Here is a 60,948-nt window from a genome sequence, read left to right as displayed (position 1 = left end):
TGTAATACTATGATTAGAACAAATTTCAATGGAGTCTTGTAAACCGGTAAAGTTTGATGAAATTAAAAATTTTAGCTTCAAAATTGCTCAAATTTTAAAAGAATGAGAAGAATGATACAAGCACTGCCGAATACCTTCAATACCCCTATGGCATGAATCATAATTTATATTTTGATGGTTTAGAAATCTTCGTGGATACAAAATGTTCTTGGCAATCTGCACTTTGCTCTTGAGAAGGATTTTGTATCTACTAAGTATCTGTTGTACCAATCTTTTGTTCATCATACGGTACTTCTTCTACTTCATCATGTATTCCGTTTCTGTATGTAATCTATATAAATGCCGTAAAACTCTTCACAGTTATTTTAATATAGCCTTCGCCTTGGTTATTCAGAAAAAAAAAAAAATCTGCACTTTTCTCTTATCCGGCTCCGATTCGCTTTAACCCACCTACTGTAGACCAGCAAGCCAGTTTACCATATAATTATTATATTAAATCACCAACAAAATTGTAGATGAATATATGAATTCAAAAAAAAAAAATCTTTCTTTAGATGCTGACTTCGTATAGGAAAGATCTCGCGTTTCCTTAACACGTGTAAGACACCGGCCACATAAAATTAGTAGGTTATATGGATGTCATATGAAAAAGGTCACGCGTGGATGCTTAGGATTAAGTGGTCGCATAAGATGTAAGCTACGGGATTTTTTAACGGCTACTATGAACCCGTAGCTATAAAAGGAGCTGCAATGCCATCGATGGTTATTCCATTACCCACCCACTTGGTTCTCCCTCCGGCTTCTCGACGGTTCTTGGTATCTATGGATGTTTCTTTTGTTACCCTAGCATTGCTCCTCTCATCTTCTTCTTCTTCACCTTCTCCATGTCCTATTCCGATCCTACTTGGTCTTATTCTTGAACCAAAGGCAGCCTTTCTGTAGCTTAAAACTGTTCTTGAAATCAAAGCCCATCTCGTCTCTCCTCTCCTCTGCTAGTCTTCTCTTCTTGAACGATGAGCGAGGCAGCTTTGGAAGGCCTGCTGTTCTACAAGCAATCAGGATATCGCCATTGTTGGACGGAGAGGTTGCCATAGGAGAAAGGAGGGAGACCTTTCGATTTCGGTCTCATTCGTTCAAGAATCTTTTTGAGCCTCTGAGCCCTAGGTCTTCTTCTCCTTGTTATTCTTAGCTTCTTTTTCTCTTTCTCTCTTTTCTTTTCTTTTCTTCTCTCTTGCTTTTCTTCTTTATTTTTTGTTCCCTAGATTGGGAAAGTGGCATCGGTTTATGGTTTATATGAAGTGGTTATGATGGTACCTTGACGAGGATTTCGTTGCATTGCGAAGTAGAAAATGGCTATTTCTATCGGTAAGACAATCTTGGACGGTCTGCTGATGTTCTGCAGGCAACTGGATGCAGCCGCTTGGAGACTTGAAGTCTTGCAACGCAATGCTGGATTAAGTGCTGAATCCGAGCCTCTTCCTCCGCTTCATTTTGCAATTTCTTTTTCCCCCTTCCAAGATTTTTTTTTTTTTTTGAAGATTTCTTTAATTTTAATTTTTTCATAATACTTATTTTCTTCGTATAATTTTTTTCTTTGGCAACTCCAGAATTCACACAATTTGGAGATCGTTAAAAATTGGGGTGGGCACCTTGCATCGATGGTCGCTAGGGTTTTGAGAACCCAAATTCTCAAAACTTCTATTTTAGGATTTTAAGAACCCAAATTCACAAATCTTGTCTCTCCTCTCCTCTGCTTGTCTTCTCTTCTTGAGCGAAGAGCGAGGCAGCTCTGGAAGGCCTGCTATTCCGCAGGCAACCAGTATGCAGCCATTGTTCAATGGGGAGGATGCCGTAGGAGAAGGGAGGGGGTTCTTTTGGTGTAGGTCTCATCCATTCAAGAATCCCCTGGAACCTTTGAGCCCCAGGTCTTCATCTTCCTAGCTTGTTTTTCCTCTTTCCTTTTTTTTTTCTTTTCTTCTCTCTCGCTTTTCTTCTTCATTTTTTGTTCCCCAGATTGGGTCAGTGGCTTCGGTTTAAGGTTTATATGAAAAGGCTGTGATGATTCCTTAAGGAGGGTTTTGGTATATTGAGAAGTAGAAAACGGCTATTTTATCAGCAAGGCAATCTTGAACGGTCTGCTGATGTTCTGCAGGCATTTGGACGCAATCGCTTGGAGACTTGAAGACTTACAATGCAATGCAGGATTAAGTGGTGAATTTGAGCCTCTTCCTCTGGTTCGTTTTGCAATTTCTTTCCCCCTTCAAAGATTTTATTTATTTTTTATTTTTTTTGCAAGTTTTTTCAAATTTTTTTTCCTTCATTATACTTATTTTGTTCAAATTATTTTTTCTTTGGCAACCCAAGAATTCATACAATTTGGAGACTGTTGAAAGATTGGGATGGGGATCTTGCATCGATGGTTGCTGGGGTCTTGAAAACTCAAAATCTCAAAACTTCTATTTTTGATTGTTCAAGATATTGAGAACCCAAGTTTTCAAATCTCATTTCAAATTCTCAAATTTTTGGTTGTTCGTCTTCTTTTGTTAAACGAAGGTCCAGGCAGCTCTGGAAGGCCTGCTGTTCTGCAGGCAACCAATATCCAGCCATTGTTGGATGGAGAGGATGCCGTAGGAGAAGAGACGGGGATCTTTCGGTTTCAGTCTCATCTATTCAAGAATCCCATAAAACCTATGAGCCCTAGGTCTTCTTCTTCTTTCTAGCTTCTTTTTCTTTTTTCTTTCTTTTCTTTTCTTCTCTCTTGCTTTTCTTCTTCATTTTTTGTTCCCCACGTTGGGATAATGACATCGGTGTAAGGTTTGTATGAAGAGGCCGTGATGATTCTTTGATGAGGGTTTTGATGTATTGCGGAGTAAAAAATGGCTATTTCTATCGACAAGACAATCTTAGACGGTCTGCCGATATTTTACAGGCAACTGGATGCAGCCGTTTAGAGACTTGAAGACTTACCACGTAATGCTGGATTAAGTGGGGAATCTGAGCCTCTTCCTCCGCTTCATTTTGTAATTTCTTTTTTCCCTTCAAAGATTTTGTTTTTTTTCAAGATTTCTTTAATTTTAATTTCTTCACCATTCTTATTTTCTTTGAATAATTTTTCTTTGCCAGCCCAAGAATTCACACAATTTGGAGACCGTTGAAAGATTGGGATGGAGATCTTGCATCGATGGTCGCTTTCCGAAGCCAAATTCTCAAAACTTGTATTTTTGGTTGTTCAAGATTTCGAGAACAGATTTCGAGAACCCAAATTCTCAAATCTCGTCTCTTCTCTCCTCTACTTGTCTTCTCTTCTTGAACACCGGGCAAGACAGCTCTAGAAGGCTTGCTGCTCCGCAGGCAACCAGTATGCAGCCGTTGTTGGATGGAGAGGATGTCACAGGAGAAGGGAGGGGGTTCTTTCAGTTTCCATCTCATCCATTTAAGAATACCATGGAACCTCTGAGCAACGTCTTCTTCTTCTTCTAGGCTTCTTTTTCTCTTTCTTTCTTTTCCTTTTCTCCTCTCTTGCTTTTCTTCTTCATTTTTTGTTCCCTAGATCGGGAAAGTGGCATTGGTTTTAGGTTTATATGAAGAGGCTGTGATGATTGGTTTTAGGTTTATATGAAGAGGCTGTGATGATTCCTTGGCAAGGGTCTTGTTGCATTGCGAAGTAGAAAATGGCTATTTTGAAAGGCAATCTTGGATTGTCTGCTACTATTCTGTAGGCAATTGTATGCAGCTACTTAAGTGATGAATCTATGCCTCCTTCTCCCTTTCTTTGCTTTGAAATTCCTTTTTGTTTTCCTTCAAATGTTTGGCATTTCCATGGTTTCTCTAATCTCTTTATTATAGTTAATTTCTTCAGATAATTTATTCTTTGGCCTCCCCCAGCATTCATACAATTTGGAGACCATTGAAACATAGCGGTGGGATCTTGCATTGTTAGTTGCTAGGGTTTTGAGAACCAAAATTTTCAAATCTTCTATTTTGGTTGTTCAAGGTTAGGAATGGTATGCCGTGATCAGGGTTTATTACATTTTTAAGGGGTCTTGAATCTACTACTTTTTAGCCACATTTTTTCTATTTTTTTCATTCATCTTTTCTGGTTCTCTTTTTTAAGCTCAGTAGCAAAGGTTTTGTTCTTGCATAGATTCCTCTTTCTTCCCCTTCTGTCTATTCTCTTCCTTCTTTTTATGAGCATTGATGACATATAAGACAATTACAAAAATATCCTTTAGATGCATGTTGCTGCAACATCCTGGTTCCTGGAGCGGATTTTTTTGGCACTGTTCTTCTAATACCGTTAGCTGAGGAGCTGATCAGGGTTTGTGACCAATTTAAGTTGCTTCTTTTTTTGGAGCCTCCTTTATGCTGGAGTTACACAAGCATATAGATTTCACTATGATATTAAATAATGCTATCCACTCTGACTTTCCTTTGGTAATATGTTTAATCTTGTTAAAATTTAATACAACCCTTCCATAGTTCGATTATTTATGCTACAAGTTTATCTACTTTTGTTTTTCTTAATCTTCCTATTTATCTTTGCAGATATAGTGGTAGTCTATTTTGCTTATAGGTTTTTATGCTCGGCACCTGGATCTACTTTATATTGCTATCAAATGGTGTACAAGCACTTCTCCAAGAATCTGCACAACCTATTGGGATTTCATATGTAACGCAGAAACAGCCATTCTGCATGTAGGGTTAAGGCTATGTATATCTGGTCTTTTCTAGACTTCGCAATGGCAAAAGCCTCATGCATTGAGCTGTCTTGTTTGGATTTGATATGTACTCTGCCCATTACAACCATCTGTAATATTCTTTGCTGTTAAATATGTCAGTATTGCTTTTCTAGGAGACTTATTCATGTAAGTAGTTACATGTTGATAGTCATCTCAAGCAAGAATATATATATATATATATATATATATAGCCCTTTAGAAATCAAGAATTTCTACTTATCCCTATTTTTTGCAATACTATTTGCAGATTAGTTAGGGAAAGGTGCAAATAAAATGCAAACATTGTATTATTTGCGATTTAGAAGTTCAGTTGTTTAGCAGGCTACTAATGCAGCATATAGGAGATAGGACAAGATTTCTGGTAGGCAGTTATATATATATATATATATATATATATATATATATATATATATATATATATATATATATATATATATATATATATAGCCCTTTAGAAATCAAGAATTTCTACTTATCCCTATTTTTTGCAATACTATTTGCAGATTAGTTAGGGAAAGGTGCAAATAAAATGCAAACATTGTATTATTTGCGATTTAGAAGTTCAGTTGTTTAGCAGGCTACTAATGCAGCATATAGGAGATAGGACAAGATTTCTGGTAGGCAGTTAAAATAAGCCTTTTGGATGGCATGGAATACTACTAATTTAATTTCATCTCCTCTCCTCTCTGTCTTTTCTAACAATGCTGGGGCAGCTTTTATGGTCTGCCATCTGGCAGCCAACTAATTTCTGCCATTGCTGGTAGGATTATTATGGTCTTTCAGATGCATGGATGGGGTGTGTTAGATGCAGGATTCATCCAAGCCTCAAAATCCTGTTTCACAGCTCTTTTCCTAATCCATATTAATTAGACATGCATAGTACTATTATTATTTGTTGTAACAAAGGTGCGTTCAAAGACTTTGGTTGGTTTTTACTTTTAGGCTTTTGAAAGATCTTGGACGGTTGTCTCTTCAGTGGTTGTCTTTGCATGAAAAGACATGCATACACATATAATTCCTTTTTTCTTTCCCTTTTTTCTAAAAAAAATTCTAATGATCTATATCTTTTGTGAAGAGTTGGTGTTTTCTTCCCAATGGGTAGAGAAAATATTGTCATTGCTTCCACTTTGCAAATCTACTGGAAATGGCAAGGCAGGACTGCACCACAGGATATCGGTTGTAGCCACTTATTTTGAACATGTTTATTTAGCTGGACATTTCCATTTTCATGCATGATCTGAGAAAATGTACAAACTCCTTCACCCTTAAGAAAAAAGGGGTCAAAGAGAACTGTCTTCTTTTCTCTCTTAACATTTGAGACATTAAATCTGTCATATATGGAAATCAACCCAAGAGGAGGATCATGTAACAGGGAGTATATACTTAGGTTTTATTTAAGAATATCTCCACAATTAACTGATTAAGTAAACTTTTTCAATGATTTCTTAATTTTCTTAGTCACTATCAATTATTTATTAATGTTTAGTCAAGCAGTTGATATGTATGATATATTATATTCCAATAAAGACATTGGATTATAAGATATATAATGCTTATAATAGATGTATTACATCTGGTATATTCTGCTGTGACTTTTGACATAATAATTATGATAGTATTACGTTGAAGCACCAACTATAACTTAATTACGGACTTAACTTATTTTGCAGAGCCAAGTTGGTTATATTCTGAACATTCAAACACTGGGATTAGTGGAACCAGTTCTTAAACTTATTCTGTGATCTTTACTATAATGATAAGGTAAAGCAATATGACTTTTATCATGTTGAATTGGTCTCTTTGGGTCAAAACTTTTTCAAGTTTCATACATGTGAAGGTATTGTAATCTTGAATTTATTGCTTTGATAGAAATTATTTGGTTTTTTCCTACTTGCTCTTTTAATTTATTTGATATTATCATTGCAATTGAAATTTTACAATATTACCAAGGGATCGAAAAGGTGACCGGATATTAGAATGGCAAATGAGGTGAACTACATTCGGTAGGAGTTAAAGATATCTGCTGGTGGTTGCTTTTTTCAGCTAACATCTGCCGTCCAATTTGAGGCTTTGAGGTATATCAAACAAACATGGAAACCCCCGATAAACAGGAGTTTGACAATGGGACATATTATACTCTATGTGGAGGTTCTTTTTTTCTTTTTATTAGGAAATTTGTGGGCATGCTTAGGATTTATTTGTGTTAATGTCATTAAGTTTTATTTTAGAATAAATGAGCAACTAATCTCTAATGGTCATGAAAAGGCAACAAGTAATATGAGTTATATTGTGGAATATCATGTGAAATCAGTGCATTGTGTTGCATACTGGGATGCTAATAAGCATTGGTAGTAATTCTAGTCAGTCGGTCCAGAAGGCAACAGAATGAATTGTTCAATAGAGTAGTTTTGCACTAGGTTCATGCCTTGAACCATTTGAATAATGGCTGCTATATGCAGGTGGTAGATAAGGGCCAATGATTTTGATGTATTTGAGGCAAATGTTATGGAAAGATACTTACACAGATTGCTCTTTAAGATGCTGCTGTACCAGGAAGCATGAACCATGAGGATTAATAGTTAATTACTACTGCACTGAAAATGTATTGCCAACCTAGTAGCCAGCATCTTATACCCAAGATAATACACCTGCTTTGGAATATTCTCTGAATCTTGATGCTGCACCCACTTTTGATGTGCTTTCTTACTAAAAGTGTTTCTAAAATATCCACAGCCACTCCTAGTTCTGGAATCTAAGCTGCTAACTCCAATAATGATGTGCCCTTTTTATGAGCTTTAATGTCAATAGTCATTTGGGGCTGTGAATGTTTTCTCCATCTACCTAATTTCTAATAATTTAGTATCATTTCATGTTTTACTAAATTTTGGACTGATTTATACTGAAGCTATTATTATTCTGTTTTCTGGTAATTATACAATTGAAGGGACCAATCTTGGTGCTGCCTGTATGAGCCTTCATGACTTGTAATTCTAATTTTTAGCATCTTATTTCGACTTAAGTTTATGTCAAAGTTTTGTTTGCACAGGACCCTATCAAGTCTAGCCTTGAAGCCAAAGCAATATTGGTGATTCTGCTCCACTTTCAGAATTATAACACATGAGGTCTAATAGAATGGTAAGATTATCTTAGAAAGCCTCAGATCTCACTCCTCAAAGAAACAGCCGCAGGAAGTGTTATAGTAACACAGATATCTCACAGAAAAAAGTTACAGAACTAGGGGTGGAAATACAATAGGAAGGGATGAAAAGGGAAAAGAAGGCCCTGGAGATTTATTTGGAGGGTTAAAAAAGGAACATGGTATAGCCCTCTCTCCAGAAAACTTGCTTTGCATCATCACTCTATTCACATCATTCCTCTCCTCCGCATGTCTTTTCTGATGGTTGGCCGGAAAACTGTAGGTCTCATGTTCTGCAGAAACCAACTTGCAGCCAATGTACTTACATGTGATCCCTTAACAGGGGAAAAAAAATCATCTATAATACTAGCACTTGTTGGAAGTCTACATGTAAGAACTATTGTACCATACTTAAAGTAGTACTTAGCACTTGGAATGCTGGACTAGTTACCCGTTACTCACTTTCTTGCACATCCCCTAACATGAAAGCTCACTCTACTATTGACATTTGTTGGGGTGTTGTATGTAAGAGTGCTTCTCTCATGTTTGATACTATTCCAAGTTCCAACACTTGGCATGCTGAGAATAGTGTGGTCTTAATGTCTGCATTCTCACATATAACCCACTATAAGATTCAAAAATTAGATGGGAGTATCTTCTGCTATTACTAATACGGCAGACCATGACAAATGACAATGATGCCTTTCGTTTCATCACTTCCAAAACTCCCTATTCTCTTTCTCTCTTCATTCTCACCTACTCTCTCCATCTTCTATTTCCCTTTAAACTTAGATATACTGGTACAAGCAATGGGTCAGATTTCAGATTGGATTGGTATTTGAAGGAAAAATGGGAGAAGAAAGGGATTTGGGGGAATCGGCGGATGAAGTGGGTGCTGCCACTGGCATTGCTGGATGAATTTCCTCTTATTCTTCTTTGATTCCAAGAAACAGAACGGACTCATTCTATCTTGACATTTGGTATGTCCTTCAGTAGATGGATTAATCTGCTGGTGGTTAGGATGTAGATGTCAGAGTGACCAGCTTGAATTATGTTGCAAAAGTCAAATTTTATTATATTCAAATCTATAACCATGCAGTGACTTTTGTTTGATATGGTTAATATTTCCCTTTTGGAGAGTAGGTTATTGGGGTTATCATCCAGCTACTTGTTGCTAAGCGGTACATTTATGGATTTACCCTTTGTGGCTCCATATTTTAGCATGGATGAGAGTATATGACCTTATGCTTTTGTTTTTGCTATTGTTGAACCAATTTCAGCTTGTAATGGAGTTCATGCAACTCTCAACGTATTGCTTCTACTGCAAGTACCACTTGGTATCAAAATCTCGTGACTAAAGGTATGACTATGATGCTAAAACCTAAAAGGCAAAAATATTGCTTCCACTGTTTGTGACTAAATATTGTTTCCACTGAAGAAAGTAATCCTTTCCCATTCTTATCTTGTCTTACAAATATAATAAAACCTTACATTAGTAATGCATGTGGGTAACATCTGGCTACCCATCGGTATGTGGTACCTTGCCCTTTACAACTCAATGTTTTACCTGGTACCATCTGACTGCCCATTGCTAAATAGTAGAGTTACCCTTTACGGGTCAATCTTTTAGAGTGGATAGGAGTGTGTTCTTATGCTTTTGTTTTCGCTAATGTTGAACCAATTTTAGCTGGTGATGATGCTTATGCACTCCACTCTGATGGCACCTTAGTGCAAAATCTCATGATCAGAGAGAACTAATACAAAGCACCTATATATAAGCGCAAGCTGCAGAAAGTAATCTTGCCCCATTCTTGTTGTATTATGAATGTCATGGAAGTTTACAACTTTCCATCTCTTAACTATAACACATTAAATTTGAATAGGTATTTTTTTGTCAGGCATTGATTTCTGGATGTCGACAATCTTTATGGATCAAGATCGCTGAGAGTGTAATGGCATGAGGACCTGAAGTAAGTTTTCTCCGGCTTGTGGCTCGTGTATTCGCTTCATTCATTTTAATTTCAAGAATGTGACTTGTGTGAATAGAGTGGAGCTCTTGTATGGACAAGATAAGTATCTTGACATCAAATTTTAGTAGTATCTAACTATAGGTTCAGTATCTAAACTGCAGCTGAATACATTTATTGTTACAACAACTCAAGCAAGGCATGGTTTTATCTAATACTGAGAAATTGAACTAACAGATAAGTGCTTATTGGTTATTGCATGTGTAGATATTATTGTTTTGATTGACCTTATGAAAATAGTAGCTAGGCCCAGAGTTCGTAGGTCTGAGATAGCGGAAGTTGGTACAATGAATTTAAAAATGTCATGAGGAACCCGCTGATTCCGCTTTAGTCATGGTTGTGTGTATTGTTCGGTCAAGTCAAAAGTTTTCAAGAGCAGGCACCCAAAAATGAATCAGATGCTTGGAGAATTTTGAACGATTGTTTCGTACACTCGACATAAATTGGTGATGACAGAAAATGCAGGAAATGTAGCTGAATAACTAATATATCAGCATATATTATTTCCTAAGGCTGTTCTACTAGCATATAAGCATGGAGATTAGTTACAACAATACTAGCATAAAAGACAAATTAAATTGGATCAAGTACTCTTATTGTAGAGTACTTGTTTTATGTACTAGCGGTAGTGGTTAAATCAAAGTTTGCCATATTAGTTGGTACCATCTTGCTGGATGTACCGTATCGATATCAAATATAGACTCAATATGGGGGTATATGGAGTCTTGGTACATTAATCTAATCCCATACTAGTTATACTAATTAACACTATACGAGGATGATATTGGTAAGAGATCTGGCATTAAGATGGCAAATTTTTGATGAGACAAACAATGTTGTACTTTAGATAATAAAGGGTAAAACTAAAGAACTAAAATTTGAAACAATTAGTGAAGGGACATGGCCATTCCTATTTTCATTTCAATTCATTTTATTTCCATTTTGTTCTTGAACCAAATGTATCCTTGAGATCATAACCCTTGTATCAAATTAGCAATAAATATACCATGAAAAAAATGATGGAACCCCAATCTCATCTCCTCTCGGAACATTTATTTCACCAAACATTTGAGAACAAAGTTTCCAGAAAGAGTAATTCTTTGTGCACTGCATGCGGTGCAGTAAAAATGAAGTGGAGCGCATCACGGTTGTTGGTTGGTCTATGTAGCATAAAAGGAATATGTCCTGTAATTGTCATGTTAGCTATCTGATGCTGCATTTAATAAGACAAGATATTTTGGAGGCGTACGTTGCAGGAAATTAATGCATATCATATCAATTTGTTGAAATTTTTGAGTTACGAAAATGCTCTTTCCCTTCAAGATGCTCTTTTTTTCTTAATTTTTCTCATGCACGGCCATTATGAATGCTTCTATTCTCTCTTTTCTCCCTCGTTTCATTCTCTTGTTGTCCGAGCTCCCGATCGTCCAAGGTTTCTCCTGCAGTGAGTATTGTGCATCCAAGATTATTGCTAGCATTTACTTGCATCAGTTTTTTCAAGACAACGTGTCGTACCCATTAGATTTATCTTTTTCGTTGTATTTTATTTTTTTTCTTTGAATTTTTTTTATTACAGTAGCTTTTTAGTAGTTAAACGAAGTTAATACGTTAGGTGGACTGAATGAACTATTTTCTTTAGGTTAGTGCATTGGGAAGTAAAAATGGGAACGTCTTGTGTCACTAATATGCTATCGGAAAGTCATACGGGCCAGCAGCAAGCAACACGGAGCCCGTTCCGCTGTATCCTACTTCATCTCGATCAACATTTATGACCTCTTGTTTGCTGTTCTAACGTGCTATTATGGTTTTATGACTTTCTGAATTTCGTTTGACTTGTCGTCATAATGAAAAGTAATAATGAAGCCACAGAAAGTCATAGACGGACAATAAGATATTATAATCGTTATCGAAAAGTCATATAGCTAAGCAGCCAGCAACATCAAAGCCTTCCTCTGCCATCCTATGATTTTTTTATCAACGATCATGACCTCCTGATGACTGTTACGATATCCTATTATCTTTACACGACCTTCTGAAGCTTTTTTGATTTATTGTTGCGATGAGAAGTCATAAAAAAATCATAAGATGTCATAGACGGACAACAGGATGTCATAACTGCTATCGAAAAATTATATAGCAAAGTAGCCAGCAACACCGAAGTCTTTTTCTGTCATCTTATGACTTTCTGATCAATGATCATGACCTCCTAATGACTATTACGACATCTTATTACTTTTGCATGACATTTAGAAGCTTCTTTGACTTATCGCTGCGACGAAAAGTAACAATGAAGACACAGGATGTTATAGACGAATAACAGGATGTCATAATCGCTATTGAAAAGTTATATAGTAAAGCAGCCAGCAACACCAAAGTTTTTCTCTACCATCCTATGACTTTTTGATCAATGATCATGACCTCTTGATGACTGTTGTGACGTTCTACTATTTTTGCATGGCATCTCAAGATGCTTCTTTTACCTGTCGCTGCGACGAAAAGTTATAAAGGAAGCCACAGGATGTCATAAATGGACAATGGAATGTCATAACAACGTCAGAAAAGTCATATAGTAAAACAGCCAGCAATGTCAAAGCCTTTCTCTGCCATCCTATGACTTTCTGGTCAACGATCATGACCTTCTGATAGCTTTTACGACGTTTTATTATCTTTACATCACATTTCAAGATGCTTTTTTGACCTATCACTGCGATAAAAAGTTATAAAGAAAGTCACAAGACAGCATAGACAGACAATAGGATGTTATAATTACTATCGAAAAGTCATATAGCAAAGTAGCCAGCAATACCGAAATCTTCTTCTGCCATCCTATGACTTTCTGGTCAATGATCATGATCTTTTGATGGCTATTACGACGACCTATTATCTTTGCATAACATCTTGAAGCTTCTTTGATTTGTCGTTGCGATGAAAAGTCATAAAAAAAGCCACATAACGTCATAAGCGGGCAACAGAATGTTATATCTACTATCAGAAAATCATATAGCAAAGCAGCTAGCAACACCGAAGCCTTCCTCTACCGTCCTATGACTTCCTAATCAACGATCATGACCTCTTGATGGCTGTTGCGACGTCTTATTATCTTTGCATTACATCCCAAGATACTTCTTTGGCCTATCGCTATGATGAAAAATCATAAAAAAAAATCACAGGACATTATAGATAGATAACAGGATATCATAATTGTGTTCGAAAAGTTATATAGCAAAGCAACTAGCAACACCGAAGTCTTCTTTTACCCATCTTTGCATGACATTCGAAGATGCTTTTTTGACACAGGAGTCATAGACGGATAACAGAATGTCATAACCACTATCAAAAAGTCATATAACGAAGCCGTCAGTAACATTGAAGCCTTTCTCTACCATCCTATGACTTTCTGATCAACGATCATAACCTCCTGATGGCTGTTATGATGTTCTATTATCTTTGCGTGAGATCTCGAAGCTTCTTTAATCTATCACTGTGATGGTAAGTCATAATGGAAGCCACAGGACATCATACCACTATCGAAAATTCATATGGTAAAACAACCAGCAACATGGAAACCTTCCTCTGCCATTCTATGACTTCCTAGTCAACGATCATAATCTTTTAATGGCTATTACAACGTCCTATTATCTTTACATGATATCTCAAGATCCTTCTTTGACCTGTTGCTATGAAGAAAAGTCATAAAGAAGCCATAGGACGTCATAAATGGACAATAGGATGTCAAAATCACTATCAGAAAGTTATATAGTAAAACAGCTAGCAACAACGAAGTCTTCTTACACTATTTTATAACTTTCTGATCAATGATCATGACCTCCTGATGGCCGTTACGATGTCCTATTATCTTTGTATGACATCTTGCAGCTTCTTTGATCTGTCGCTGTGATGGAAAGTCATAAAGAAAATCACAAGACGTCATAAATGAATAACAGGATGTCATAACCACTATCGAAAAGTCTTATAGCAAAGTAGCCAACAATATCGAAGCCTTCCTCTATCATCCTATGACTTCCTGATCAATGATCATGACCTCCTAATGGCTGTTACAACATTTTATTACTTTTGCATGACATCCACAAGCTTCTTTAATTTGTCTTTGCAATGGAAAATAACAACAAAGACACAGGATGTCATAAATGGGCAATAGGATATCATAATCACTATCAGAAAATCATATAGCAAAGCAGCCTACAACACCAAAGCCTTCCTCTATCATCCTATGGCTTTTTAAGCAACGATTATTATCTCCTGATGGCTATTGCGATGTCCTATTACCTTTGCATTACATCTCAAAATGCTTCTTTGATCTGTCGCTACGATGGAAAGTTATAAAGGAAGCCACAGGACATCATAGACGGACAACAGGATGTCATAACTGCATTCGAAAAGTCATATAGCAAAGCAACCAGCAACACCAAAGTCTTTCTCAGTCATCCTATGACTTCGTGATCGTTGATCATGACCTCCTGATGGCTTTTATGATGTTCTATTACCTTTGCATGACATCCTAAGATGCTTCTTTGACCTGTCGCTGTGACAGAAAGTCATAAAGAAAGCCACAGGACGTCATGGACGTGCCACAGGATGTTATAATCGATATCGAAAAGTCATATAGCAAAGCAACCAGCAACATCGAAGATTTTTTCTATCATCCTATGACTTTCTAGTTCACGATCATAGCCTCCTGATGGCTTTTACGATGTTCTATTATCTTTACATGACATTCTAAAATTTTTTTGACCTATCATTACGATGAAAAATCATAAAGGAAGCCATAGGACATCATAGACGGGCAATAGGATGTCATAACCGCTATGAAAAGTCATATAACAAAGCAGCCAACAACATCGAAGCCTTCCTCTACCATCCTATAACTTCTTGGTCGATGATCATGACCTCCTGATGACTATTGCAACATCCTATTACCTTTGCATGATATCTCAAGATGCTTCTTTGGTCTGTGACTGTGATAAAAAGTCATAAAAAAATCATGTGACGTCATAGACGAGCAATAGGATGTCATAACTATGTTTGAAAAGTCATATAACAAAGCAGCTAGTAATATCGAAGTCTTTCTCTGCCATCCTATGACTTTCTGATCAATGATCATAATCTTTTGATGGCTTTTACGACGTCCTATTATTTTTGCATGACATCCCAAGATGCTTTTTTGACTTATCGCTATGATGAAAAGTCATAAAGAAAGCCACATGACATCATAGACGGACAACAGGATATTATAAGCGCTATCAAAAAGTCATATAGCAAAGCAGCCAACAATACTGAAGCCTTCTTTTGCCATCCTATAACTTTTTTATCAATGATTATGATCTCTTAATAGCTGTTACGACGTTCTATTACCTTTACATAACATTCTAAAACTTCTTTAACCTATCACTATGATGAAAAGTCATAAAGGAAGCCACAAAACATCATAGACGGGCAATAAAATATTATAACCACTATTGAAAAGTTATATAGCAAAATAGCCAATAACACTGAAGCCTTCCTCTACCATCATATTACTTTCTGTCAATGATCATGACATCTCGATGGCTGTTGCGATATCCTATTATCTTTGCATGACATTCCAAGATGCTTCTTTGATTTGTCGCTGCGACATAAGTCATAAAGAAAATATAGGACGTCATAGACGAGCAATAAGATGTCATAGCCACTATTGAAAAGTCATCTAGGAAATCAACTAGCAACATCGAAGACTTTCTCTACCATTCTATGACTTTCTGGTTAACGATCATAATCTTCTGATGGTTGTTACGATGTCTTATTACCTTTGTATGACATCCTGAAATTTTTTTGATCTGTCACTGTGACGGAAAATCATAAAGAAAGCCATAAGATTGTGGAAAAATTCAGTGCAGGGGTAAAATGGTAATTTTAAAACTTTTTTAAAATCACTATTTTACAGTAAAAATTATTAATTAATCTAATTAATTAATAAAAATTTATCCTATACTAGGATCTAAATATGATATATAGCATGCATGCATTTAAATTTGAAATTCGAATTTGAACAGTAAGCACTTTACTGTAATGTGTTCAGAACACAATACCTTTGTGCGGGTAGTAGATCACCGCAATCTGATCACCGTCGGAAGAGTCTGATCGTCACGATGCAGCCACACAACGTGTCTGGCCTCTACGGATCGTCCACACGAAGCTTCCGATCTGATCGACTGCACACGAGTGCTAGCTCGTTGTAGAGCCCTTTCGACGGTCGATACTGATTGAACTCCTTCGATCGATGTCTGTCGATTCTTCGGATGCTCCAGATCATCAGCAGACGTGCTTGAGAGGATGTTGAAGATCTTCTTGAAATTTGATGGGCTCACGACACTTGTAGCTCACCTTCTCACTTCCCGAACTCCAGGATGAAACCCTGCGCACATTTTTTTTTTCTTTTCTTTCTTTTTCTCTCAGAAGGATATAGACCTTCACCTTGCACACAAGGATTCCTCATGCTCAGATTTTCTCTCCAAAATTTTTCTTGCACACGCCCCACTCTTCTCCTCCTTTTAAAACAACGTCAAAACATCTTATCCACGTGAGAGGATAAAGATGAGTAATTGCACATTTGAATTCAAATCAAATTTTGAATTCAAATGAAAACCAATTTATCCCTATCCACTAAGGGCATGAGAAGAGGAGGGCATGGCTTAATTTATGCATGAGTGATTTCATGAGAAATATTTTTTCGTGTAATAAATGGGGCGCTAAAAGAGGATAAGGTCAAGGCGCTAAGATTGGTTGCTCATTCAAATTCAAACTTTATTTTTGAATTTGAATGGCCAACCAATCATCCTTATCCACTCATTAGGTGCATTAAAGTAGGGCGTGAGGAGGGCTTTGCATGAGAAAAAATTCATGAGAACTTTCTTCTCATGAATTCAAATGGGCACAGTGGAAGTGAGGTGGCGCAGGGAGAATGGGTCAAGGTGGTTTCATTATTTAAACCAACCTAATTGAACCAAATAAGTTAGGCCCAATTAAATTAATTTAAACCCAACTTAATTAGGCTTAATTAGGCTCAATAAAATCCTAATCAAATCAGAAATTGATTAAGCCCAATCCCTGATCAAATCAGGGACCAAACTATCTCGACGATTAGGTCAACTCTTAATCTAATCGGGTCAAACCCAACTGAATCCAATTCAATTGGACTTGATCCAAAAATAATTACTCAATCAAATTGAGTTAATTAGCGATCAAATCACTAATTAAACCTCTCATAAATATTGAGTCCAAATCCGATGGATAATCGGACATCAGAATTCATCGATATGTAACCCTGATCGAAGAGTCCCAAACCAGTGGGACTCTTGACCCCGATACCCAAAATGTGTGGGACTCGTGATCAGAGAATCCTGATTCTCGATCACAGAGTCTCAGACACGTAGGACTCATAGTCCACGAGCATTAGGACTCTTCATCAGTCATTAGATCAGATAGGAACCTCTAATGTGTGTGACCCCGCAGGTTCGAACCTAAGCCGGTAGCACAAGAATCAATTCCTGTACTAATCGAAGTGACCATCTAGTAATGGTACCCGATGATCGGATAGGTCGAATAGTCGCAATCGCAATACTCAGAACCTACGTGAATATGGTTACTGTATAATTCATCCTTTTGACCTCTGTGTTTAGGACGACTCAGGGTTAAACTATCAACCCTGATTAGATCATCGAAATCGTGCTCAACTCAAACAGTCTTGTGACTCCTCACAAAGACTACCTTGGCCAAGGTTTTGCTAAATTGAAACACGACTGTACACAGCTTCTAAACTGGAGTGGTCAATCCCATCTTGACACACGCACCGATAAGTCAAGTACTTGACTACACCCAGCAGCCTTCCGTCACTGAATAAGAAATTCAAGTAGTCTAGTACCTAAGTGCAGTGAGTTGCTTGCAAGTCATCGTGGCGGTCTCAGGTTGGAGGGACATTTATACCCATATTCCATCGGAGCAAATCTTGACAGCAGAAATAGCTCCGGAGTCGGTCACGTTCAGTGTAGATGTACCCTTATATCTCACCTGTATGCCATACCAGTGTCTCTACACTCATTGGTTAAGAGGACAACCAACCAATATGGCACATAACGACCTATGCTTGATAAACGTTATCATCCTTGGTAACAACATATCATTTGGTCGCGAACAGATTTAAGGACTAAACGACAAATCCTCCTTTGTCGAGTCTAAATAGTCCTAAGGACTTCACCACAATATAGGAGTTCATTAGAAGATGAAATATTTTGTGATGAAAAAATATTAAAATAATTTTTATTAATTCATAATTCATGTACATATACAAAAATGAGCACAACCGTCAACAAGCTGACGATTGGCTTTGGGACACTATTCCCAACAATCTCCCACTTGGCCTAAAGTCAATCGGTGCAGTATCTAATACCCATCTTCGACTTATAGTCATCGAACTCCTTCACCGCAATGGCTTTAGTGAATGGGTCGGCCAGGTTCTCTTTTTCGTCAATCTTCTGAAGGTCGACGTCATCTCGATCCATAATTTTTCGGATGAGATGGTAGCGGCGTAGAATATGCTTCGTCTGCTGGTGTACCTTGGGTTCCTTCGCCTGAGCAATGGCTCCAGAGCTGTCACAGTAGAGCAGAACTGGATCAACAAGGGAGGGTGCTACTCTGAGCTCAGTGATGAATTTTTTCAGCCACACCGCTTCTTTGGCAGCATCTGATGCAGCGACATACTCCGTCTCGCAAACTGAATCAGTCACTGTGTGTTGCTTGGAACTCTTCCAGCAGATAGCCCCACCATTAAGGGTAAAAATAAATCCCGACACATTTTTACTGTCATCGTGATCAGACTGGAAACTAGAGTCTGTAAATCCTATAAGTCTCAAGTCTGATTCACCATAAACAAGCCACTGGTCCTTAGTATTTCTTAAATACTTCAGGATAGTTTTAACAACCTTCCAGTGATTCTTCCCTGGATCAGATTGGTATCTACTCACTACCCCTAGTGAGTATGCCACATCTGGTCATATACATGTCATGGCGTACATGATAGATCCCACTGCCGAAGCATATGAAATCCTACCCATACGCTCTCTCTCTTAAGGTGTTGTTGGACAATCCCTTTTCGAGAGAGAAATTCCATGGCCTATCCGTAGATAGTCTTTCTTGGAATTCTCCATGCTGAACCTCTTCAGCATAGTATCTATGTACGTAAACTGAGATAAACCAAGCAACCTTTTAGATCTATCCCCATAGATCCTCATCCCTAGGATGTAGGAAGCTTCTCCCAGATCCTTCATGGAGAACTGTGATGACAGCCAAATCTTTATTCCCTGTAATGAAGGGATATCATTCCCCATTAAGAGAATGTCATCCACATACAATACAAGAAATACTACTACTGGACCATTAGCTCACTTATAAATACAGGACTCTTCTCCGTTCTTAACGAAGCCATACGTCTTGATCATCCTATCAAAATGTATGTTCCAACTTCGGGATGCCTGTTTAAGTCCATAAATGGACCTCTGTAGTCTGCACACCTTAGACTCATCTGTGGATGTGAATCCTTCAGGTTGTATCATATACACCTCTTCGTCCAGCTCTCCGTTTAGAAAAGCTGTCTTCACATCCATCTGCCAGATTTCATAATCCAGATGGGCAGCTATCGCAAGCATAATCCGAATGGATTTGAGCATTGCCACAGGAGAAAACGTCTCGTCATAGTCTATACCATAACGTTGACGATATCCCTTGGCAACCAGACGGGCTTTATAGGTTTCCACCTTTCCGTCTGCGCCCCTCTTCCTCTTGAAGATCTACTTACACCTTATGAGTTTTACTCCTTCGGGTGGGTCAACCAATGTCCACACATCGTTGACCTTCATGGACTCCATTTCGAATTTTATGGCCTCTAGCCATTTCTCAGAGTCGGGTCTCTGCATTGCATCCATGTAGGTGATCGAATCCTCATCATTTTCATCAAGTTCGATAGGATCGTCGTTCCGGACCAAGAAACCATAGTATCTGTTCGGTTGACGTGGTACTTTATCAGATCGCCTTAAGGGTGCTTGAACAATGGGCTCCGGATCTGATCTAATCAAATCTGGTTCAGGTTCAGCAATTAGTGTCAGTTTTTTTATCTGTCGAACTTCGTCAAGTTCGACCTTAGAGGCAACAGTCCCTTCATCAAGGAACTCTTTTTCCAAAAAGATTGCCTTAAGTCTGACAAACACCTTTTGCTCATCAGCCAGGTAGAAATAATATCCTTTGGTCTCTTTTGGGTATCCTATAAAATTATACTTGTCAGACCTAGGTCCTAGCTTGTCCGTAATTAAACGTTTAATATAAGCCAGACACCCCCAAACCCTAAGGTACAAGAGTACTGGCTTACGTCCTATCCATATCTCATATGACGTTTTGGTTACAGACTTACTCGAAACTCTATTTAGAAGATAACAAGCCGATTAGAGCGCATATCCCTATAAAGAGATCGGCAGACCAGCAAACCCCATCATGGATTGAACCATGTCCAACAAGGTTCGATTCCTCCTTTCAGATACACCATTATGCTGTGGTGTTCCAAGAGGAGTCCATTGAGAGAGAATTTCATTCTCTCCAAGATATGTTAGAAACTCATTGGAAAGGCATTCACCTCCTCGATCAGATCGAAGAGTTTTAATACACTTCCTAGTTTATTTTTCTACCTCATTTCGGAATAGTTTGAACATTTCAAACGACTCTGACTTATGCTTTATTAAATAGACATACCCATACCTCGATAGGTCGTCTGTAAAGGTTATGAAGTAGAAATATCCACCTCTTGCACTTGAGCTCATGGGTCCACATACATCAGAATGTACCAGAGCCAAGAGTTCACTGGCTCGCTCACTTTTTTCAGTAAAAGGTGACTTGGTCATTTTACCAAGAAGACAGAACTTACAGGTTGGAAGTGATTCACAATCACCTACTTCAAGAATTTCTTCTTGAGCCAACCTGTTTATCCTGTTCTTATTGATATGACCTAGCCTACAGTGCCAAAGGTAGACTTCTGACATATTATCTATTCTAGGGCGTTTATCAGAGGTTTGAACCACATTAACAGGTTGTGATAGAAAGTAAATTTCATTATTAAGTTGTCCAACAAACATTGTAACACCATTCAAAATGATATTGCAAACATTTTCTTTTATTAAAAATTGATAACCGTACATGGCCAAAAGACCTACAGAAATAATATTTAATAAAAAGCTTGGACAATAGTGACATTCACTCAGAATTACATTTCGAGAATTGATTACAAAGTTCATGATTCCTAATGCTAGAACTGGAGCTTTTCTTCCATCTCCAACGTTCAGGAACCTCTCGCCTTCATCAAATCTCCTACTGACCTGCAGACCCAGCATCGAATTGCAAATATGATAAGGGCTTCCGGTATCCAATACCCAGGTAGTAGTATCACAAATGGAAAAGTTGCAAGGTGTTATCATATAAGTACCTTGCATCTTCTTCGGCTTGTTTGGGTCCAGAGAGGCAATGTATAGAGGACAGTTCCTCTTCCAGTGCCCCTGCTTCTTGCAAAAGAAGCACTCCACCTGGCTCTGGTCGGGCTTGCGCTTCTTGATCTGACCCTGTGCAGACGTCCCAGTATACGGCTGCACCTTCTTCTTCTTCTTGTTCTTCTTCCCTTTTTTAAAGGGTCGACGACCAGAAGAAGACCCTCCCACAACATTCATCGACTCCTTATGGAGCTGGTGGTCCTTCTCAAAGTTCTGTAGCAACCCCAACAAGCCGTGGTAGTTCACTGCAGGCTTTGTCATTCGAAAATGAGTAAGGAAGGAAAGGAAGGACTTGGGCAATGAATTAAGGATCGCATCCTTACCGAGCTGCTCGTGCAGGAGAAAGCCCAGTTTACTTAGGCGCTCAATCATTTTGATCATGTACAGTACATGATCAGTGACTGAGGCTCCATCCCTCATCCGAGCATTGAAAATGGTACAACTAATTTTGTGCCTTTCAACATCGTCAGGCGTGCCAAAGGAGTCGTTCAACATTTGAAGCATCTCCTGTGGTTGGGCGTTCTCGAACCTGCGGCTGAACTCATCATTCATTGCCGCCAGCATTATACACCGGACGGTGGTGCGGTCGTTGAGCCACTTCTGGTAGGTGTCTCGGACCGTCCCTCTAGCGTTCAGGGCTGGCTCCTCAGGTGCCGGATCCGTTACTACATAAAGGATCTGCTCATGCTCAAGGATGATTTTTAATTTTCGATACCAGCTATCGAAATTAGGTCCCATGAGCTTGTTATTATCTAATAATGACCGAAGTGATAGGGTAGTGGTCATAGCTACATAAAGGAAAACCAGATCTATATTAATACATAAATTATTAATATTAAAGACTTGGACTTTAGTCTAAAGTTTCTCCCAGTATTTTTACGAATTGGTAGCCTCAACCTCCAATTCGAGGAATTACTTTAATTTCTTAGTGGGTATTAGAGAATCCACGCAGACTACACATGAGCCCAACTTTGGTTGGTCAACCCATGTGCATCTATGGGTAGGTTTATAACCAGTTGTTTCTCTAAACAACTTCTAATAATTAATTTTGCCCCAAAACCTAATCAGTAGGCTTTGGCCTCCACTGAAAAAATCTGGTTAGGTCCAACCATTAACATGATTTGATTTGGTGAATCAGACCAATAAATGATCAAGTCCGACTTTGATCGGCCAACCTAATCACCATCAGAAAGACTCAAACCAAATTATCATACTATGAATGATAATTTCATTAGTCAATAAGCACCAGGCCTTTGGGCCTCCAATGATTATTAAACTAATGGACTCATTATCACTCACTTAATGAGAGGCTATGACTTAGTTATCAATATAACTTAATCATTTTTAAGACCTAATAATTTTTAAGAATTTTATTAAAGAATAGATGAGAAGATAAATTACCAGTCAATTTCAATCCTCCCACTGACTTCACCAAGTCAGATTAAAAAGGATTTAATTAAGCCAGCATTAGGAGCACCTAAATCAGTCAAACTGATTTACCTAATGACATGGGTGAGCCCTAATCACCAAGTGATCTAATCAAAACCTAATTCACCAAGTTGGCCAGGTAAGTGAGATCAGTGGTGGGGATAAGCCATTAACTCGTCAGAGATCGAATCACTGCGAGTAGCTCCCGCTTAAAAACTACTGGTCAAACTTACCTTAGACACCAACTGGTTCATTAGTTTTAATTTGATCAACTTAATAAATAGGGTTCCACCGCGTAGCCGTGAATTAAATCCATCTTGGTCTAGTTAAAGACATGGACCCATTCAACTACAACTATTGGAGTTGAGTCTAGAGTATCCTTGACCTAATCTAATTTAACTTTTGATTATATTTGATCAATTACTCTAATTTAGTCCATTTCTTTAAACTAACCTTAGGTCTAACCCAATTATGGATCTAATCCATCCAACCCATTGACCCACAAGTTTATGCAATTGTCTTAGGTCTTAATTCACAATTCTAGACCTACTAGACAACACTTAATTCTTTTAATTAAGTATTTGGGCTGATGGGTCCGGGTTTGGCATTTCGAAAATAATTTTCAAATTTGAAAGGTTTTATTTTTCTGTTCACCAAATATGTTGACTCATTACACAAATATATCAGCATATTTCATAAATAGCAATCCTATTGCTAATTACATAATAAAAAATAACTCAATCAAAATAAATCATGAATATTCTTTTCGCTACTTCATCTGCATGGGATATAATTACATCGGCACCCCTACCACCATAGGAGACCCTATCGAATGGGAAGAGAGAGCCTTTAAACCCTACTTTTCTCCTATGACCGGACGGCCATGGCAACCAACCCAATTCGATTACTTGCTACTTGGATCAAGTATATCTAAATATACCAATTTCAAAATTTAAATTTTAAATTTTAAATTTTGAATTTCAAATTTCAAATTTTAAATTTTTTGAATTTCAAATTTTGAATTTTAAATTTTGAATTTCAAATTTGAAATTTCAACCAAATTTCAAATTTTAAATTTTGAATTTCAAATTTTTAAAATTTTGAATTTTGAATTTCAAATTTTAAAATTCAAATTTCAAATTTTGAATTTCAAATTTTTGAATTTTGAATTTCGAACAACTTTCAAAATTCAAATTTTAAATTTAAATTTTTAGATTATAACTTAATTTATGCATGCAAATATATATATCATATCTAAGAACTTGCTCTGATACCATTTGTGGAGAAAATTCAGTGCAGGGGTAAAATGGTAATTTTAAAATTTTTTCAAAATCATTATTTTACAGTAAAAATTATTAATTAATCTAATTAATTAATAAAAATTTATCCTACACTAGGATCTAAATATGATATATTGCATGCATGTATTTAAATTTGAAATTCGAATTTGAACAGTAAGCACTTTACTGTAATGTGTTCAGAACACAATACCTTTGTGCGGGTAGTAGATCACCGTAATCTGATCACCGTCGGAAGAGTCTGATCATCGCGATGCAGCCACACAGTATATCTGACCTCTGTGGATCATCCACATGAAGCTCCCGGTCTGATCGACTGCATACGAGTGCTAGCTCGTTGTAGAGCCCTTTCGACAGCCAATGCTGATCGAACTCCTTCGATCAATGTCTGTCGATTCTTCGGATGCTTCGGATCATCAGCAGATGTGTTTGAGAGGATGTTGAAGATCTTTCAAAAATTTAGTGGGCTCACGACACTCGTAGCTCACCTTCTCACTTCCCGAACTCCAGGCTGAAACCCTGAAGAACTCACTGAAACCCTGCGCACACTTTTTCTTTCTTCTCTTTCTTTTTCTCTCGAAAGGATATAGACCTTCTCCTTGCACACAAGGATTCCTCACGCCCAGATTCTCTCCAAAATTTTTCTTGCACACGCCCCACTCTTCTCCTCCTTTTAAAACAACGTCAAAACGTCTTATCCACGTGAGAGGATAAAGATGAGTAATTGCATATTTGAATTCAAATCAAATTTTGAATTCAAATGGAAATCAATTTATCCCTATCCACTAAGGGCGTGAGAAGAGGAGGGCGTGGCTTAATTTGTGCGTGAGTGATTTCATGAGAAACATTTTCTCGTGTAATAAATGGGGCGCTAAAAGAGGATAAGGTCAAGGCGCTAAGATTGGTTGCTCATTCAAATTCAAATTTTATTTTTGAATTTGAATTGCCAACCAATCATCCTTATCCACTCATTAGGCGCATTAAAGTAGGGCGTGAGGAGGGCTTTGCATGAGAAAAAATTCATAAGAACTTTCTTCTCGTGAATTCAAATGGGCACAGTGGAAGTGAGGTGGCGCAGGGAGAATGGGTCAAGGTGGTTTCATTATTTAAACCAACCTAATTGAACTAAATAAGTTAGACCCAATTAAACTAATTTAAACCCAACTTAATTAGATTTAATTAGGCTCAATAAAATTCTAATCAAATCAGAAATTGATTAAGTCCAATCCCTGATCAAATCAGGGACCAAACCATCTCGATGATTAGGTCAGCTCTTAACCTAATCGGGTCAAACCCAACTGAATCCAATTCAATTGGACTTGATCTAAAAATAATTACTCAATCAAATTGAGTCAAACCCAACTGAAGCCTTCCTCTACCATCCTATGACTTTTTGATCAACGATCATGATCTCCTGATGGTTGTTTCGACGTTTTATTATCTTTATATGACATCCTGAAGCTTCTTTGACCTCCCGTTGCGATGGAAAGTCATAAAAGAAGCAACATGATGTCATAGATGGATAATAGGATGTCATAACTACTATCTAAAAATCATATAGCAAAACAGCTAGCAACACCAAAGCCTTCCTCTGCCATCCTATGACTTTCTGATCAATGATCATAACCTCCTGATGGCTGTTGTAACGTAAGCGAGCAACAGAATGTCATAACTGCTATCGAAAAGTCATATAGCAAAACAGTTAGCAACACTGAAGCCTTCCTCTGCCATCTTATGACTTTTCGATCAATGATCATGACCTTTTGATGGCTGTAACGACTTCCTATTATCTTTGCATTGACATCTCAAGATGCTTTTTTGGTCTGTCGTTGTGATAGAAAGTCATAAGACGTTATAGATGGGTAACAGGATGTCATAATTGCTATCAAAAAGTTATATAGTAAAGTAGCCAGCAACATCGAAGTCTTTCTCTGCCATCTTATGATTTTTTAATCAACAATTATGACCTCCCAATGGCTATTACGACATCCTATTGCCTTTGCACTTTATCATGAAGCTTCTTTGACTTGTCCCTATGATGAAAATCATAAAGAAAGTCACAGGACGTCATAGACGGACAATAGGATGTCATAATCGCTATCGAAAAGTCATATAGTAAAGCAACCAGCAACATCGAAATCTTTCTTTGCCATCCTATGATTTTCTAGTCAATGATCATGACCTTTTGATGGCTTTTACGATGTCCTATTACCTTTGCATACATTTAAGATACTTCTTTGACCTATCGCTGCGACGAAAAATCTTAAAAAAGCACAAGACGTCATAGACAAACAACAGGATGTCATACACTACTACAAAAAGAGGTTATGACAGTGCTTATACAGCAATGATTTCTAAAATCGCTGTTATAGAACTATGGTAGCGGTTATTCGTAATTGCTACTGTAGGTCTCCTATTATCTTTGCATGATATCGCAAGATGCTTCTTTGATCTGTCGCTGTGATGAAAAATCATAAAGGAAGCATAGGACATTATAGATGGACAACAAGATATCATATACTACTACAAAAGAGACCATGACAATGTTTATATAGCAGCAATTTTTAAAACCACTGCCATAGAACCTATGGCAGCGGTTCTTTGTAACCGCTGCCGTACGTCAGACCTACGGTTGTGGTTATTTGTAACCACTGTGGTAGGCATAACCTATGACAGTAATTATAGATAACCATCGCCGTAGGTCCCACCTATGATAGCGGTTATGGATAACTGCCATCATAGGTCCCACCGACGGTAGTATTTATGCGATTACTGTAACTGCTGTCGAAGGTAAAAATTTTATCATTCTATAATTTTTGATCCAGAGATTGGATTTTAGTGAATTTTTTTTAATTTAATATAACTTTTTGAGATCTACGTGGCTGTGATGATAGTTTTATGAAAAAATATCATTTTATTCCTCAAATTGAAGTTTTAAAAAAATTTAGTCGATACTTACAAATAATTTTAGATGATTACGTGAACCTGTAATAGTGAAATCAAATTTTAAGCACATCTTCATTATTCATTATCTAAGTAATTATCATTAGAGTATCTTCACAAAAAATCACCTCGATTTGGTAGCCCTAGCTTTATCGATCATTAAGATTCAATTTTGATGGCTACGAACGATCATGCGATGATCTAATAGATAGAGACTACCGATGGGTCTAAAAATTTACGACAATGATCTCGATGATATTTGTAGCACATTATCAAAATTTTACTTTAATCAGATATCATTAGTTTGGTCAATTTAGTATGGGATGATTTTGATCGTTAAATAAAAAATAAATGATCACAAGGCCAATCGACGTCCGATTGAGATAATTTTTTGGATAAATGATCTTTGTTAGTATTTTAATCATTTAAATGGTGATGATCATAAAATTCAAATTATGCATATATGTTGGAATCCACTTGAACATATTTTATAAAAATATAAGTATAATTACTTAAAAAATTTAAGAATGAGTAGTAAGCGACATATAATTTTAGATCGTTCATATATACATGATTTGAATTTTATAATCATCATTGTACAAATGATCAAAATAGTAATAAAAATTATTTATCTAAAAAATCATCTTATAATTGAATGCCGTTTGACCTTTTCATTACTTATTTTTTATTTAACGATTCAAATCATCCCATGCTAAATTGATCATGATAATGATCTTCAATTGAAATAAATTTTTGATCATATAATATAAATATCACTGAGATCATTGTTGTAAATTTTTAGATCCATCGACGGTCTCTATCTATCAGATCATCATGCGGTCATTCGTGACCGTCGAAATCAAATTTTAATGATCGATGTATCTAGGACTATCGGATTGAGGTGATCTTTTGTGATGATACTCTAACGATAATTATTTAGATAATGAACGGTGAAGATGGACTTTAAATTTTAAAATTATATCATATTTAAAAAAATAAAAAAATTATATTCTCCCTCTATAGCAGTGGTTGCTAATAACTGTTGCTATAGATCTATGACAGTAGTTTACTAATTGCTGCTATATCTACTTATAGTAGTGGTTAGGTATAACTGTTACCATATCTCTATCTATGGCAATGATTATCACCAACCACTATCATAGATTGGACCTATGGCAGTGATTACTGATAACTGTTGCCATAGGTTAGCCTATGGCAGTAGTTATTAGTAACCGCTGCTGTAGGTCCAACCTATGGTTAATTAAGATAGTCCCACATCGATTATTGAAGAATGAATAATCTGTATATAATGACTTAAGTAGTCAATCGCTCACCGCCCTGCCCACCCCCACCGCTACAGCCCCCACCCGTCGATTGCCAGCCACCAGCCCGCCGCCCCCTCCCATTGGTCGGCCACTGTCCATTATCTACCAGTCTTTTTGATTGATGAGCCTACGACAGCGGTTTACTGTAGTATCTATGGCACCGATTGGCATAACTGCTACTGTAGCTTAGCTACGACAGCGGTTGGACAACCACTGCTATAAGTGTACGACAGTGATTACAAAATTGCTACCATACCTTTCTATGGTAGCGATTGACATAGCCACTATCGAATCTCAAAAAATTGCTGTCATAGGCTTACGACGACGACCACAGGCTATAGCAGCAGTTTTTTGGATGTAGCCTTATTTTGTAGTAGTGATAATCACTATCATAAAGTTATATAGCATAGCAGCCAGCAACATCGAAGCCTTTTTCTACTATCCTATATCTTTCTGATCAATGATCATGATCTCTTGATGGCTGTTACGACGTTCTGTTAGCTTTGTATAACATTCTGAAGTTTTTTTGACCTGTCGCTATGACAAGAAGTCATAAAAGAAACTATAAGAAGTCATAGACGGACAATAGGATGTCATAACCGTATTTGAAAAGTCATATAGCAAAGCAGCCAGCAAGATTGAAGCCTTTCTCTACCATCCTATGACTTTCTGGTCAATGATCATGACCTTCTGATAGCTGTTGTGATGTTCTATTATCTTTGCATGATATTTTGAAACTTCTTTAACCTCTCACTGTAACAGAAAGTCATAAAAAAAGTTATCGGATATCATAGACGGACAACAGGATGTCATAATCACATTCGAAAAGTCATATAGAAAAGCAACCAGCCACACTGAAGTCTTTCTCTGCCATCTTATGACTTCTTGATCAACAATCATAACCTCCTGATGATTGTTACGATATCCTATTACTTTTACATGAAATTTTGAAGCCTCTTAGACCTATTGCTATAATAGAGTCATAAAGAAAGCCACAGAAAGTCATAGACAGATAATAGGATGTCATAACTGCGTTCGAAAAGTCATATAGCAAAATAGCCAGCAACATCGAAGCCTTCTCCAGTTCCTCTATTATCCTATGATTTTCTGATCATTGATCATGACCTCCTGATGGTGTTGCGACGTCGTATTATCTTTGCATGACATTTTAAAGCTTCTTTGAGTTATCGTTGTGATGGAAAGTCATAAAGAAAGCCACAGGACATCGTAGACGAACAACAGGATGTCATAACCGTTATCGAAAAGTCATATAGCAAAGTAGCTAGCAACATCGAAGTCTTCCTCTGCATTCCTGTGACATCTCAATCAATTGTAATGATATCCTCATGACTGTTAGGACCATAGAAAGCCAATAGAGAGTAACATAGAAACCTTTGCATTCTATTACTTCCTAATCAAAGTTTATGATAACCAATTTTCTAATATGAGGTTCTATTATGATTTTATGAGTGCCTGAATTTTGTTTGACTTATTAAGTGTTGTGTATAACTTATACAGCGATCGCTGCAAATGATTTTCAAAGTATTGATTGGAAAATTAATCAAAATGATCACTTGGATGTCGAGATTACTGCAAATGATTTGAAAATTATCGATTCGAAAAATTTTTAAAATTATCATTTGGATGAGGTTGCAGATGGTGGTTGTCTTGAGAATCCACTTTTTTGTAGTATACTGTATGCATTTAATGATAATGTTGATCCTTATATTGGAATGGAGTTCGATTTAGTGGCCGACGTATATAATTTCTACAATGGATATGTGATAAGAGTTGGCTTTAGAATCACAACGGTATATAGTAGGTTGAACCACAAAAAAGAGTTAATTTTTAAGCACCTAGCATGTCGGAGAGTTGGAAAATCTAGAAAAATGGATAATTTCATGAATCCCAGTGACGTTGGTACAGTTGATTGTAAGGCATCGATAAAAGTCAGACTTAATTCCAAGACTGATAAGTGAAGATTGGATGATGTTATTCTAGAACACAACCATCAGATGGCTATATCAATGGTCATTTATCTTCAGTCACATAAGAAGATCAATATATCAGAAAAGACAGAGATTAGCAACATGCATGTTGTGAATATACCTGCAGTTCAAATTTACTCTGCCATCGCAAGAAGGAAAGAGGATAAAAGGTAATTGAAATTCAAAAAGAAGGATGCTCATAATTTCATTTGTTGGAAACGACAAAGTCAGTTGAAAGAAGAAGATGCACGGTCAATGGTAATCTACTTCTCATAAATGCAATCTAAAAATATGAATTTCTTCTATATATTGGACTGGAATGACAATAGGCAACTTAGGACTATCTTCTGGATCCATCCAAGATCAAGAATGGCATGCACTTACTTTGATGATGTATTGACCTTTGATACCACTTATCTGACAAATACCTACCAAATGCCATTCTATCTATTTGTTGGAGTTAACCACCACGAACAGTCTACCTTGCTGGGTTATGCAATGATGTCAGATGAGAGGACTGAGAGTTTTATTTAGGTATTTCAGTCATGGCTCGATGCAAATGGAGGTCAAGCACTCAATGCCATCATCTCCAACCGAGATAAGGCGATCAACACTGCTGTTCGAAAGGTTTTTTCGAATGCACGACATCGATTTCATTTTTGGCACATATTGAAGAAAATCCCAAAAAAGATAAGCCATATATGCATAGCTTATTTTAAATTTATGATTGAGTTCGATGAAGTTGTATATGACACAGTTACGATACAGGCCTTCGAGAAAAAATAGATAACACTTATAGATAAATATGAAAAATGCAAGGTTGTAGATTGGTTGTATAATATTTATGAATGTCTTGAGAAATGGGTTTTAGTTTACCTTAAGGATATCTTCTTTCTAGGAATGTGGGATTTTTAAAACATCTAAGTTTATTGTCATTTGAACTAATTTATTTCCAAATTTTATCTAACAATTATGATTAATTTATGAGCTTATGTATGAAATTATTTCTTCCCTAAGTTTGTTTTGTGTCCTGTTTCATTTAGACATGCCTTTTACCATAGCATACTGTAACACATGTTGACTTATTTTCTGTTGTTTCAAAATCCTTTATAGGCATGTCAACTTCTTAAAGGAGCAAGAGTATCAATCACTTCTTCGATGGATTTGTAAATTCGAAAACCACACTCAAGGAATTCATCAATAAGTTAAAGATGCCCTGGAGAAAAGATATGAAGTGAAAAATAAGCAAGACAATAAGTCCCTATAAGTAAATGCTTTCTTCAAGACATCCTCATCTTTTGAGAGGCAAGCAATAGTAGGCGCATATTTAAAAATTTTAGAATGAGGTCCTTGAGATGGCTGCATCAAGAGCTGAAATAATCCAAGAAGTTGGCAACTACATCGAATATTCTGTTAAGTCCTTTGATAGAATTGAAGTTAATGAAATTGAGAAGAAGATTGTAAAAAAATTATACTGTTTCATACGACAGTTAGTTGGAGGAAGTAAAATATCAGTGCCGATTATTTTCCTTCAAGGGATACTTGTGTAAGCATGTCTTATTGGTCTTCCATCAGAGCAAAGTTTTTCACATTCTAGATAAGTACTTCTGGAAGAGATGGAGGAGGGATATGAAATATCGATTCGATGATTTCGATTGTAATGTTCAGCCGTGTTACATGGGCACCAGAAAAGCGAGGTATTGATTAGCCTACATTGTTCTTATGATGTCCCATCTATAACTATGACATCCTATTTCATATTATACAATGCTGTTTCGTATAGGTATGCTTTGATGACTCATCGAATGATGAAGCTTGCAGAAGTTGTTTCGATATTCGAAGATGCATTTAACTTGATGATGGCTGATCTAACTCTATTATTCAGAAAAGCAGTAGATGCCAACTGTTCAGCACAATCAAGTTCATAAGTTGTTATTCGAGATTTCAATAATATCAGCACAAAGGGTCAGCCAAGAAAGAAGAGATTAAAGAGCAGTGTCGAGAAGTCCAAAAACTCAAAAAGAGTTATGAATAAAATATTCGGTGATCCATCTACTGAAGGAAATTATAACATGCCGGATAAAAGATAAAAGACAAACTACCTATGAAGTAATGGAGATACTCCAATAAAGTGAACCTACTCAACCATCGTCTGATCCATTATTGGATGAATTTGATGCCTACATATGTAGCCAATTAACACAGGAGAGATGAAATAATTAAATTGTATATAGAGCATTATTGTCAATTTTTATCACAGCTTTATGAGTTAGAGCAAAATTTGTGTTGTTCTGTGAATTGTATAAGACATGAGAAAGTCATAATAATCAATATGATACCGCATAAAAATATAGGAAGCCATATATACTGTTTGAAATATCATATATATTTACAGAAAGTCATATATATTATTTTGAAACTCATATACTGCATCAGAAAGTCATAATTATCAATACGATATCATATAAAGATACAGAAAGTTATATATAATTTTCAGAGTATCATATATATTCACAAAAAATTATATATATAGTTGTGGTAATCATATAAGGCATCAGAAAGTTATAATAATCAATATAATATCATATAAAGGCATAAAAAGTTATATATACTATTCTGGAAGTCAGATATATTGAGAGGACATTATATGTATTATCCTGAAAGTCATAAAACTAAAGCAGGATGTCATATACACTTCCTATTTAAATGCGATTAAATCTTAAAAAAAGCAGTTCATTTATTCACATCCAAACATTCAGTAAAAAATATCGACACAATAATTTGGGAAGACTGTTAAACGAACATAAAGATCAAATGTAAAACTTAAAAAATACTTTAAAGATATAAAATTTTTATTTTTTTCGATTATTTCAAACATTATCAATCGCAGCATTCACTTTCTGGGCGATCCCCTCCTTTAGGATTCTTGCTCCAAGCTCCCACTGGTATGGAAGGATGTCATCTCCTATGAAATCTCATTTTTGTGATATGTCCTTGTGAGCAAGAAAATTCATGAACTTTAGACAGTACAGGCCATAGTCTAGAGAACCAAGGGGTTGGAAAGGACAGTCCCCATCTTCCTCCATCTTCCATTTCTATGCCTTTGCATTGTCATTAGAGATATGGAACATTCTTCCAAAAATCTTTTGCCACTTTCTGGCATTGACTTTGTATTTTGTGTTGCACTTTAAGGAGTTCAGATAGAGAAAGCATTTTGCACCATATCAACTACCACCAGATGTCAGTGGAGGTTTTCTGAGTTGATAATGGTGAAAAGGAACCTAAACTCCTTATTATGATCACTAATATCATTAAAAATCATTTGCCCCACCGTGCCAGCAAGCTTATGGTGTGCTGATTCTGACTAAATACATATCTCAACTATCATGAAAGGGGATAGGAGGTACTTATGGTAGACGTCTGACCGTTCAATTCAATTTTGAAACATAAATGCTTGTCCAGCATCAATAATCCATCCATGAAAAAAGAAAGCGATTGTATATAGTAAAACAAAAATAGTGAGAAATACCATTCAAGACGTCATACAATAGTAACATGAAGAAATAAAATAAAAATAGGATGTCATAAAATGATAATATGAGAATGAAATTCTTACATCATCAACAATCATATCATCGAAAAGTAGGTCATGAATGTGAGACCTCGTGATGCTGTCTTGATGACGGTTGATGTAAGCAACCTCTTTGAAATGAAAAAAATTTATTTTATTCAACAATATAAATATATTTATACATGATGATATAAATTACTATCAAAAAATTATTAAGCTAATGCAGGATGTCATAACAGTAGAGTATATCAAAGAACAATACAAGATGTCATAAAAATTTAATAGGATGTCCTAAAAGAGTAGAGGATGTCATAAAAGACTCACAAATTATTTTTTTTTTTAGAAAAAATGCTGATGATAGTATCATCTTCCTTGGACAACAAGGCTTTTGGTTAAAAATTTGGAATACGGTCGATAACAAACTACATTAAAATATCAGCTTAAAATGCATGCATTCATAATTTAATGTAGCAAAAACATCTTATAATTAATCAAGGCAGAATGTAATGGCCACCTCATCTTTCTCTAATTCTTTGTCTGGCAAAGTTGATACATCAGCAGCCTCCTTTTTTTTAGATGTGTGGATTGGTTCTGTATCTGCAAATCCTAATATATCAAGAAGAAAAACCTCTTTAGATGTGGAAATTGCCTTGCTTCTTTTTCTAGACTGTCCAATCTAAAACATTGGATCTTCCGTCAGGAAGGTCTTACGCACCCAACGTTTCCTTTTCACCCTCTTTACGAGTGAATATATCAATGACTGTGACTTGTCCTCCACCCCTCTGTTCACCTCCTTTTCCTTCACCACCTCCTTCTCTCTAACCTCCTCCTTTTTCTCTTCCTCCTTTTTCTTCTCCTTCTTCTTTTCCTTCACCACCTCCTTCTCTTTGACCTCCTCCCTTTTCTCTTCCTCTTTTTCCTTTACCTTCTCCTTTTCTTTCTCCTCCTTTTCCTTCACCACCACCCTCTCTTTCTTCACCTCCTCTTCCTTCTCCTCTTCCTTTTCCTCCTCATCTCTTTCCTTCACCTCACCTTTTCTTTCTCCCCTTGATCCTCCAACTCCTTCTGAGTCACCTCCTCCTTTTCCTCTACCTCCGTCCCCTTTTCCTCCTCCTTTTTCTTCATCTCCTTCTTTTCCTCCTCCTCCTTTTCCTTCAGCTCATCCTTATCCTCCTCCCCCTTTTTCTCCAGCTTCTCCTTCTCAATCACCTCTTCCTTTTCCTCTTCCTTTTTTTTCATCTCATCTGTTTCACCCTCCCCCTTTTCCTTGGGCAACTCCATCTCAGTCAACTCCTCCTTTGTCACCTCCTCCTCCTTTTCCTCCATCTCTCTTCTCTCCATATTTTTTTCCTTTCCTCCATGCACATGCGCCTGAGCTTTCTCTTCTTTTTTCACAGCTTTTGTCAAAGCCTCTCATTTTCTGTCTGTAGCTGTGTATACATTGCACAGTGCTTCCTCCTTGGCATGTCCAGTCTTGGTACAAAGGGACTGAGCAACCACCGCTCCTATGGGGGGGTCATATAGCATTATCAACCTTGAATTTTTTGTTGTGTATCCTCTTATGGCAGTCATGCCACCTCAACAATCTCGATAATTTTGTAGGGTCAGCTAGGACTCTCATATTGGTGTGCTCGAAGAACCACATCTGCTCATGAGCATTTTCTCAAATCAGACTATAGAAAAATAAATAAAATATTAAATATAGTGAAATTTTATTGAGAATTGTTATTACCATGAGGGTTGCTGAACAATCGAAGAGCATGGGCTGTCTCCTATCCTTGTCAGACCTCTTTGATTGGTGTGGTTCCTCGAACCTCAAGCATTTGACAATCTTTGGGAGCATATGAAGAGTTAAGTTTCTAATGGAGCAGCCCATGCAAAGGCTACGAGTTGCGATAGGTCATCCAAGAATGGGATCAGAAATCTTGGACACGTTTGGTTTGACTTGGGTGCCAAAAATATGGTGAGCATGTAGACTAGCTAAAGCCTGACAGTATCCTCAATGTCCTTCTTTCTCATTGAGGACTTTAGCTCACAAATTAAGTTCTCTAGTTCCTTATGATGCAAATCCAATTTAAACCCAAATCTCTCGAAGAGCCTCCCCTTATTCTTGTTGCCTATCATTTTAATTCCATGGCATGGAAGATCCAAAATAAATGCAACTTCATCCGCAATGAACCTTATTGTCTTTCCACCAAAAATGAATGCATCACCTCCTGCATAGCACTTTATAATATCAGATAGAAGTGCCCCATTCACTACAATAGGCTCCATGTCAATGAAGGCACTAAATGAGGTCTTAAGCATGATATCTATATGTGCAGCAAAAAACTCTATTTTGCAGATATTCTCTACGTAAACAGTTGACTTGCACAAGTTTTTATAAATTTGAGGAGCCCTGCCTTTCTTAATCTGGAGCTTTCTCGACTTGCTCAGTTGCTTTTCTGCAAAAAATAATTCAATGACCACCAACTGGGAGTCATACTAATATACGGAATGTCATAAAAAGCAATAGGATATCTTCATTATAGTAGGATATCATAAAAATCAACAAAAAGTCATACAAACTAATAAGACATCATAATAACATATGGAATATTGTAGAGAATCAGAGAAAATCATAATAATCAAGAGGATGTCATAAAGATAAATAGGATGTCATAGAATGCTGTTTTAATTATATTATTGGGAAATAATAATGGTTTACCTTCTTCTGTTTCTTCTACTTCTCTTTCGGAGGTTGATATAGGGGCATCATCTCCATCATACACAACAAGAGCTGTGTTCCCTTCGCTCATCTCATCTTCATTCTTGCCTTCTCCTCCATGCCTTCTTAACAAATAAGTTTTAGGGATCATGCGTGAACAATAAGGGATCTCCTGCACCACCTCGTTCTCTGATAGGAAAAAGCGAAGGGGATATAAGAGATATGACAGGAGGATACATACGAAATCCTAAAATGTGGTCTTGATCCGTTGAAAACCGCCACCAACCATCAAGTGTTTTCAGACATCTGAAGTAAGAGAATGCTGATGACGAAAAAAAGGAAATGATGGTCACCAGAGTGAAGAGGAAACAGTCGTGCAAGATGAGAGAGCAGATAGAGGAAGATGAAAAGATTTCTCTCTTCTTCCCTCCATTTTTCTTGGATAGACGGGGGAGTAAATGATATTTTATCATCTTGAAAAGATAGGGAATGGCTCACACTTAATGCCTTTTGATGATGGTTCGATCACGCTGACTATAAAAAAAGGGATTGCCTCATCAGTCAAAAATTAGGATGTCATATTGCACAACTGGGTATCATATTGTGCAAGATGATTTAATAGAAAATTATGACATGCAATAAGAAATCATAAACATAAAACTAAAAGTGATATTATACTTATGGATGTCATAACAAGTCAGCTCTATCATAAAAAGACTACACGGCATCATAACAATGAAGAGGAGATCATAAATTTTGATTAGGATATCATAGGATGCAACAGAAAGGCTTCTGTGTTATTTGGTACTATTCTATATGATTTTTCGATAACAATTTTGATATCTGGTTACTTGTTTATGACTTCTTGTGTGATCTTTATTACTTTCTGTTGCACTGACTAGGACAAGCAACTCGATTTTGACATATCGTGCACCAAGAAGTCATATAATAATAATGAATGTCAAAAAACTAATGCAGGTAGTCAATTTAAAAAAGCAGGATGTTATATAACAATACAAGATGCCATAAAGCTTAAACTATACATGATGTCATATTAAAAAAAGATACCATAAAATACTTACGAATTAATGACTTGGATAGACCCTAATAATCAAGGAAGAGAGATTGAGGAGCCAAGTAATTATGACTTGAAAAGAAGATATATGAATTGTCAAATGTCAGAGGATCCCGAAAGTCGCCTTGCATATTCATCCAATGCAGTTTGAACTGGAAAGGATGCGATGCACGATTGCGAGGGATGTGGTTCCCAATGCCTACCACGTGGTAACATTTGGTGATTCGATGATCCGATCTAGGCCATCGGTGATCTCTATAAGTAGACCATTTTTCCATCCAGATCAATTGCTAGTGCTACAAACTATCTTGTTGCAGAAAGACTCTGTTTCCTTTGTCTTCAAAATGAAGCCATTTCTTGCAGCCATCAAGTTGGCCGTCAAGGAGAAGTGGAAATTTTCGAGACGGTAGCAGTCCAAAAGGCCGAGGATTGCAGATCCAGATCTTTCTCTCTTCGCTCTGTCTCCACATGAGCCAACAGCAGTGCAGGCTCCTTTTCTTTGTGCCCACGCCCAGCCTTCTCCTGGGTTAGTGGGGATTGGGGCGGACCCTTATTTGCCCGGAGGCAAAGGGGGTTTTTCCGACATTGCATTATAAGTTTATGTCGATGTTCCATTCGGAATCATCGATCGGTATAAGGATACGGTAGATTTTTAGAAGAAACTCCTCAAGACATCTTTGAGCGCTTTTATCCAAGGGTTTCAGGATTGCAAGGCACGATTGCAATGGAAGGTCCAATAGTTTGACCTATCGCGTCTTCAATCTGAGAATAGTGATGAAGAGATCGGGGCTTTTTTTTCGGATGAAGACTAGTTCTTCATCTTTTTTGTATTTCCTTTTGCTGTCTTCTTATTTAAAAATCTATGTAATAAATTTTTAATCAATAAAAAGTTTACTTTTGTTGCATTTACCTTTCAAATGATATCATAACATAAAAATAGAAGTCATAAACCTTGATTAGGATGTCATAGGATGTAGCCTCAGCTAATGTGTTGCTTCCTACTTGTCTATATTACTTTTTGAAAATGGTTATGATGTGCTGTAGTTGGTTTATAACTTTCTGTGTCGCCGTTATTACTTCTCTATGCAATGATATGTCCAACAAAGTTTATGATGTCATAAAAATATAATAAGATGTCTAAAAAAAAAAAGAACAGGAGCCCAAAAATACTCATGAGGATGACATAAGATGCAAAGGAAGGATATTCACTTACTGCTGCAGGACATCACATTTGGATAGCTTTTATTAACTTCCCATATCAATTATAATTCAAACAAAGTTGTGAATGTCAAAACAAATCAACACGAGGTCCAAAATATCGATTTGGATCACATAGGATGTAGAAAAGTCTTCTATGTCACTTCGTGCTGCCGTATATGACTTTTAGATAGCGATTATGACATCCTGTTGTCCAACTATCACATCCTGTATTATCATTATTACTTTCCGTTGCAATATCATGTCAAACAAAAAACATTATATCAGAAAAACATAAAAAAACACAAACAAAAGAAAGAGAGGGTCAGAAATGTTGATCGGGATGACATAGGATTCAGAGAAAGGCTTCGAAGTTATCTGGTGCTGGTCTATATAATTTTTCGATAGAAATTATGATATCTTGTTACTCATATATAGAGCTGTCAAAATGGATCATGGCTCGCAAGCCAACCCATTTAGGCTTTTAAAATAATAGGACTGGACTAGTATTTTGACAGCCCATTTAACAAAAGGGCTTTTTAGCTCAGCTCATTTATGGCCTGGCCCATGAAGGCTGGCCCGTCTAGACCACGGATCAGCTCGTTTATTTAAAAAAAATGATACAATTACATAAATTGTTAAATGTTAAAAAGGGGGTTTAATATTAAAGTCAGTCACATGACTAACTTTTTATTAAGCAATCTTTTTTTTTCCTAATATTTTAATTAAAAATTACCTAAAATATTCTAATTGAGAATAGGGACTGAATTTCAATGGTTGGACTCAATATTATTTAAACAATATTTGTTACTTATTGGTTTCTTTGATTTTGTAGAGTTTAATTAGTTTGTGATGTTTTTTTCTTTTAGAGAATGAAGATTATGATATTATTATAAATTTTTTGAAGTTATTTTATATTTGCTTTTGATGTTTTAAAATTTGATGTAGGGATTAAATTTATTTATTTATTTGATGAAGTATTATATTTAAGAGTTTTTTATTTTTTATAATTTTATAATTATTTTAATTTTTTGATGAGTTATAAGGATCGGTCCATTTAAGTCTTTCACTTGTAAGGGTTAAGATTGGACTGTTTATTTGATGGTCTGTTTATCAAAAATATTTTTTTTGACTCAATCTTAATGGGCTCAGCTAACGAAGGATAGGCGCTCTATGGGTTGTCCATTTTAATGGCTCTACTCCACACTATATTTGTTGGACAAGACAAAAGGACGCATTGTCATCCTAAAATAAAAGGGAGGTAACGTTCACAATTTTTTGAGCAAACCCCGTTCCCTCTAATGTCAACTAACTGACGTTACCAAATAAAAGAACTAGTATGAAGTATTAAAAGCTCTTAATTAGGAGCCGGATCTCTTTATTTGAGAAATAATAATTGTCCTACAATGCAACCCTCGTGTGTCATGATTGTTCTTGTTCAAGCTTTGTGTTTGTTTTTTGTTTTTTCGGCTAAGTTATTGCATATCATGGGCCGATGCTACTGCTCGACCCCTTTGTGTGGGCCCTGTTCAATAAAGAGAAACATGGAAGTGGTTCGGCCTAAACACTCCACACTAGGTTTGTTGGACAAAACAGAAGGACGCGTTAACGTGATATAACATTTTTCTGTAGCATAAATAAAAACACAAGTACATGAAGGTTATAAATTATGGAGTAACATATCCTTTATGTGTTAAGTAGAAAGTTTAGAAATATGGGTGTATATTGATAAAATTGTTTTTAGCAAATTCAGACTTTTTGTTTGTGGGGGGCGGGGGGTTTAAAAGCAAATTTGGACCTTTTGTAGTCCTTATTACATTACATTGGCTTGTTGCCCATCTCGTTCCACAGGCAGGATCGCACGACGAGGGCACTGTAGTCTTCGCAAACATGGGTCAGTCAGAAGGAAGACCTAAAAATAATTTGAATTATAACATTGCCTCGAATAATATATTGATTTATCAGCCATGAGCTCGTGAAGTTATATCCTGATCGAAACACAACGTGGAAATCACCATGATAACAAGGAGACGTGTCCAACTGTTATGAAAGGTCTATAGGAGCCACTATGATAGCAAGGAGACGTGTCAAATTTTTATGAAAGATCCATAGATCAAAACGGCTGCGGATTTTATCTTTAGTGCAGAAAATGATTGGTTTTCTCTTGCATCACGAATCATTGGATCGTATTTGCTTTTAAAATATGACTTATGTGTGAATGGAAAAAGATCGGAGGATTTTGAAAGCTATATAAAATATGACCCAATAATTGATGTTGCGGAAAAAAAAAAAAATCAATCATTTTTTTCGTGTGAAGGGTGCAATGTCAACCAGACGATAAGATAGGATGCTGGAACTCACAAAGGATGCATGGAATGACCTGATCGGGTCCACCAGAAGTCTCTCGTTCGGGGAAGGAGAAGAAGAGAGCGATAAAATCCGACCTACCCTTTCCACGTTGGACCCACGGGACATTCGAGGTGGACAATGGCAGCAGGAGTGGCCGGTAGCTTGCCAGGGACCCAGGACCCCCGGGGCCTTATCCACATGGGGCCCATCCTTCTCAATTATCGGGCGGCTGCCGCCGTGAACAGTGACCAACTCACATGAAGGATTCGTTTCTCTGCCATTGGGGAAAAAAGGCTAAAGATGAGACGAGATCCTTTTTAGCTGTGCTGTTGGTAATAGGATTTTTACCTTCTTGTTTGTAATACCTTGGAACTTATATAGGTAGATCCTTCCCTTTTTCCTTTATTATTTTATTTTATTTACCAAATTAGATTATTTGCTAGAGTTTAGAAAGGAAATTGACTCACCATCGACTTAGGGGTAGGGGCAATGACCACAGTGGAAATCACTGTTATAATACTCCATCGCTCATTAATTTTCAGTTGTTGATTGTTGATGTGGCTCATCGAAAGATTAAATTGCCATTGGTGAAAATTTGATAAGGGATACCTACAAAATGCACCATTTTTATAGTGATTCTTTCCTCTTTAGCCAGCTGGTTCCATGTATCTGCTATATTTTTTTATGCTAAAAATGAACATGGCATATGGCTCATGAAAGAATCCAAACGTATATCCTATTTTAGGTGCAGAGAAGGGGTACATTTCATCTTCTTTTCCTCGCGCCCGCCCCCCCCTTTCTAAATTTATCCTTGGATGGTAGAGGGGATTTTACATGTCATCATTGTCATCCTAAAATAAAAGGGAGGTAACATTCACAATTTTTTGAGCAAACCCCGTTCCCTATATGTCAACTAACTGATGTCACCAAATAAAATAGATAAATCTCATGGAACATACATATGAGTGACGTGTGTGAGAAGCATAAGAAATTAAGACTTATATGATGTGGATATAATACGGCGAAGTTATTGGAACCCATTTAGACCGTCATACCTGATGGCTGCAAGTAGAGAAGAGATTCAAATTGGACTTGTGATATTTTATTTTTTTAATTTTATTGTATATATATATATATATTTCAGACGTAAATGATTTTCCAACAAAACACGCGGGTTCGATGGATGGCGAAGATTTGTACATACGTGCAGGACCATGAAGCTGCACTCCGCGCTCAAACAACCAGCGGATCCACAAACGCACATTTCCAAGTGCTGGTGGGCCAGGTTGACCTACTCGTGGCTTCTCCCGGTACTCTTACCTCCATCATCTCAAGGCTCCACATCCCGACCGTGCATTTCCGGTGATGCCTTCCCTGAATCCGAAACTTGACCATCCGATTCCGTACGGACGGCCGTGACGATTTTATTCCGTGCCCGTATTATACGAGAATTCCGTCCGAGTTCGGGTGTCGTCACCGCCACTTAGCGATACGTTCTGCGATCGAACCCCGATTTGCGGCTAAAAATGGGAAGTAGAGCGGGTGAAACGTTGAAAGGAGGCTCCGACCTTGTGGGTTTCTATTGGGGAGATTTGGATCACCATTTATTGGCGTCGCAAAGATCTTTATTGGCGACTGCGTCGAAACTAACCAGTTTGCCAAGAAGAAAAGTTTGAATCTTCCATCCTCAAAAAAAGTTTGAATCGTCCTCTTGTTGATGGTGGGGTAAGCTTCCACAAGCTACTTGATCCAATTGATGTGCTGTTCGTGTGTTTTTTCTTCGAAATTTCTTGCTTTCTTTGGTGTATATGTATATCTCTGAATAGGATTCCGATACGAAATCGCTGCCTCAGTTCTTAGTATTTTGTGATTTTGCTGCTAAATTTTCATTGCTCGTTTATCTAAATCAGCTGTTACTACACGAAAGATCTATTTCTTTCCCGGTTTCTCTCATCTTTATTTTAATATCTTCAGTGAAATCTCCAGAACCTGTTACATAGATCTTGTCATCACCTTCGGGGTCGTGTTTTTTGGAAGTTTTATTGTGGTTGGGATCAAAAGTTCTTCGTTTGCAATTAGAACCTTTTGTGAATCCGAGGAAAAACCCCAGCTTTTGATGCTCAAGTGCAAAGCTGAGATTTTTTTTTTTTTTTGATTTAGCTTCAAATCTTTACAACAAGTCTTAAACCCATCTCCAGTATCACCTAAAATCCGAGAAAGGGAGAATGATTTTCGCCGCCATGGATCAAATGAAAAACCGACATGAGGACTTATTGTCGGCCGTGGTGCCCCTGATGAAGCTTTTGTGCCTCACGGTCATTGGCCTCATACTTGCCCACCCGAAAACCCAAATTGTGCCAAGAGCCACCTTCAAGCTCCTCAGCAAGCTTGTCTTTGCTCTCTTCCTTCCCTGCCTCATCTTCGTCCACCTCGGTGAGTCGGTCACTCTTAATGATGTACTGCGCTGGTGGTTTGTGCCTGTCAACGTGCTTATCAGCACAGCCATAGGCTGCGCTCTTGGTTACATTGTTGCAATCATATGCCGGCCGCCGCCCCAATTCTTCCGGTTTACTGTGATCATGACTGGATTCGGCAACACTGGGAATCTTCCAATTGCTATTGTTGGATCGGTTTGCCATAGCTCAGACCACCCGTTTGGACCAGACTGCCATAGGACGGGCATCGCCTATGTCTCTTTTGCCCAATGGGTTGCAGTGATTCTTGTTTACACCTTGGTCTATCACATGATGGAGCCACCTATGCGACATTATGAGATAGTCTCAGCAGAGAACGAGATAGAAGAGGAACACACCAGTAATATTAGCAGACCTCTGCTTCATGAAGCTGAATGGCCTGGGATGGTAGACAAGGCGACAGCACATTCAAAGACACCATTTATTGCTAGAGTCTTTATGAGCATTTCGGGCTCGTCGCAGAACACTTTTCCAGACCTTGATTTAACTGAGGAAGGAGGTGCTGGTGTAGGGCCTAGCAGTCCGAAGTCCCTTAGATGTTTGGCAGAGCCAAAGGTTGTTCGACGGATGAGAATTGTGGCTGAAGAGACTCCAATCCAACACATTATGCAGCCTCCAACCATTGCTTCTCTTTTGGCGCTTATAGTAGGGATGGTTCCCATATTTAAAGATTTTGTATTTGGGATTGATGCACCACTCTCTTTCTTCACAGATAGTTTGGAAATTTTGGCAGGAGCAGTGGTTCCCTCAGTGATGCTGATTCTTGGGGGAATGCTTGCAGAAGGTCCTAATGATTCAGCTCTTGGTACCAGAACTATGATTGGGATCACTGTAGCAAGGCTATTGGTGCTTCCTCTTGTGGGGATTGGTGTGGTTGCTTTGGCAGACAAATTGAATTTTTTGGTTCAAGGAGATCAAATGTACTGCTTTGTACTTTTGTTGCAGTACACAACGCCAAGTGCTATACTGTTGGGGGCCATTGCTAGCTTGAGGGGTTATGCTGTCAAGGAAGCTTCGGCGCTCTTGTTCTGGCAGCACATATGTGCAGTAGCATCTCTTTCAGTCTATATTGTTATTTACTTCAAGTTGCTTTCCTATGTTTGAGGTTAGAACGTTCCAACTCTTTAGTTTGTTGGGTGCATATGAGAAAATGATGGCAATTGTGTTGAACTGTTGTATGCTATTTTGGCTATTACTGTTCCTTAATGAATAAATGTTGGTGAATTATGATTGTAGCTCTTGTATAACATGCATAAAGGAGTAACCATGCGCATGGTTTATCTGGAGTTGACTCCAGTACCGTCAATGTTATTTATGAATTATTTGCTAAATAATTATGGATTTCATTGGATTAGTCTTATTTTTGCTTCAGCAATACACAAAAGTAGACCTTTGCATACATGAGCTTTACGTAATGTATTATTCATGAATTATATGTTCATGAAGCTGTGTCTGGTTCACTGAAGTCTCCCTGTGCGGCACAATCTCTTGCTAAATGTTGGCAGACTATTTTTTCTGACATGAGCTTCAAAAAGTCATGTGTAATTAAACAGCTGTTTCTGAAAATTATTCATTGGGCTGTACAAATATGAATATCTGCTAATTTCTTGTGGAAGCCCAAAACTTACGGATAATTTTTTGACTGACGAAATGGTTTGTAGACATGAATTACTTTCAAATTTTATGACAAGTACATGATGATATTTTGTGTCAGTTGTGTAGCATGCTGAAAAGAAGAGGTTTCCTCCTCTACACACTGTTCTGCCATTACAAGATTGCCCTTTTGCTTAAATTTTGTTTCTTCTTCTTTTTCCTGATTAACTATATTGTTTGAATCAAGGCTCTTTTTTCAGTATATAATGTTGTTTGTCTTTCACTGCAATACATATCTTTTCTCCTTCATCTTTCTTTGCATTTGGCATTGCAGCAGTGTATATGCTAACTCTATTGTTTGAATCAACTCATTTGCAGCATATAACTTTGATTGGTTTTCACTAAAATCCATATTTCTTTTCTGTCATCTTGTTTGCATGTGGCATTAGCAGAGTGTGTGTAGTAGAAATTGCTTTTGAAGATGTCTTGTCTTCGCATGTTGGCACTTCTCCTTTTCCCCCCTCCTTTAGTGTGTGTGCGTACGCGTGTGCGTGCGTGCATGCATGCTTGAAAAGGGCATATTCAGACCAGCATCATGAGTCAGAATGTTCAGCCACAAAGGCATGCTCGCATCAATATAAATGAAAAGAGATGTGGAAGTTTATCCTATATCAATGATAGCAGTAAAAATATTGTCTTAATGATTAAGTTAGATTAGCACTAGCAGAGCATAAAGAGATGAAAATCAGTTGACATGGTGCATTAGTTTGCAATGGGTGCTGCATAGGACTCTCTTTTCAGGTGCCTGGGTTTCATGTATGGATATGATAGGAGGGAGGGAAGACCTGGTAATGAGCCGAAATCAAAGTGCCATCATTTGTTATTGTTGTTGTTGTATTATGATTGCAAATAACCCTCTCATTCAAGATTTTGCAGTTCTATGAGATGAAATAGACAGGAGATTATCAAAGAAACTAGGCTTGGAAAGTCCAAGTTTTAAACTTTACAAGTCACTAGGATATTCTGTACAATGATCTACTCTCCTTTTAGTTGTTTTCAGAAGTGTGTTGATCTGAGATTGACAAAAATTTAGCAAGGAAACATGGTCTAGAGTACCAGTAACTCATGTTTCTGCCTCAAGGAGTGAAAACATTTGTGTAACATTATCTGCATATTAGATTATTTCAGACAAGGGCCTCAAAATACCTGTCAAAGTTGTATGCATGTCATATGAAAAGAGTATCTTTACCCTTGTCATTGTTTGCTTGCTTTATACTTTATTAGTGTATGTGGTTAAATAAGCATCTGAACTAGATCTTATATAAGATTCTAGAAGGCTTGGGCTCAACTCCAGGTGAAAGTTCATACAGAGAAAGCTCATGCAAACCATTATCAAGAACTCTTAAAGCTTTTGGTGGAATGATCCTGTTCTTGTTCAAGTCATCAATTGTATATGCAATCTCCAAGCACTTCAACATGCTTTAGCAGATGAGGATGCTGGAGCTTCATAGGTCACATTGTGTGGCTTAATTCTACCGAGGGCATTCATGCATGACTGATATCTGATCTTCTCTTCTTTTTGTGTCTATAACTCCTCCTGGAATGCATTGCCACTGGAGGTTCTTTTAGCAGAGACATCATGAAAAGGATGCATAGAGAGCTAATTGAGCAGGTGAGAGAGAGAGAGGGGGGGGGGGGGGAGAGAGATACTATGATATCTACCAATAAAAATTCTCCTTGGCGGCCACATCTTTAAACAAATGTTCCTTGCCTTCTCCTCTTTTTGTTATTAAAAAAATAACTGTAATACCCTGTTCTAAATAACCAGCCCACCCGATTACGCCCACCAAGCCCACAAAAAAAAAAAAAAAATGGAATGAAGACTCCTAATGGGAGTCTTCTTCTTCTCCGTACCCGATTAGAAGAGGGTCTCCTAGGCCAAATAAGAACCTTAGGAAGAGCCTTATAAAACCTCTCCTTCCTTTTCCTTGGCCGGCCACGACGAGCACCAGTTTCTTCCTCTTCTTTCTCCCGGACTCTCCTGTTGAAGCCGCCGACACCCTCGTTGTATTTGCCTCAAATTCTTGCTGGAGACCTCATCGGAGTCGGAGGTAAGCCCCGTTCTTCCTTCCTCTCTTCCTTCCCCTCCTTCCCATGGCATCGCGCACCCCCGCCGGCTGTCGGGTTCGTCGGAAATCCCAAAAAATCAAAAACTCTGTTTTTTCCTTGTTTGACCGAATTTTGTTCTCTCTTTTCCGGCCATCGACGCCGTCTTTTGCAGCGTCTCACCCCTAGGTTTGGACCTCCATCTCTCTACTTATTTTTTTCGAAGGTCATGGTCGTCGGTGATCGACCAATGATCGGAGAAAATTTAAAGAAAGGGGGCGGTCCCCTATTTTTTTGACTTTTTTTATTTTTTTTTGGCCTGCTGCCGGCCCTCCCTTGCTCCGTCGCTGTCTGCTAGATGCCACCACCTGCTGTCGGTCATCCGACCGTGAACTCCCAAACCATCGAGCCTTCCTCCTTTGATCGGCCAAGAAAAGGGAAAAGAGAAAGAAAAAGAAAATAAAAGAAAAAAAGAAAGAAGAAGAAGAGAGAGAAAAGCTCTCTTTCTCTCTCTATCTCTTCTCTCTCTCTCCTCTGTCTAGGGTCTTTCTACTCTCTCTCTTTTTCTCTCTAACTGCATCATGGATCCTAGGACAAACTTGAGATGAAAATAAGATGATCTAGAATCATTTCGAAATTCATGAAGTAGGTTAGATCCCAATCCAACTCTTATTCGAAATTTATAGCAACTGATCATAGTTAATCCATATTGAATCATCTTGATATGACCTTTGATGATCTCAGTTATGATTGTCTCTTCTGAAAGATACGAAGATTCTCTCTCCACTTTCTCTCTCTACTTTCTCTCTCATGACCGACTTTCTCTCTTTAAGAAGATCTATGAATCTTGTACTGAGTCATACCTTCATCTTCTAGGGACTCATGTTGACTCCAACAATATGACCCAAAGCCGCTTTGATATCCGTGCTGTATATCAACCTGATTTGGCCATATCAAGTATCTTTCAAATCCATTATTAATGAACTCTATTGATTGATCTTGACCTTTATTCGATCTGTGCTTCACGATTCCTTGATCAAGTTACTTAAATCTGACCCTCAACTCGGAGATCTTGAATTGCCCTGATGTCTGGATGATCGGACACGTCTGATCAACAGTCCTCTTTTCTTATGATTTAATCTTATTATATTCATCGAATAGAAATTGATGATGATTTGATATTTTAAATAGGATTAGCTGATTTTTTTAACGAAATCTAAAGATCTAAGATGAATGAGGTAAGTAGATCTTATGCTCCTTATTTATTTTTAAATAATCATATTTTTTTATGCAAAAAATTATTGTTAATGAAATAATATTTTTAATAAAATAAGGATCAGCATATGTGATATGAAAAAGCATGTTTTATTGTGAGCATTGATTCCATGAATGTGTTTTATGAAAATAGCATGATTATGAGGTATGAATTTTATTATTTTTTCATCTATGTATATGTATATTTTAAGAAAAAGATATAAAGATTTCAAAGGCTCTCAGATAGCTATGAACGAATTTTTTTAAGAAGATCGATATCCGGAGCTAGCATCCACACAAAGCATGACCCCACCAATGGATATAAAGTTGGCACACGAAACAAAAACTCTATCGATTAAGAAACATGACCCTGTCACGGGTATAATAGTGACCTTAGCACAAATATCTGTGAGTAATATTTTGAAACATGACATGAATACATGAAAAAATGATTTATGATTCATGATTGTGAAATATATATGATTTATGTATGCATGATAGGTTTATAATTTATTTTATTATATGCTCTATGAAATATTTATTTTTATAATATTTGTTACTTTCTAAATATTGCATTATCATGAAAAATAAATTTTATACTTGATCTGGTAAGGAAACGCAAGTTCTACTTACTGGACTAGTGTAGCTCATATTTTTTTTATTTTTTTTCTTTTACAGAAGAAAAATATTAGAACTGATGAAAGATTTAAACTTGAAGATTTGTGTAGCAAGCTTAGAAATTTGATAGTGGAAGTTTAGTTTATTTTATGATCATGGATTTATAGTTATTTATTTACAAATGTTGAGATTTGAGTTGGTACTTACTTTTGGATTTAGATGTTTCAAACCAATATTGGTTTAATTATTTAATGAATAATAGAATTGAATCTTTTATTTGATGGATTTTAATTGATTATGATTAATTAACTTCGTGTTATCATGGGCTCCATCCCTCGGTAGCATGACCGTATTATGTCTCGGATTTTGGATGTGACATTTTATGGTATCAGAGCTTAGGTTATGATTACTTGGGACTGTGGATTAAATGACTAGGGCATGATATAAGTAATATCAAAGCTTAGGTTATGAGCACTAAGAACTGTGACTTAATTGGTATTTGAGTATAAGATTACGATCACTAGAGACATAGTCAATGTAGCCTAAAGGATTCGAAGATTGGATTTCAGGTCAATAGATATTATGATAGAATTTATTTAGTGGCATATGATATATGTAATAGAACTGATGAGTTATGTCTAGCATTTCAATAAATAGGATTTGACCTAAGTACGAGAGATGTTGACTCTGAAATAAAGATAGAATATATTGATATGTTATGTTGAATATGCTTGATCAATTGTTATTTAGATGAGTCTGAAATTTTAAACTTGATATGAGTGAAGATCATAATTTTTTTAATTTTGATGTTGATTGTCTGATCATTACAATTTTGGGAAGGAAGCTTTTGGGATGTAACTTAAGAAAAAAAAAAGAAAGAATTACATCATACGGAGAGGAATATTGTTCGAGCATTGAGCCTTCAAAAGGATCATGTATGAAACTCACATGTAAATAAAAAATATATTTTATTCTATTAGTGAATTGAATTTTATTATGAGAGTATGACATATAAGTTCTAGCGAAATCTTTAATAATTTGTATTACTATCTATTGATTGAATTACTTTATCTTCCTTTTGTTTGTTGGAGATAGTGAGGCTATTAATTATTTGAAGTCAAAGTTTAGGTTTCTGAGCTGATTTAAGATATGTTACTATTGTTGAAATTTTTAAAATGAGTTTTAGATGAAAATGGACAATATTTGATTGATGGATGCTAAGGGTCCCAATGAAGGAAGCTATAGGAGAAATAATCGAGTTGATTCTATTCACTGGGATGTTGACTTGAGATCTTCTAGTTTGTTGGAGTTAGAGTTAATACTTTTACAAAGAAATGTTAGTTGTAGCTATCTAATTGATTGTCAAGTGTATATAATGTTAACTTATTTCCATTAGTTTTAGATTTATGAGGTTTTAGATCAATCATGGAGCTTATATAAGGGCTTCAAATATGGAAGCAGATCAAGATTTAATTCTGATGTGTTATGCTTGAGGCATAATAAAGGATAAAGAAACTTAAAAAGTTTTGCTTAAAATCTATCAAAAATTTGAAAGTTGGATCTTTTGAAATTTTGATGTAAAACGGTATTCTTGTCAAGAATTTATCCGATAGCCCTATAGGATTCAGTGGGTTCAGAACAGAGTGCGCAACAAAATAGTGGTTGAATTATATCAAAACCGGCTAAGAATACTAATTCTAATACAACAAGTATTATGAATGGAGACTTGATTTAAAAAAAAAAAAACCAAAAAAAGAAGATCGCCATTGACAAATGAAAGGATAAGCTTGTTGGTTTTTGGGCTCATTTAGATATTGCAGTACTATTTTTGGCAATTGATTCTTTTATTATTAGTAATTGTCAGAAGAATTTTGAGCATCTTAAATTTAAAATTAGTAGATTGATATTTCTTGATAGAGTTTGGATGTAGAATGTTTCGAAAATAGATATCTTTTTTTTTAGCATTGACATTATTACTTTAGTTGTTTGAATGGATTTAAAGATTTTCTACGATAAGAGTTTAATTATTACATCATGTAAGAAGTTAAAAGGATAAAGGAGGTTGTAGATTATGGTGAGCATCTAATGCTCCAAACTCTTTTATTTTTGTTAAGAATAGATAGAGTCGATTATGATTTTCATAAGAAATAATCAAAAACAAATAATTTCATGAGCAAAGAATTATGGTATTTTAAGTGAAGATTAAGAGATCAAAGAAATTCATTATTTCGCGGATAGAAAGGTGTCATGAGGTTTGGAAGGCAAGACAAGCTAAATCCATACTATGTTGGGTCTTTTGAATTCTTGGATAGAGCAGAAATATTTCTTACAAACTAGCCTTGCTATTAGAATTGTTTAAAGTGCATAATGTTTTTCATGTTTTCCTATTGAGGAAGTTTGTTTCTGATATGAATAATGCGGTAGATATGAGTTATTGCAAGTTCATGAAGATTTAACTTATAAAGAGTTTCCCATCCGAATTATTCATCGAAAAAAGTAAGCAAGTTTCAGGACGAAATTTTTTTTTAAAGAGGATAGAATGTAATACCCTGTTCTAAATAACCAGCCCACCCGATTAGGCCCACCAAGCCGATAAAAAAAAATTGGAACGAAGACTCCCAACGGGATTCTTCTTCTTCCCAGTGCTCGATTAGGAGAGGGTCTCCTAGGACAAATAAGAACCCTAAGAAGAGCCCTATAAAACCTCTCCTTTCTCCTCTATGGCCGGCCATCACAAGTACCAATTTCTTCCTCTTCTTTCTCCCGAATTTTTTCGTTGAAGCCGCCGATGCCTTCTTTGTGTTTGCCTCAAATCCTCACTGGAGACCTCATCGGAGTCGAAGGTAAGCCCCGTCCCTCCTTCCTCTCTTCCTTCCCCTCCTTTCTTTGGCATCGCACACCCCCATCAACCGTCGGGTCCATCGAAAATCCTATAAAATCAAAAATTCTATTTTATTCCTGTTTGATCGAATTTTGTTCTCTCTTTTTCGGCCACTGGCGCTGTCATTTGCAGCATCTCACCCCTAGGTTTGGACCCCTATCTCTCTACCTATTTTTCTCAAAGGTCATGGCTGTTGGAGTTTGGGATTTGAAGCATGCATATGTGTTTCAAAAATTTAATTTTTTAAACACCGCAGTAGAGAATAAGATTAAAACAATTTTAATTTGAATTTTGCATGCATAAAAATATAAAACCATATGGATTTATTTCATATGCTGAAATTGATATATGTTAAAATTTAGATTGTGACCAAATCACATACCTGTTTCATAATCTCTTTCTTCAAATCTGGATCTAGAAGAGATGAGGCTCTCTGTTATCTGCATAAGTGTCCGGCCTCTACGAGTATCCACTCGAGATCAACTTGGAACAATCCTCTAAGATCTGAATTTTGATTCTCCAAAATTCAGCCTGCTGAATCTGAACGAAGTCTGGATCATGATCAACGTTTGATCTTTCTCCTTGATCCTTATTTTCTCTTCGTCTCTAGTCTTTCTCCTTGCCTTATGGTGCTACAAGAGACCAACAACCAGCAGATGAATGGCCGCCCAACACCTTGGGCGTGTGCAACACTTGGGATGCGCATCCCAAGTATGGGGCGTATATGGGATGCCCAAGGGAGAAGAAGAGAAAGGGAGAAGGAAGAGGGGCGTGGGGAGCTCTTTGGGCGTGGAGAGGGGGCGGCTTGGATGGTCTTAGGATCTTAGGGAAGGTCTCCTTTTATAGGCACAAAGATTGAATCCTATTCAATCATATAATACAAGTCCTACTTGCATTAGGATTTCTATTAATTTAAATTATCCAACTTACGTTAGGAAGCCCATTGGGCGCCAACTATTAGAGCTCTTGCATCCATAATTAGACACCCTCTTTTGCACCCAAGAGACATCTCATATGAGAACTAAAGATCCTCTAATCAATGGCATGCCCAAATTGAATAATTCAAAGTGGCGCTCCATAATAACTATCAAGGAGATTCATAAGGGACTTGCACCCTTAATTTATATGATCCATAACCTTAGACACCCAACAATTGGAGTCTCATGAATCTTATTCATATAGGTAATCAACAGATAATTAAGCTATAATTAATTTATCAAATAAGTAATCTCAACTGAAAGAGAAATTGGGTTCAACCATGTGCTAGCAAGGTTACCATGAACCCAATGAATTTTTCTAAACCCAATTGACACTTCATAAGCTCAATTACTAATTTCAGGTATGATCCCTTTGTTGTGTGACCTCATAGGTTCAATTCTATCTAGTAGTGAGACATACAATGATCTCTATTATTGTATCATTGAAACTCTTTTCAATAGATCGAAATAATTCCACTCTAACTCAATCAAAGATTGTTGATCTAAAACAACCCTAGTGAGTTCTCACAATCCACCAGTGACACCTAGCAGTATATAATGGCAACCCAGTAAAACTGAAATAAATCTCTAGATGTAGTTAATGTGTGATTCAGTCCCTCTATCGTGAGTCCCAACTAGATGGTAGGTCGTGGATAAATTGTCAAACCTCAACATCAATCATATGATAGATTCGATTAGCTCAAATCCAGATGTGATATCTATGGAAACTCTTTTCCATCAATAACTCTATTGTGGCCACAGATTCATAGACTTAGCTTCTCAAATCCCATAGGACTACTCTTCTTTATCAAAGTTGATAGATCCTATCTTGATGTGCATCTACTCCTACAGTAGACTAACTGTCGCCAATATCCATTACAAGAGCTTATTGAGACCCATGTTTATATGTCAATCAAACTCCAGCAGCCTCACTGTGAGCAGTAGTACCATCTAAAGTCAAAGGACCAGTCACACAACTACAGCATCGAGACAATCACTGACGATTGAATAGATATTCAAGTGATCTCTCGTATGGTCATGCTCAGTGCTAGTTGTTCTCTAACAACCATCTGCACTTGTCGCACTATGTCTCTACACCATAGATTAGAGATCCATCTATCTCGAAAGAAGTGATTTGTGCGCTAGTCTATCCGGATCTATCACCGTTCTCATGATGATCCTATGACCGAGAGCCTTTAGGAATTAAATACATGTCTCTAATTCTCAACACTTTGAGAATATAAATCGAAACTAATTCCATTGATGATTCAATGACACATTACACTTGAATGAAAAAGAATTTGTTCTTTTATTGATCATATTAATATATTAAGTACAAAATTGTGTCCTAGATTAATTACAACGTGTCAGCCATATTGACTTCTAGGACATACATCTAACAATCTTCCATTTGGACTAAAGTCAATTGGCCATAAATCTAAGTCCCATCTTTTCAAGATGGACTTTCATCTTTGGTTGGTTCAGTTGCTTAGTCAGCGGGTCTGTCATATTATCCGCGGAGTCTACTCTTCGCACTTTGACATATTTCTTATCGAATTAGTCACGTATGATATGATAACGCCGCTCGATGTGCTTTGATTTCTAATGAGATATCGGCTCCTTAGCAAGTGCTATGACTCCATTGTTGTCGCAATACAGTGGTATGGCATCCGATGTCATGACCCTAAGTTCCGCAATGAACTTTTTAAACCAAAAACCTTCCTTCGCAGCATCCGAAACAGCGACATATTCAGCCTCCGTGGTCGAATTCACTATGATGGATTGCTTGGAACTTTTCCAGCTGACTGTACCATCATTGCAAATGAACACATATCCTGATGTAGACTTTCTATCATCAGGATCAGAAATGAAATTTGAATCAATATACCCCTTAACTCGTAACTCAGAGTCTCCTCCAAAGACCAAGAACAAATCCTTAGTTCTTCTTAAGTACTTAAGGATGTTCTTCATAGCTGTCCAGTGCTCTTCGTCTGGATTTGACTGATGTCTGCTCGTGACACTCACAGCAAGAGCAATATCAGGTCGAGTACATAGCATAGCATACATGAGGCTCCCTATTATCGAAGCATAAGGAATCTTACTCATGCGCTGAACCTCCTTAGATGTGGTCGGATACATCGTCTTGGAGAGATGAATACCATGCTTGAGAAGTAAAAGACCTCTCTTGGAGTTTTTCATGCTGAACCTCTTCAACATCTTCTCTATGTATAGCTTTTGTGACAGGCCAAGCATCCGTCTAGGTCTATCCCTATAGACCTTTATTCCGAGAATATAGGACGCTTCTCTTAGGTCTTTCATGGAGAATTCTTTGGATAACCATCTTTTGACCATGGTCAGCATGGGAATGTTGTTCCCAATAAGGAGAATATCATCCACATATAATACGAAGAAGGTGATCGCACTCTCACTGATCTTCTTGTATACACAAGGTTTCTCTTCGTTTTTGATGAAATCAAACAATTTGATTGCCTCATCAAAACGATGATTCCAACTCCGAGAGGCTTGTTTCAATCCGTATATGGATATTTGCAGCTTGCAGACTCTGTGATCACCATCACCGGACGTGAAACTCATAGGCTGCTCCATATAGAATCTTCTTAAAGATACTAATTCAGGAAGACAATTATCACATCCGTCTGTTAGATTTCATGATCGGAATAAGCTGCAACAGCAAGCAGAGTGCGGATGGATTTCAGTATGGCTACAGGCGAGAATATTTTCTGATAGTCAATGTCTTCACGCTGACTATAATTTTTAACCACAAACCTAGCTTTATAGGTCTCTACCTTACTATCGGCACCTATCTTCCTTTTGTAGATCTATTTACATCCAATAGGTACAATGCCTTCAGGTGGATCCACTAAAGTCCAAACTTGGTTTGAATGCATTGAGTCAATTTCTGACTTCATTGCATCTAACCACTTCTAAGAATCGATGTCAGACATCGTCTCGTCAAAGATATTAGGATCATCAGTATGACTCCTATCTTCCATAAGAAATATTTCCTTCACTTCCTTCGTAAGCATACCCATGTACCTTTCAGGAGGTCGGGAGATCCTGCTAGAACTACGAGGTGGTAGAGGAACATCAACTACTGGCTCATGAATTACAGGTTCCTGAGGATCTATAGCTTTGGGCTCTTCAGAGACCTTTTCTTCGAGCTCCACTAACCTCCCACTGCCGCCGTCTTGGATAAACTGTTTTTCTAAGAATACGACATTTCGACTCACAATCACATTGTGATCTTATGGAAAGTAGTAGTATCCCATGGATTCTTTTGGATACCCTATAAAACGAGCTATAATAGATCTATCCTCCAACTTTTTCGTTATCTGTCTCTTGACATAGGCCGGACATCTCTAAGTCTTAAGATAACCCAGACTCGGCTTCTTACCGAACCATATCTCATATGGTGTGGTAGGAACGGACTTTGAAGGAACCCTATTCAATAAGTGAATGGCAGTTAACAAGGTATGTCTTCAAAAAAAATAAGAGTAGATCAGTGAAGCTCATCATGGACCGGACCATATCTAATAGAGTCTTATTTTTCCTTTCGGATATTCCGTTGAGCTGAGGTGTTCCAGGAGAGGTCCACTAAAAGACTATGCCGTTGTCCTTAAGATATCTCAAAAATTTTTGACTAAAATATTCAACTCTTTGATCAGATCGAAGAATCTTAACAGACTTGCCTGTCTGCTTTTCTACTTCATGCCTAAATTTTTTGAAGTTTTCAAAGGCCTCAGATTTATGTTTTATTAGATACACATACCCGTATCCAGACAAATCATCGATAAAGATAATGAAGTACGTGTAACCACCTCTGGTCTGCACATTAAATGGCCCACACACGTCGGTGTGTACCAGGGTAAGTAACTCTGTGACCCTTTCCCCATGTCCTACAAAGGGTAATTTAGCCATCTTTCTTCGAAGGCAAAATTCACAAGCTGGATATGACTCTGGGCAAAGAGAGCCAAGGATTTCATCTTTTTACAGTTTGTTTATCTTGTCCTCTCCAATATAGCCTAATCTGTGGTGCCACAAGTACTTCTGATTAATTTCGTCTCTGGATCTCTTTTGACCACGGCACTCACTATTTGCTCGTTTAGGTTCATATTCGCATCAACATGCAAGCGATAAAGACTGTCAGTTAAAAGACCTTGTGCAATCAATTTATTTTGAAAATAAATGGAACAAAAGTCTTTATTGAAATTAATTTCAAAACCTTCCTATGCTAGTACAGACATGAAAATCAAATTCCGACTAACTACAGGAACATAATAACAGTCTTTCAAATCTAATATAACGTCAGACGATAATCGAAGAGGGTAAGTGCCAACAGTCTCTGCAGCAATCTTTGCTCCATTGTCGATCCGAAGGATCATGTTATCTTTCCTCAACCTCCTACTTTCTATCAGACCCTGCATTGAAATATATATACGAGCACTCGAGTCAGAGTCCAATACCCAACTAGAAGTAGAAGAAACCGTAAGGTTAGATTCAATTACGAGCATACCTTCGGAAGGTTTATCATTTTTTTTTGTCTTTAGGCTCTCCAAGTATTTTGGACAGTTCCTTCTTTAGTGGCCTTCAGCATGACAGTGAAAATACTTTTCCTTTGCCTTAGTCGCCTTTGGACCATCCTTCTTCGGCTTGCTCTCTTTCTTCTACTTCTTTACGGATTTAGGATTTAGCCTTCTTCCTTCCAATAAATTTTTTTTTGGAAGAAGAAGTCCACTCCACAGCAAGAACAGAGCCCCTTGAACTTTTCAAGGTGCTCTCTGTTATAACAAGCATGTTGACTAGTTCGGAAATAGTGCAGTCAAGTTTGTTCATATGAAAATTCATGATGAATTGACTATATGAACTGGCAAGGGATTGAAGGATCAGATCCATCTGCAATTTCTTTTGCATATCCAGCCCGAGCTTCCCAAGCTCCTCAATGTCCTTGATCACTGTCATACAGTGCTCATGGACAGACTGTCCTTCGCGCATCTTCAGGTTGAAGAGTCTATTGGATACTTCGAAGTGCTCAATACGGCTCTGCTCATCATACAACTTTTATAGAGTAATCATGACCCGAGCAGTGGGCATATGCTCGTGCTGGCTTTGCAACTCATTTGACATAGACACCAGCACATAGCACTTAATCCGACTATCTTTATCCGTCCACTTCTCAAAAGCAGCTTTCTGCTCAGCAATAGGACGGTTTGGCAATACAACGGGATCCTGATCGAGAACATGGCTTAATTTTTCTGAAGTCAGGACAATCCTGAGATTTCTGAACCAGTCTTTAAAATTATTACCGGTCAAACGATTGGTTTCAAGGATGCGAGCTAGAGGGTTTGAGGCTGACACGATGATTTAACTGCGAGAGTAGAGATTTAAGTTAGACTTTTGTACTTAATTTTTAATTTATTTTTAAAAATTTTAAGATGCAAATAATGACTCCTATTAATTTTTTGGATCCCTCCACTCTCCGAGAAGAAAACGAAAATCCTAACGTGATAAAAGATTCCTAGTGGATGTTGCTGTCTCATCGATGATATGCACCTCACCTAACAGTTATTGGTAACATACACACCGATACGTGGGCAACTCTTTACTCAGATGCTTCACCAAGCATGTTGCAGCTACTTGGTCTGTAAGTCATGTAGGCTCACCTAATAGTTATTGCCCACACTTCTTAGTTAAGCCTGACCCACCATTCACAAGCAGGTGCAAAACTGTCATTGGGTCCCTCACCTAACAGTTATTGGGTCCAACCTCATCCTTATTCTGGAGTAACTCTTTGCTAATAGAGTGATTGCGTGTTCCCGATGCAACTGAACCACTGTGATCAGTTGAGAACAATCAACGTCGGTAATACGTCCGCATATCTACAACGGTGGAAGACCTATGGACTTAATATTTGTAGGAAGGTTTGGATTTAGATTTCATCTAATCAGTCATCATATGATTGATCTAACTGGCATGGGCTAAACCAAAATGCTAAGCAACCTAATTCTAGACCCAATCTTCCAAATTGGCCAGATAAGTGGAGAACAGTGGGGTCCCCCCGTTGCCTTCCTTAGATATCAATAAATTGATCAGGTTGGCTAACGGAACCAATTAAATAATCACGTCTCATTAACTTGTCTTAGATACCAATAGGTCGATGGATCAGAATTGGTTAGTTCAAGCGAATCGGGTTCAAACCAACGAACCAAATTAGATCCTTAGGTTAATCGATTCTACATATGGGACTCAATCGATTTGATCAACAACAATTGTATGATCATTAACTTAATTGATCTAACTCAATTCAACAATTGACTCGGTTTGATCAATTATTTAATCGAATTAGACCCATATGACTCAAATCAAAGATCTTAGATGTAATCTTATTACAGGACCTAATTTTTTTGATTTTCTCATTACCAAAACCCTCATGCACAAACACGAATTTTAAATTTTAAAAATCATATTTTAGATCTAAATTCTTTGCATGAAAGTAAGTTTTAAAACATGAAAACAATTTTCAAATTTTAACATACAGATATATATCACATATACACATGTAAAATCAGATCAAACAAAATTTCAGATCTTAAACATGATTTCATATATCTCATATACTAATCATGGATCAGTTTAAAAATAAATTTATGATCTAAATATGCAATCATATATCACATATATGAATCAAAGTTCAGATCATAAAAAATTTCAGATTTCATGTATGCATCTATATTTCACATGAACTAGAACTCTTTCTAGATCAAAATTTAGATCTATGCATGCATCAATATATCATCTATATTTTTTAAAATTAAGTCTAAAAATAAATTTCAGATTTGAAGATTCATCCATACATCTCATGTATCGAGAAAAAATTGATTTTGAAATTTTTTCAAAAACATGTATATCAAAATTTAGCATATGAAAATCCGTGGCACTGGTACCACTGTTGGAGTTTGGGGTTTAAAGCATGCATATGTGTTTCAAAAACTTAATTTTCTAAACACCGCAGTGGAGAATAAGATTAAAATAATTTTAATCTAAATTTTGCATACATAAAACATAAAACCACATGGATCTATTTTATATGCTGAAATTGATATATGCTGAAATTTAGATTGTGATCAAATCATATACCTGTTTCGCAATCTTTTTCTTTAAATCTGGATTTCGAAGAGACGAGGCTCTCTGTTAGCCGTACAAGTATCCGGTCTCTACGAGTATCCACTCAGGATCAACCTGGAACAGCCCTCTAAGATCTGAATTTTGATTCTTCAAAATTCAGCCTGCTGAATCTGAACGAAGTCTGGATTGCGATCAACGTTTGATCTTTCTCCTTGATCCTTATTTTCTCTTCGTCTCTAGCCTTTCTCCTTGCCTTGTCGTGCTACAAGAGACCAACAACCAGCAGATGAATGGCCGCCCAACACCTTGGGCGTGTGCAACACTTGGGATGCGTGTCCCAAGTATGGGGCGTGTATGGGACACCCAAGGGAGAAGAAGAGAAAGGGAGAAGGAAGAGGGGCGTGGGGAGCTCTTTGGGCGTGGAGAGGGGGCGGCTTGGATGGTCTTAGGATCTTAGGGAAGGTCTCCTTTTATAGGCACAAAGATTGAATCCTATTCAATCATATAATACAAGTCCTACTTGCATTAGGATTTCTATTA

The 60,948-nt window shown here is 37.1% G+C and overlaps 1 protein-coding gene and 1 long non-coding RNA gene across 15 annotated transcripts; both read left to right on the top strand.

The window, feature by feature from the left end:
• Window positions 1-769: 769 nt before the first annotated feature.
• LOC140856567 (uncharacterized) lies at window positions 770-41,908 on the top strand. 13 transcript variants are annotated; one of them, XR_012139909.1, is made up of 6 exons: window positions 770-3,020; window positions 3,124-3,575; window positions 3,610-4,695; window positions 6,410-9,669; window positions 9,774-9,845; window positions 38,180-38,353. It is a non-coding gene; the product is annotated as an uncharacterized lncRNA (long non-coding RNA). The 13 variants fall into 13 exon arrangements; XR_012139903.1 differs by lacking the exon at window positions 38,180-38,353 and adding exons at window positions 31,577-32,160; window positions 32,247-32,681 and having other exon boundaries at window positions 6,410-9,845; XR_012139908.1 differs by lacking the exon at window positions 38,180-38,353 and adding an exon at window positions 11,542-11,690.
• A 979-nt stretch (window positions 41,909-42,887) lies between these two features.
• LOC105041163 (protein PIN-LIKES 2) lies at window positions 42,888-45,060 on the top strand. Of its 2 annotated transcripts, none has more exons than XM_010918015.4 (2): window positions 42,888-43,087; window positions 43,561-45,060. In XM_010918015.4, the coding sequence occupies exon 2, from the start codon at window positions 43,588-43,590 to the stop codon at window positions 44,938-44,940; it is 1,353 nt and encodes a 450-aa protein (XP_010916317.1). In that variant the 5' UTR covers window positions 42,888-43,087; window positions 43,561-43,587; the 3' UTR covers window positions 44,941-45,060. The 2 variants fall into 2 exon arrangements, with proteins under 2 accessions (XP_010916317.1, XP_019705098.1); XM_019849539.3 differs by having other exon boundaries at window positions 43,523-45,060.
• Window positions 45,061-60,948: the final 15,888 nt, after the last annotated feature.

Source organism: Elaeis guineensis, chromosome 3 (assembly GCF_000442705.2).
Source record: "Elaeis guineensis isolate ETL-2024a chromosome 3, EG11, whole genome shotgun sequence".
In the NCBI taxonomy this organism is placed as follows: domain Eukaryota; kingdom Viridiplantae; phylum Streptophyta; class Magnoliopsida; order Arecales; family Arecaceae; genus Elaeis; species Elaeis guineensis.
The sequence above is the reverse complement of the archived record's forward strand: the minus strand, read 5'-3'. Positions and strand labels throughout refer to the sequence as shown.

Bases quoted from the DNA above. Each gene is read 5' to 3' on its own strand.
- LOC105041163 (XM_010918015.4), top strand. From the start codon at position 43,588: ATGATTTTCGCCGCCATGGATCAAATGAAAAACCGACATGAGGACTTA.